This window comes from Hyperoodon ampullatus (assembly GCF_949752795.1).
Source record: "Hyperoodon ampullatus genome assembly, chromosome: 2".
In the NCBI taxonomy this organism is placed as follows: Eukaryota; Metazoa; Chordata; class Mammalia; order Artiodactyla; family Ziphiidae; genus Hyperoodon; species Hyperoodon ampullatus.
The window spans coordinates 106,869,742-106,941,248 of NC_136915.1; the positions used below are offsets into that span (position 1 = coordinate 106,869,742).

The following is a 71,507-nucleotide window of genomic DNA, read 5'->3' on the forward strand; positions in this document are numbered from 1 at the left end:
TTGACAGATAATTATCGATCACTTACTGCATGTCTAGCACTGTGATACGTATTGAGATAATAGAGATGAACATAGATTCTATCTTGAGGATGCCACCAATGACAAATTGATCCCAGCACAATTTTGAGCTTGGAGACTGAATTCTAAAAATAATCCTGATTAATATCACGTCAGTAACCATACATCATATGAATTATACTTGTGACTATATATTGCTCATAGCAACAAGCTTAAAATAGTTGAGTCACTTTATAAATCTATATTCCAAAATAGGACAAAAGAAAAAGATGAATGTTGGAATCTTTTTTTAAGGAGGTTTATTGAGATATAATTCATACATCATAAAATTCACCATTTAAAGTGTGCAATTCGGTGATTTTTTAGTATATTCACAAAGATGTGTAACCATCACCAGAATCAATTTTATAACATTTTGTCACCTCAAAAAGAAACCCTGTACCCATTAGCAGTCACTTCCCATTCTACCCTTTACCCCTCCCACCCCGTCCCCACAGTCCTACACAACCACCAATCTACTTCTTGTCTCTGTAGATTTGCCTATTCTGGGCATTTCATATACATGGAATCATACAATATGTGATATTTTGTGACTGACTTCTTTCACTTAGCGTAGTGTTTCAAGGCTCATCCACATTGTAGCATGTATCTATATTTCATTCCTTCTTATGGCCAAATTGTATTCCATTGTATGGCTATACCATATCCTATTTATCCATTGATCAGTTGATGAGCATTTGAGTTGTTTCATTTCTTGGTTATTATGAATAATGGTGCTATGAACATGTGTGTACAAGTTTTTGTTGAGGACATATGTTTTTATTTCTTTTAGCTATTTACCTAGGAGTGGATTTTCTGGCTCATATGTTAACTCTGTTTACTATTAGAGGAACTGACAAACTCTTTTCCAAAGCAGCTGTACCATTTTACATTCCCATCAGCAATGTATGAAAGTCCAATTTCTCCGTATCTTGACCAGTACTTGATATTATCTCTCTCTTTTATTACCCATTCTTGTGGGTGTGAAGTAGTATCTTCTTGTAGTTTTGATTTGGATTTCCCTAAAGATAAATGATGTTGAGCATATTTTTATGTACTTATTGGCCATTTCTATAATCTTCCTGGGAGGAATGTCTGTTCAAATCCTTTGCTCTTTAAAAAAAATGGGTTGTTTTTAATTGTTGAGTTCTAAGAAGTTATATATATATATATATATATATATATATATATATATATATATATATATATTCTGGATGCAATCTCTAATAAGCTTTATGATTGAAAATATTATCTTACATTATGTGAACTGTCTTTTCATTTTCTTCATGGCATTCTTGAAGTAAAAAAGTGTTTAATTTGAAGAAATATAATTTATCTATTTTTTTTGTTGTTGCTTGTGCTTTGAGTACTGTATTTAAGAAGGCCTTGCCTAAAGCAAAGTCACAAAAAGTTATCCCGATTTTTTTTTTCCTAAAAGTTTTATAGTTTTTTGCTCTTAAATTTAGATCCATGGCCCATTTTTTAGTTAATTTTATGAATGATGTGAGGAAGGGTCCAACTTCATTCTTTTACATGTGGATATCCAGTTGCCCCAAAATCATTTTCTTGAGAAGACTATTCTTTCCCCCATTGAATTGTCTTGATTACAGTGTCTTCTCCTAAGTTTAGAAATCAGGAAGTATGAATCTTTTAACTTTTTTCTTCTTTTTCAAGGTTATTTGGGCTATTCTGGGTGTCTTGCATTTCGTATGAATTTTGGGATTCATTTGTCAAGCTCTGCTCAAAGCCAGCTGGAACTTTTAGGTATTGTGTTGAATCAGAATATCAATGTAAGGAGTATTGCCATCTTAACAATATCAAGTCCTCTTATCCATGAACATGGGAAATCTTTCCATTTATTAGGTCTTAAGTTCTTTCAACAATATATTGTAGTTTTCAGAGAACAAAATTTACAGTTCTTTTGCTAAATTCCTGGTCTTATTTTATAATCGTATTTTATTCATTTTGTTACTGTTGTAAATAGAACTGTTTTCCTATTTTTTTCAGATCTTTCATAAAGTGTATTGAAAGATAATTTGAATATCAGTCTTAAATCCTGCAACTTGCTTATTAATTCTAATAGTTTTTTTTTTTTTAGTAAAGTCCTTAGTATTTCCTTTATGCAAGATCATGTCATCTTCAAATAGAAATAGCTTTACTTCTTTCTTTTCATTATGGATGTATTTAACTTCACTTTTTGCCAAATTTCCCTGGCTAGCACCTGCAGTACTCCTGATCTTAGGGAGAGATCATTCAGTCTTCACCATTAAGTATGACGCTACTAGTGAGTCTTTCATAGATTCTCTTTATCAAGTTGAGGAAGTTCCCTACTATTCCTACTTTTTGAGTATTTCCATCATGAAAGGGTACTGGATTCTATGAAATCTTCTTTCTGCATCTATTAAAATGATCATATGGTTTTTGTACTTTGGTCTATTCATGTAGTGTATTGTTTTAATTAATTTTTACATGTTAAATCAATTGTGTATTCCAGGGATAAATGCCACTTGGTCATGGTGTATGATTCTTTTTACATGTTGCTGGATTATGCTTGCTAGTACTTTGTTGAAGAATTCTGTGTCTATACTCATAAAGGATATTGGTTTGTAGTTTTTTTACGATGTCTTTGCTTTGAGGATCAGAGTAATACTAATCTCAGAGAATGAGTTGGAAAGTACTCCCTCCTCTTTTATTTTATGGAATAATTGGCAAATAATTTGTATGAATTCTTTTTTAACTGTTTGTTAGAACCATGAGAAAAGCTGAGAGAGCATATTCTTTGCAAATTGAAAGGGGCAAACTGATTGTCAAAAACATATTTTCTTAAATAGAAAGAAGATTAAATTGAGGGGAGAAAGGCTCAGAGTGTTTGGAAGGTCTTTGCATGGTCTCACAAGACATATCACAATAGAAAATTACAGTTCAACCCCTTTATGAACATGCATATGAAAATCTTGACCAAAAATACCAATGAATCAAATGTGACAGTACAATTAATCAAAAAATCATGATGAAAGGGCAGTTTTATATCAAGGATGCAAAGACAAAGCACTATTAAAAAGTCTATTAATATCAACAATAGGTCAAAAAAGAAAACCATACCAATTCAGTTGATGCTAAAATGGCATTTGATAAAATATCTATTCCTGATAAAGGCTTTAAAAAACTAGTTATTCATATTCTTGGGTGTGGAGAAATACTGTTTGTTTCCACTTATACGAGGTACCTAGAATAGTCAAATTCATAGAGTCAGAAAGTACGTTGGTAGATGCCAGGGGCCAAGGGTGGGGGGAGTGGGGGGAATGGGGAGTTAGTGTTTAAAGGGGACAGAGTTTCAGTTTAGGAAGGTGAAAAATTTGGGAGATGGATGATGGTGAGTGTTGCACAACAACGTGAATGTACTTAATGCCACTGAACTATACAGTTAAATATGGTTAAAATAGTATGTTTTGTATTATGTGACTTTTACCAAAATAAAAAAAAATTTTAATTAAAATTAAAAAAATAAATAAAAGAGTGAATCCAATGTAAACTATGCACTCTGGGTGATAATGATGTATCAGTGTTGGTCCGTGCATTGTATCAACAAACATAACGCTCTGGTGTGGTGTGTTGATACAGGGCAGGGGCAGGGGGGAGGCTGTACATGGGTGGGTGTAGGGGGCATATGGGAACTCTGTACTTTCTGCTCAATTCTGCTGTGAATCTAAAACTTCTTTGAAAAAATTAAGTCTGTTAAAAAAAACCCACTCATACAAGAAGACTTCCTTAAAAATGATAAGGAATATATACTTCAGAGCAAGAGAAACAGTATTTAATAGTGAATCATTGAAAGTCATCTCATCGTATATCTACTATCTCTAATATTGTTATCATTTGAAAGGTCCTGGTTAATATGCATTAAGATAGGTCACAAAAATAAAAAGAGTGGCTTTTAGAAAGGAGAACACAAATAATTACTGTTTAACAAATGATAATATCCACTAGAAAACTCAAACAAATAAACTAAAAAAATAGTTAAAATTAATAAGAACAGGAAATACAATGGCCAAACCCAAGGTCAATATATTTCAGCATCTTCTTTTGATAACAGTAATGATAATACCCATATTACATGAGCACAGGTTATGTGGCAGACGCCGTGTGAGTGCTTTTCATTCACAATGTAATTTAATCTTTTAAAAACCCTTTAGCCATTAATTAATGAAACTTCACAGCAACACTTATGAGATATGTACTATCATTATCTCCATTCTATAGCAGAGGGAACTGGGGCTTAGGGAAGCAGATTAACCTGCCCAAGGTCACAAAGCTAGTATAAAGCAAAGTTAGAATCAACTAAGCCTCATTCTTCATTATTATCACTATCAATATTACAGTTATTCTTATTATTATTATCTATTGAATTATCATAGGCTGAAAGTGTTGGGAGACAATTTTTCATAGTCTCACCCATTTCTGCACATCTTATGTGCTGTGGAACTGGCAGCTTTTGTTCCTATCTTTTCCAGGCTGTTTGTAGAGTGAATAGCCTTGGAAGCTAGAGATAGAGTCTCCATCCACAGCAAAGGACAGGTTTCTTTACTGTCCAGTGTAATAAAGATAATATCTTCCTTCAGGAAAAAGGTCCTTTGTAAAGATGTGGTTTCCCTAAGCTCAAAGTTCTGCTGTAATGCAACTCTCTCTGCGTATGCAGGTGGTACCTGGCCTTCTTCACATTGCCCAATGGGAACTGGGGCTCAGGAAACTGATGACAAATGTTGATACTCTGACGACCGCTAATGCTGTGGGAAATAAAGTCCTTTGTCTCTGACCTGGGTATCTCCTGTCTTCTGCCAACATCCATAAAATGGTTGCAGGTTAACTTACTCTTCCGCCATCTTCCCCTTCTCTGGTTGCAGGTTAACTTGTTAGTTTACAAGTAGGGTACAACTGCAGATCCTTCCTGCATCTGGAGAGACATACCAGGATGGGAAGACTGACTATTGTAAAGATTTTCAACTTCCCCAGTTGGGTGATAGTTTTAGCATAATCCTTATGGGTTTTTTGAATTTAATAAAATTCTTCTTAGCTTCAACTGAAAAAATAAATTGCTAAGAATCACTAAGAGTTTTTAAAACAAAAGAAGGGAGTAAAGAGGGAGTACTTGCCTCCCCAGATATTAAATTATTCATAAAGCTAAAATAATGAAAAAAATGATTGTGGTTCTGGCATAAGAAAAGATAGGCAAATCAGTGAAACAGAAGGAATAGCATGGAAACAGATTCTATCACACAGAAGTTAAAATACCACGAGGGAAACATCACAAATCAATGATGGCAGGTTGAACTACTGAATAAATTGTGGCTCCAAAAAACCAGTTGGACATTTGGGGAGAAAATCAGTTTAGAGATTCACATGATGCATTAGTATACACTTTTGATAGATAAGATTTAAGTATGAGGAAACATATTAAACCATTAGCAAATATAAACAAAGCCTGGAAGAGTCTCATTTCTGGATGGAAAAGAACATTTTGAAATCTTTCAGAATTTTGAAATTGTCATGTCCTTTGACCCAGCAATTTACCTAAGAGAATGCAAACTTCACCTTTAGGGATCTAAGACCATTGACTATTGTTTATTGCTCCCTCCAGAGAATGGTAGGAATTCAATAAATGTTTGTGGAATGAGCAAAAAAATATTGCACAAGAACATAAAGCTGTATGTACAAGGATGTCATTGCAGTCCTGGTTGTGTAAGTCAGTTGCCAGCAGTCACTCTATGCCTTGAGAGTTAAGTGAAATTGACACGAGACTCTAACCCTGCCGGCCGTTCACTGCCCTCCACATGATTTCTGTAAGTTTTGGCTGTTTTATTTTCTCATCATTACTTCTAACTTGCTCAGAGTTCTGGCTCTGTCTGAATCCTTAATCCCACTTGGGTCTCACCTCTCACAGCTAGTCTCGTCTCTTTTATCTGAACAAACCTACACATGGCATTCAGTCCCATTTCCCTGATTTTCCATCTTCTTAAAACAAAACAAGACAGAGCCAAACAACAAAAACCCCACCCGAGGAATCTGGATGTGTAGCAACTTTCACAGGTTTGAGATGACAAAAGGGGTTTTTACAGCCACACAAATGGACTCATTCAAAAATTAATGTTAGACATCCTCATACATAAAAGTTCTTTGGACACTCTCATGAGGAATTTCTCACTGGCTGCATTTTCCCATGGACTCCTGTCCTGATGGTCACTTGTTCTCCTCCCTTCACCTCTGAACTTTGCTCACATCTTATCAGGCTGTCTTTCCAGAGCTTACCGCCTCCTTAGGCTATGTTGGGACAGCGGAAATGCCTCCCTCTGTTATTCAGAGCAATTTTTCTTTCTACACCTTCCCCAGTCCCCAGCCTATCTAAAGCTTAGGTAATTGGCCAGACTATTCAAAACCCCATTAATTTGGCCTCAAGCTCTCGCAATATGGAAAATGAGTAGAGATTTTCATATTTCAGACTTCCTCTCTTTCTTTCTTTTTTTTTTTTTTTTCCGGTACGCAGGCCCCCCACCGTTGGGGCCTCTCCCGCTGCGGAGCGCAGGCTCCGGACGCACAGGCTCAGCGGCCATGGCTCATGGGCCCAGCCGCTCAGCGGCATGTGGGATCTTCCTGGACCGGGGCACGAACCCGTGTCCCCTGCATCAGCAGGCAGACTCTCAACCACTGCACCACCAGGGAAGCCCTCCTCTCTTTCTTATAAGGAAAAGGGAAGCAGTATAGATGTTTGCTCTCCCTTTGATATGAAATATAACTTTCCTCTTCCCTTAAAAGGCAGAAGTGTGGAACTCCCTGGCGGTCCAGTGATTAGGACTATGCGCTTCCACTGAAGAGGGCACGGGTTTGACCCCTGGTTGGGGAACTAAGGTAGATCCCACAAGCTGTGCAGTAAGGCCAAAAAAAAAAAAAAAAAAAAAGCGGCAACAGACAGTTTTGGTTTTAAATAATATTTTTTCACCCAGCTACATTTGTAATAGTAAGAAAATTAAAGATGATCCAAATGATCATTAATAGAAGACACCAGGTTAAATAAATCACGATACAATAAAGAATGTAATAAATCCAGATGTTCTGAAATGGAAAGATGGCCAAGATGGGTTAGTAAGTTAAAAAAGAGAAAAAAGGAAGTTGCAGGAAAGCATGTATAGTATGAAACTGCTTGGCACTGGGTACATTTTTGGTTGTCACAGCTGGGTATTGGTGATGGAGTGGGGTTACTACTGAGGCTAAACACCCGACTCTGCCCAGGGCAGTTTTCCAAACAAAGAATTTTCTGGTGCCAACTACCAGCAGTGTCGAGGTTAAAAAACCCTGCTCCAAATGAATATATGCCAAACTGTTATCAGTGGGTATGTCCAAGAGTTGATTTATGGAGGAATTACAGCCTTTCTAAGTCATTAATTTTTCTTTGCATTTCTTTTGATAAGTTTATTATAATCCTAAAAAAGGTTTCAAAATGCTATAAATAGTTGGAAGAGATGGCACATTTTAAAAAATCAATATATTTAATCAAATCTGGATGAGCAGATAGGGAGAGGGCAAGACCAGAGAGGAGAGGCGTGGCTTGTTCGCAAAGGACGCCACAGAGCTGGGTAATGAACTCGGGTCAGAATCAGGCCTCCATCCAACGAGGAATTTCCTCCCCAGAGCACACCTCAAGTATGGCGTGTTCTTTCCTGGTCTCACTCGGAAATGCTCTGCCTTCAGGAGATTAAGGTTGGCAGGTCAGGGGTGCGCTGGGGGAGCTGGAATTCCTCTCTGTCCAAACGCCACACCCACAGTCCTGGGGGTTGGAACAAGTAACAGTAAGAGGCGTGATAGAACATGAAAGCACATGTGAAACGGAAGGGGTAGCGCTATTTGTCTTCCAAGGGGTAAATTTTGCTCTTATTTTCCGCCCCGTCGTTTTGTTAAACTGGAATCTCTTGAGCGCCATCTGGTGGACAGATTTCGATTACCGAGTCAGATATGTCCTCGCCTTCCCCAAGAACATTTTAGTCATAGTAAATCACTGTCTACATTTTAAGGTCTTCTCTGGGCAGGGCTATGGCTTGATGTCACTGACTCAACACCTTGTACAATTGACAGATTATAAGCCACCAGAAATTGTTTCTTGAAACAGTAAATATTGATCCATTATAAGCTGGGAATGGATATTGGCGTCCAGCCTGAACAGATGTTGGGAGAAGGAGGCAGGAATACGTTGTCCTGGTTGCCAAGGGTGAGTGCAATGCCTGCAACTAAGGAATAAAACCAACTCCAGGCCAAAGAGCTTCTGAAATCCCAGACAGACTCCCGGGGGACACACAGGGAGCCAATAGGATTCCCCGGAGCCTAGGCAATGTTTGATGGTGGTGGACTCAGGCCCTCTCTGGGATGAGACTCCATGAGGTGCACAAGTGCTCTGGGGTGTAATTTAACTAGTCCCTGCCATTTCAGCTCTGCACCACTCAATTCCCCAATAACACAATTCCCGGCCTCCAGAGTGGGCCCCAGGGGACCTGGCAAGTACTTCCCTCCTAATGAGGACAGCTGCTAAGGTGTGGGCCCAGTGGGTACATGAGACCAGTGTTACAATGTTTTCAGACTTTTCAAAAGAAATGGAAATCTTGATTAGTATGTGAAACCGCTTAATTTTCCAATATTGGCTCAAATTACTTTGGAAACACTCAATGGGCCAAAAGCCCCATGTGTTTGTGGCCAACAGTGAGTGACTCATGAACTAGAGGATCTCTAGGCTTCTTTCCACTCTTCTGACCCACTGTGGCTCTGACCTCTGCCCACATCTATACATGGCTAGTTTTGAAATGAGGTCAATTGATAATCCTAGCTCAACATGGCCCACAAGGTCAGGTGCTCTTTCTTTGAAGTTTCAGGACAGTGAGCTTCTCTTTAGGGAAAAGAGCAAAGTGCTTCTCTTTAGGTAAAATATTTTCCAGAGCAGTCCCCATGCCCACCCGGCCCCCCATTCCACTCCACCCAAATACAGCTCTCTTCTCCCATGCTTCTCTCTGCTACACATCTCTGCAGCCTGTTGTGTCTTGTGATCTGAACTGGATTGAGCCTCTGCGTTCTTGTCTTTTCCCCAGGGTGTGGTCTTTTTCAAACTTTCTGTTTTCATTTATTAAGAAACCTATTATGTTATCAAATTAATTAAACTAATTCCCATCAAGCACCACGTGTTAAAGCTAGTGAATGACTTTGCTAGTTGGTCTTTAAAAGGAACAGGATTGAATGTAGACCCTGAGATATATATATGCAAATATAATTTTAGACATATAATTATATGTACATATGTAATTATCAGTTTCTATTAAAATAATAATAACAGGAACAGAATCAAAGCAAAAGTAAAAAGTATGTATAAACCTACTGTTTTACTATGTTTTAATTTATATGTTCCGTTTCATACTTTATTCAAATGTTTGCCAATTTTTTTACAAAGATAATGAAAAACACACAGATGCCTAAACATAAGCCCACACAGAGAAATCGTGTGTCTACAGTTGAGACCAGCCTGGAGGTGAACAGCAGGTCGCGCTAACGATAATCAGATAATATTCCTCTGGTTCCACCCCTATTCATTCTGCGGAAATTCCAGTACTCAAATCCCTCCTCACTAGTTCTTGAGTCTTCGGGAAGTAATCCTCCCAGCTATCGTGTGCCATATCCACTTTCTGCCTGCTTTTTAGCGTCTCCCTTTAGAAACGTCTGCTGTTGCTGATGCTGCCATTGAAACCTCAGAAACTGCCCCACTTCCTCCCTCTTGCATCCCTCTTACATCAGCCAGTTCAGCTCCTTGGTTAGCTGGCTCCTACTCCATCAACAAACCCACTGTGATAGAATCAGGCACACAGGCTAGAAAGCAGTGCAAACGTGGAGGTTTCAGTGAAACCGCACTTGTGGTTTTTACCAGTTTTTTCTTGCAGTCCATTCTTCCTTGAGCACCTGTGAGTCTGGAGTTTGAAGGAGGGCAAACTAAATGACAGACAGTTTTCCTGTCATCACCTTTTCTTTTTTGCTGACTCTGTTCCTGTGCTGAGCTTCCGTGATTTGATTCCCTTCTCCTTAGGATGGAATTTTACTTAATAGGTTCCTCAGTCCAACGAGCAAACATATGCCAGGTGGGTCTCTTCAGAGAGGCCTAAATATGTTTAAAGACTTGGGCCAACACAAGTTAAGGTGTCTGGGCCTCCTAGTACAATAGCATAGACACAATTTGGGGTTTTGCCTTTTTCATTTCTCACTTTGAGTGTGTATCCAGGTTACTACATAGTTCTCATAATTATTATGTAAGTGGTTATATAATAAACATTACATAGGATGAATATATCACAATTATCTAATTGTTCCCTTATTTTGGACATTTGGGTTATCATTAATTTTCCTCTAATTTAAAGACTGTGAATTGAGCAAGAACTATTTAAGTTGTCTTGACTGTATGTTTTACTTTGGGCATAGATTACTTAAAGAAATTGTAGTTTCTGTAACTCCCCAAATTTCAGGGACCTAACACTAACCATTTATTTCTCACTCACATAACCATCTAGTGTGAGGTTCTTGGTCAGCAATGTTGATGAGTGTTTTGTCCCACACATTCTCTAGGGAGCCAGGGTGATGGGGGCTCTACCATTGTCAACACAGGGCCTCCAAGACCTCTCCGGGTACCACCATTAGCTGGCAGATGAGTAGGAGAGAGAAATTCAAGTGAGGGTTTCATAAATTAAATTCACCCATTTTAATGGTACAGTTTGATGAACTTTTGGTAATTGTGTACAGTTGTATATCCACTGTGACAATCACAATATAGACATTTTCAATATCTTAAAACATTCCTGATGCCTCTTTACATCTGATCCCTTCTCCCAACCCTTAGCCCCAGGCAACTCTCTGTCAATATAGATCAGTTTTGCCTGTTCTTGAATTCTACATACTAAATGAAGTACAATATGCATTCTTTTGTGTCATGCTTCCTTTGCTCAGTATAATTCATGTTGATGATTGTATTAGTAGCTCATTTCTTTCTATTGCTGAGTAGTATTTCATTGCATGGATGTACCACAAATTGTTAATCTATTCACCAGTTGATAGACATCCGGATGAGTTCCAGGTTTTAGTTATTATGAATAGTTCTGCTATGGTTTGCAGATGTATGTCTTGTGTGTTCATTTCTTTTGTGTAAATACCTAGGAGTTTGATTACTGGGTCATAAGGTAAGTGTATTCTCAATTTTATACTGTTTACTAAAATGACTGTACCACCTTTCATTCTCACCAGTAATGTCTGAGAGTTCTAGTTGATCCAGGTCCTCATCAATACTTGGAACTGTCAGTATTTTTAATTTTAGCCATTCTAGTGGGTATGTAATAGAATCTGGGTTTTCACTTGCATGGTCCTAACAACTAGTGATGTTGAGCATCTTTTCATGTGCTTATTGGCTATTTGCATATTTTATTTTATGATGTATCTGTTCAAATCTTTTGCGTATTAAAAAAATCAGGTTGTCTTCTTATTATGAGTTGTAAGAGTTCTTTATATATTCTAGATACAAGCAAAGAGTATACTACTCATTATCTAGTACTTTCCAATACCATGAGACAGCTGATTTTTGCATTATTTTCAGATCTGATAGTTGTTTCTGTGGGGGAATTGGTCCTGTAGCATCTTGCTCTCTCATTATGGGAAGCAGAAACTATGAAGAAGGTTTTAAGGGCCAGGACTGGAATTGGTTTTCATCAATTTTGCTTACATTCTGTTGCTAGAATTCAATCATGTGATAACAGCTAACTCTAAGAAGGCTGGAAATATGGTCTATGTGTGTGTCCATAAGGTAGTGAGCCCTAGAGAAGAACAGAATCGATGGTTAGAGAGCAGTATCTGCTGTGGTGGACTTAGAAGGCACACATGGTGGCAGAAGTTCTGGCCCAGGAGCATGGTAAGTCTGTTTCTAGATCCCTTCCACAACAATAGTTATGCAGTACTTACTGTATGCTACAATATGAGACTAATGTTTATTGAGCGCTTACTACGTGCCAGGCAAATAGAGACCTTCTGTAAATATTTCTTAACTATTGAATGGACCTAACTTCCTGGGGTGGCCTGAGGAAGACTCCCCGTACCTTTCATTGCTACTGCTGTACCAACCATGGTGTGTTTAATGATGCGTCCCAATCTTGCCAGCCACAGCAGGAGCAAAGTTGTGAGTAATGAGGATGCATGCCAACCACTCCCAGTTCCCCTGAGGGAAAGGATCACTGGAGAAACAGAGCATTATTAATATCCCCAAACTTCAACAAGCCAGTTTTTCCATTCTCTGGATAATTATTTGTGGACATCTGTTGACCCTTAAGGGTTTGGATAAGATTCCAATTTACAAGCTGTCCCTTTGCTCTCTGCTATGTTTCTGCACCAAACTTATCACTATGCACAGCATTTCATGCCAGAAAAGTTCACAGAACTATGTTTATGATCTTTCAGTGAATTTCCTGCCTCGCTACATGGTTTTGCCAGATTTACTTGTAATAGCGCTTTGATTGTCCAAATGGATTGGAAATGCTGCCTATGTTATCATCATCTCTCTAACCAAAGTATCTAGACACAAAATATATATTATAATAATAATAGCTAGCACTTGGTGGTCACTGTTGCTCACAAGCTTCCATATACGTTATCCTATTTGGTCCACCCCTACCACATAAGTCATTTGGATGTCAGTGGTAAAGCTACTTCACTCATTCACAGGCTTAGTACCGTAAAACCTTCACATTTATCTTTTTCTTCATCCTACTCTCATGTTACAAAGATTATAGACAATGAAAAGGTCCAAAGACATTCAGTAGGAGGTCCAGGAAGAGAGTAAAAAGACCAGACAATACAAGTAGGATCAAAGACTCGACAGTATTTTATAACTGAATGCTGTCAACACCTCCACACCTAGAATCTGTCATACATACATGCATATATATATATGCATGTATATACATACATACATGCATGTATGTATGTTCCAGATAAAAACCCCCCACCTGAACACACTCTCTATCTCTTCAATGCTTCCCTATCTCTTTGTCGATAACATACACACTCTTTGATTGCATGGCCCTTCCTGACCTGGCCAATGTCCATTCTCTTGTGTCATTGCTCATCACTACTCCCTCACATCCTACACTCTGATATTACTGCTCTACTTGCAGTTTCTCTCTGCACCAGGTGTGATTTACTTACTAGGTAGATTGCTCCAGTAATCTTTCAATATTCAGCTCAGTGTCCCTGGCTTTGGGAGCTTCCTCAGCCCAGCGCCACAGCTTAGACAACCCATCTGATTTCTCAGAGCATATGAGAATACCCTCATCAGTGCTTTCCACACTGCTTGGTAATAGTGTCACTGATTTACCTGACTGTGTGGCCCACACACTGTGAGCTCCTTAAGGGTGTAGCATCTTTTTTATTTGCATAGTTCCTGGCATATTTTAATTGAACCATAAATGTAAATAAACAAATATGTAAATGAATAAATCAATATTCACGTCATATGCATCAACTCTTGTTTGTTTGACTTGTATTTGAGGTACCTTTTATAACCTTGTACAGATGGGCAAAGCAAGAAGAGATATTGGAGTAAAACAAAGATCAATACATAAAATGGCTTCAAGAAAAACAGGTTGAAGGAAATGGTTATAGAATAACAGAAAATAATGGTCGTCTTTGAACACATTTGCCTTTTTTTGTCAAACATATCCAAAACAATAGTGGCTCTTATTTCTCATCACTGAACAGTAACAGCAAGTGACAGTTGTTTAGGATGTGTATTTTCAAAGCATTTACACAATCATTTTTTTCAGGACATGTTCACAACAACTCTGTTCTTCACATGAGGACAATGAGCTACATCTGTCAAAGATCCCATAGCCACTATATGACCAAACTGAATGTCTATCAGCTCAGGTCTTTAACTCAATATGGGGTCATTGGGACAGCTTCTGATTATCAGATTGCCAATTTATACTTTATCTGCCTATCTAATTTCCCAAGAGATTGCCTTCTGGGGAACACAGAAACATATGGCTTATCTGCATATATGCATTGCCTAATTACTGGTTATACAGATGGTTGAGCAAGTTGCTAATGAAGATATAATCATGGGCTTGATTCTAGAATTTACAGTTAGCTTGTCTTTTTTTTCCCCCTCTATTAACAGCCTGAGTCCTGTGTCAGTCTCTAAATTTAAAACCTCTGCATGATACAGAAAGTTTTTTTATAACCTACTTTTCCAAACTAATCTCTTTTCTTCTTCAACAATAATGCCTACTACAGCCAGGCCAGGTTCCTTCCCCTTCTCCCCCCACCACTTTCCTATGCACATTACTCCTTCCATACTTGTGCTTAGAACCCTCTAGAAAGGCTCACGCTTCTTCACTGCCTGTCCTATCCTATCCTATTCCTTCTTAAAGACACAGCCCAGCAATTCCATGAAGGCTTCCAGAAATGCTAGCCTTCGGTGATGTAGTCCTCCTCTGAGCTAACCACCAAACATATGATCCATTCCATTTTCCTGGTATGAAAAGATGAAGATAATACTAACATAGTGCCTTATGATACAATTTTTGTATCCTCAACATTTACTATGGCTCATAACAAAACCCTTAATAATTGCTTGTCAAATAAAAGAATAGGGGTTATGTTTTCATTTAAATCTTCTAATGCCAGGGACTTCCCTGGTGGTCCAGTGGATAATATTCCATGCTCACAATGCAGGAGGCCTGGGTTCAACCCCTGGTCAGGGAACTAGATCCCACATGCATGCCACACTGAGAGTTCACGTGCCACAACTAAGAGTCTGCATGCCACAACTAAAGATCCTGCATGCTGCAATGAAGATCCCACATGCCACAGCTAAGACCCAATGCAACCAAAATAAATAAATAAATATTAAAGAAAAGAAATCTTCTAATGTCAGAGTCAGTTTGAATTGTCATTAAGAACTGTTTTAGGACCTTCACAGTTCCTGAGCCCTGACCCTGTAATGCCTAAAGGATGAACTGGTCTTGCTCTTGATTAAAAGTGGACCAATGATACAAGTACTCTAATTTACAATTTTGATGGTGGAGCTCCATTCTCAGGTTAGTCTCAGAACTTCCCATGCCTTTCCCTAAACTTAGACCCTTCTTTCCATGGCTCATTCCCCAGACAGAATGTAAACTCCTTTGGGAGGAGAGCATGGGTTTTTTTTTTTTTTTCTTTTTTTTTTGCCATGCTGTGCTGCATGTGGGACCTTATTTCCCTGACCAGGGATTGAACCCGTGCCCCCAGCATTGGGAGTGTGGAGTCTTAACCACTGGACAACCAGGGAAGTCCCATACATGTATTTTATTTATTCTTGGAGTCTTCCATATTGCCAAACTTGCATAGCACTTTGTACAGAATATGTGTATAAGCAGTGTTTGTTAATTAAATAAATGGCATAGTATTATGCACAGCAGCATGATGTAGTGGGTATAGATTGACCTTGATGTCAAAAGATCTGCACTCAAGTCCCTGGTCTGCCACTCCCTGACTTTGGGCAAGTTGTGCAGCATCATTGTATATACCCATATAATTAGCATTTCCTTTGTGTAGATCCAGATGGTGTCATTTTCCTTCTGCCTGAAGGACTTCCTTTTATATTTCTTATAGTGGAAGTTTGCTGATGATTAATTTTTCAACTTTTGTATGTCTGAAAATGTTGTCTTCATTTTTGAAAGATGCTTTTGCTGGCCTTAAAATTCTAGGTAGATAGATTTTTTTTTCCCTTTCAGTACTTTAAAGTTGCTGTTTTAGTTTCTTCTGGCTTGCATTAATGAAAAGTCTGCCATAATTCTTATCTTCGTTCCTCTGTATATAACATCATGTGTTTTTTTTCCCCTTCTGCCTGCTTTTAAGATTTTCCCTTTGTCAGTTTTTTTAAAATATAAATTTATTTATTTATTTACTTTTGGCTGCGTTGAGTCTTCGTTGCTTCGCACAGACTTTCTCTAGTTGCGGCGAGCGGGGGCTACTCTTCGTTGCGGTGGGCGGGCTTCTCATCTCGCTGGCTTCTCTTGTTGTGGAGTATGGACTCTAGGTGCATGGGCTTCAGTAGTTGTGGCATGTGGGCTTCAGTAGTTGTGGCTCGCAGGCTCTAGAGCACAGGCTCAGTAGTTGTGGCACACAGGCTTAGCTGCTCAACGGCATGTGGGATCTTCCCGGACCAGGGCTTGAACCCGTGTCCCCTGCATTGGCAGGCGGATTCTTAACCACTGCACCACCATGGAAGTCCCCTTTGTCAGTTTTTTTTCAACTTAATTGTGTGAGAGTGGGTGTAATTTTCTTCATATATCTTGTGCTTGGGGTTCAGTGAGCTTCTGAGCGTGTTGATTTATAGTTTCATCAAACTTGGAAAAATTTTTGGCCATTGCTACTTCAAGTGTTTTTTCTTTCCCCTGACCCCTCACCTCCCCTTTGGGGACTTCAGTAACATTTATATTAGACCACTTGAAGTTTTCTAACTACTCACTATTAATTTTTTCCCAGTCATAGTATCCTGTGTAATAGTTCATTTTGAGCAGTTTATATTGATATGTCTTCAAATTTACCAGTCTTTTCTTCTATAATGTCTAGTCTGCAGTTAATTCCATCCTGAGACTTTCTATCTCAAACATTGTAGTTTCCATCTCTAGAAATTTGATTTGACTCTTTTTATATCATCCATGTATGTACTTCACATGTTCAATCTTTCCTTTAGTTTTTTGAATATATGGAATACAGTTATCATACTTGTTTTTATGTCCTTGCCTTTTAATTCTGTCATCTGTGTCAAGTTCTGGGTTGTTGCCATTGACTGATTTTTCTCCTCGTTATGAGTAACGTGTTCCTGTTTCTTTGCTTGGTAATTTTAATTGAATTCTATACATTGCAAATTTTACCATCTTGCCTGCTGACTACTATTGTGTTTCTATACATATTCTCAAGTTGTTCTGGGAAGTGGTTAAGTTAATTGGGAACAGTTTGGTCCTTTCAGATATTTCTTTTAATCTCTGTTAGGCAAGACCAAAACAATGCTTAGTCTAGGGCTAATTTTTCCCTACTATTGAAGCAAGAAATGGGGAGTCTGCTATCTGGAAGAAAAATAAAATTAAATAAAATTAGAAGGGCCTGGAAAAAAGAAAGATTAACGCCTTGCAGTACAGTCAAGGTAAACTGCATAAATGGAGACTTTGAATTTGTATCTCATCTTATCCATGTATATTTGATTCTGAAATCTGCTGTGCACTGAGCTGTGGAAGTATGGACTCTTGGGCTTGAGGTATATGTTGAGGAAGCCTGACGTTGGAGCTCAGGTTTTGGGGGGAAAATGCTAAGGTTTTGGAGGGTGCTATGGACTGAATATTTATGTCCCCAACAAATTTGTGTGATTATTTGATTAATGCTTGTCACTCCCACTAGAAGTAAATTCCATGAAAGCTAGGGCCCTACAACTGCTGGATATGTTGTAGTTACTCAGTTATACAGTGTGTGTGGAAAGAATGAATGAGGAGTGGGGGTGGTGCACCCCTCCCCTCTCCCACCTCTGTCACCTGAGGGCACGGGAGCTCCATTCCCCTGTGACTCAGGATCACCTCCCTTAAATAGCTCCTTCAGATTTGCCTATAGTGCCACACTCCAATGGTTCAAAAGCCAGCTTTTTGAACTGGTTGGGGGATGATCAGCCCTTCATTTCTCTTCTCTTTCATCTCTGGCCTCAGGTACCCTTAATCAGCTAATTGCTCCAGGAAATAGATGATTAAGGAATGGGAAGGGAAAGGTGAGGAGGATTCTCTGGTCCTATCCATCCTGTCTCACTTTAGGCTTAACTAGAACAACCTAGGATGTTTGTTTGTTTTTATGTAAATTCCCTGGTTAATTAGAGGCAAGGGGGCAGGGAGACCATTAATGTCCCATCTACCCTTCCTATCTTTTAGAATTTCATTTTGTTTCTTTTAGAAAATTTTGTTCTTTTCATTTTGCATGGTTTCCAACTATATTAGTCTTCTATTGTTGCTGTAACAAATTGTCACACATTTGGTGGCTTAAAACAACACACATTTATTCTCCTAGAGTTCTAGAGTTCAGAATTCTGAAATCAGTTTCACTGGACCAAAGTCAAGGTGTCAGCAGGGCTGGTTCCTTCTGGAGGCTCTAGGGAGAATCTGTTTCCTTGCCTCTTCTAGTTTCTAGAGGCCACTTGCATTCCCGGCTTGTTGTCTCTTCCTCCATTTTCAAAGCACGTCACTCCAATCTCTGCTTCTACCATCACATGGCTTCTCTCTCACTCTGACTCTTCCTGGGTCCCTCTTATGAGGACCCTTGTGATCCACCCACTCAGATAACCCAGGATCATCTCCCTGCCTCAGACTCCTTAACCTAATTACATCTGCAAAGTCCCTTTTGCCATATGAGGTAACATTCACAGGTTCTGGTCTTTAGGATGTGGACATCTTGGGGGAACATTATCCTGCTACCACACTATGACTTTCATTTCTTGGTAAACACCGGTATCTTGGACAACTTTTCAGGCAACACAGAATCCCTGAGTTCTGCCTGTAGTCAATAGTTATAACATTCAAGGCTTTTGTGCTGCTGTTTCTAAATTGAATATGGTATTCTAGAAGTGGAAAGATCTTTAATTTCATTTTGAAAGATTTAAGGATGGCACAATTAGAAGTTTAACTAGAGATTTAAAGAAATGCTATAATCCCAACTTTACAATTTATTGCCCTGTGACTTTAAGTCACTTTTACTTCTCTAAATTGTAAAGCTGGGGAAAACACAGCAATGTGTCTCAGATTTATCATTCATAAAATGAGAATAGTGGTGCCTACTTCATAGAGTTGCTATGAGGATTTACTGAATTATATTTATCTAGCACTTAAAAATGATCAATAAATATTTGTATTATTACTGTGGCTATTTTGTATTTTATTACCATGTCTCACCCATGTAAACTATGGGTTTCTTATGTTAAAGAGAAAACTGCAGGCCCAAAATGACATCAGTGTGTTAAAGCCCATGATACCACACCTAAACTTAATATATGACTTAATAACAATTTCAACCTTCCCTAGAAATGTAATCTTAACCAACCAGTTTGGGACCAGGTTCTGGTCAGCACCAACGAGGTAATCTGTCCTGTGGGCCCTCTCCTTCTCCCTCTCCCTCCCCAAGAAGAAGCAATGTATGTGATAAAGATTATTGCTGGTCCCCAAAAGAAGATATCCTGGCCCCAGATAAACTTTTCTTTTCTTTTGCTAATGACTTCCTTGCCCGACTCTCTTTTCTATGGAATCCTTCCATTTTGCACCCCTCAGGAGAACCCTTCTAGTTGTTAGATGGGATATCGCTCATTTGTACATCGTTGAATAAAGGCAATTAGATCTTCAAGTTTATTTGGTTGAATTTTGTTTTTTTAACATTAGCAAGAGGTTCATGGAATACTGTAAGCCTTATGAATAGGCTTCAGGAGGCTCATTAGTCCTCAAAGCTATCTGCACAATTTAGGAGGTGAGAGGGTTTGTAGCTTTCATCAGATTCTTGTAGAGTTCAGTGACCTAAAGAGGTTTCGAGACATTGCAGTTGAAGATAAAGAGGGGAGAGCTTGAGATAGCAGAAGGAAGCCCTCTGACGACTAGACTCCCAAGGTAGTAGCTCAGGGTTCATTCTTGGGTCAATAAGTTTAAAAATTTGATTTTATCAGAGCCCCTAGTATTGATCAGAGTTTCAGAGATTCTCGCTAGCCTAACTCACAAGAGACCAGAGTATAAACCCGAAAGCTCCCGTGTTCGTGAATGGGGATTGCCTGCCTAGTGACTGCCATACCAGTTCCCTTGCGCCTGTCACTCATAGCTTTCCCCTGGTGACAGACGCCCTTCACAAAGCAGCCTTTTAGCTTCTGCCTGTTTCTCCTTTTGCTACAGGACTCAAAGATGATGGGATCTGCTGAGAAACAGATCCACCCAGTGGCCCCTTACTGGCATCAGGGTATCTGGAAAATAAAATAATTACTCAGAAAAATGGTAAGAAAAAGAGTTGCATAGTCAGCAGGGGTATTTTTATACAGACTATGATACTCTCTGATGAATTCTCTCTGTACCACATCAGAGTACACCTTACTAATGACCTTGGCGCTCCTGTCTGTCACATCCACTGTTTTCCTCTTTATCTCCTGGAACAGTGTTGGGTAAAAGCCAAGACTTGCCTCGAATCACCCTTTTGAACAAGCAGAATGGCCTTTCTATTAATATATTCCTTTCAGAAAAATTATAATACAATTGATTATATTACGAGTTTTTTTTCCCCTTAACATTCAATTGTATTTGGATGAAATAGTATTCTTCTTGCCTTCATTTGATCTGGTGGTTCCCCAAACTCCTATTTCAGGCATTTACCTTCTCTCAGGATGGCTTACTTTCTCAGGTGATTAAATTCATCCATTAGTCATTAATTCTTATTAGTTTCACTGACAGAGAGTTGCCTTTTCAAGTTCTGCGTGTACCTTACTGATTGGCTTCACGTGCCAAACAAGGGACCCACTTCTCTTCTAATCATGATCATCCTTGTATTTATTGTTATCATATCATCATCATCAAAACAACACTGTAAAAATGGGCTTTTTTGTGAGTTAAAATAGAGTGATCATTTTAAAGCTTAGATAATACTTGCCCCTTCTTATTAACTAATCCTTCAATGGTTTCCCGTCCTAGTTGGAGTAAAATCCAAACTCCTTACCATAGTGTCGTGGTCAACGATTGGTATTGCCAGCCTCTCTTCCAGTCCCCACTCCCCTTCTTTTGGTTCAGCACCCTGAATTTTTTAGGGGGGACCCACTTTTCTCACACTATTAGTGTACACTTCCGATGGAAAAAATCCTCTCCCTAGATCTGAAGTGGGTGCTTTCTCTAGGACTGGCCAGTCAGCAAGTCCCTTCCGCTGGCCACAGTGAATGGTTCAGGGACAGATACATGTTCCAAGTTGGCCCGATGAGGATCAGGTCTGGACATTTTGCAGCAACCATTGGAAGACTAGTGCAGTCTTCCAGGATGCTAAACTGCTAGAATATACAGCTGAATATTCTGTTCTTCACTCTCTGGTGACATTTATGCCACATCTTGCCTTTCTGGAAATGAAGCAAACCCAGAGGCAAACAGAGACAGGAGAGAGACACCGATTACCCGTGACACCATTTGAACTCATTTCTGTCTGCACTTGATCTTTTCAGAGACCTGAGTGATCCCTTTTTTCCCTCAGGCCAGTTTAAATGGTATTCTTTGCATCCACAAAAGTCCAGACTATTCCCATAGCCTGAATGGTCTGGCCCCCTGCTGACCTCCCCACCTCATCTCGGGCCCCATTCCCCCTTGTTCTCCCTACATGACAGGTGTTCGGACCTTCTGTCAGTTCCTAGAAAAAGCCATGCTCTTTCCCACCTGAGTGACTTTGTTCTTACTGTTCTCTTTCCCCCAGATGTTCTCCAGGGCTCTTCCTCCACTTTCAGATCTCAGCTTCAGGGCTGCCTCCTCAGAGGCTTTCCTGACTGTCCACTATAGACCAAATATGCAACACATGCTCTCACACACTGGACTGCAAGTTCCCTGAGGGCAGGGGCCTCGCGTGACTTGCTCAGTATCGTTATCCCAGAGCCTGGCACTGTGCCTGGCACACAGTAAGAGCTACCGAAATATTGGTGGGCAGGTCCCTCGAGTGCTCCTTCACTTGTTCTGCTTTTTGCTCTGTCTATAATTCTCTTTCCTTATTTCTTTGGATAATTGACTTCTTATTTCAGTCTCAACCCAAATATCATCTTCTTGGAAAGACCGTCCCCAATCATAGTGACTAAAATAGATGTCCCCTCACCCCAATCCTCTATCACATCACTCAGTTTCATATTTTTCATTGTACTTACACACTGAGATTATCTTTTAAAATTTTTCATCTATTTACTTATTTTCTCTCTTCAACATGAGCTCCATGAGGGCAGAGGTTGTGTTTGTCTCCTTCAAAGCTTCATTCCCAGCACCTTCAGCAGTGCCTGGCTTACAGTTTCCCAATAAATATATATTAACTGACTGAATGAATGAAAGCCAAGCAGTCATTTGTGTGCTCTGCCTTCTTTAATCCTCACAACAATCTTGCGAAATAAGCACTATCCCAGTGCTAGTCTCATATTACAGAGAAGAAAACGAAGTCTTACAGACGCAATGTAATTTGCCCATAGTCACATAATCAGTAATTGGAGAAGCTGGAATTCAAATCCAGATGTGCATATTCTACAGATGACAATTCATCGTCCACCTCTCAAAATATCTGTTTTATTATTCCCAAGGTGAGTTTGGAGATCGCAGCTGGGCTCCAAGTAGAAAAATGGGATTCCTACTCCTGGCTGCCCCTCGCGCATGGACCTTATCAGCCACAGGCAGAGCAGCTGGGCGGCTGGAGCTCCTGCACCCTCAAGTGCGTGGAGTGGGGCCTGCATTGGGGGGTTCAACACACACAAGGAAGCAGGAGAGTGCATGTTATTTTGTGGGCTTCCAGCTGCAAGAGAGAGAGCCAAGAAAGGGCTGACCTGGGCTGACACTCAACCTTTCCCCCAGACTCAGAATCAGATCAGGCTCTCTTCCCAAGGGGCTGGGGTCAGGGGAAGGGAGGGAGTGAGGGGTCTGGAGAGAAAGGCGGAACTCTTTTCCTAATACTTCCAAGAGGGCCAAAGTTCCTGTTTTACGGATGGAGGCAATAACGCAGAGAGAGAGAGAGAGAGAACATTTGCCCCACTCAGCCCACCATTATAATAGAAAACCCTGCGGGCTTCCCTGGTGGCGCAGTGGTTGAGAGTCCGCCTGCCGATGCAGGGTACACGGGTTCGTGCCCCGGTTTGGGATGATCCCACATGCTGCGGAGCGGCTGGGCCCGTGGGCCATGGCTGATGAGCCTGCGCGTCCGGAGCCTGTGCTCCGCAACGGGAGAGGCCACAACAGTGAGAGGCCCGCGTACCGCAAAAAAAAAAAAAAGAAAGAAAAGAAAAAGAAAACCCTGCAACTTACAATAGAAGTTGGAGATGGGGTGAAGGGTCGGGGTGGGTGGGATGGGGAGGGATATTATCTACATTAACAGTATCGGGGCCCAGCTCAGCCACAGCTCATTTAATCATATCGTTTCTAAAAATTGGCTCAGCACCTCTGTCCTACCTTTCCAGTCAAGTTTAAAGCTCTTCTCAGGACAAGGCCTTTCACTCCTGGCCCCTCTGCAGTCTCATCTGTTCCCCGGCACCTCCCACTGCTAGTGCCCCTGGAGAAGCCATTACGAGCATCTCGTAATTCTTCACGTCTCCAGGCTTTTGTAAATGTTATTTCTCCTCTACTTGGCTGTTTCCAGAGTGGCTGCCCTCAATGAACACCGAAGTGTCAGCTCAAAGGCAACCTTTCTAGAATCCTTCCTGCTGCCTCTGGTTTGTGCTGAGGGGTCTCCTTCTTGCTCCCAAAGCACTTTAGCACCTCTGTATTTATCCTTCAAATGTTGTTGTTCTGGGGAAAGGGATGTGACTTGTGCATCACCACACTCCGAGCGTTAAGCCACAGTACCTGACATATAGTAGGTGCTCGATAAATTAATTTTGAATGAAACGTCTTCTGAATCTCCAATATGGAAAACACTGTGCGAGGCACTATTAGAGGGATATAAAGTTGCACCTCTGATCCGGGGGGGAAATGTTCACATATATGTTGTACAAGGCACTGTGAGATAACTTGAGGACAATGCTATAGAAATTTAAGAGGAACATTTCTGACTTGCTTAGGGTAGAAATTTTTACACACCCTCCCTTCTACCTGGAAATGGACTCTTATCTGTTAACTATTTTCTTAATGGTGTTAGAAGTATCTTTTGTGTGTCATTTTGAAAGTAGGTGGGGCATAAATAATAAAGAAAGAAAATAATACCCAGGTGACAGGTGTGAAGGGCCTCTGGTTGTGAGTTCAACACCATCTGAGAAGTTTGACTTGGGGTAAAGGGGTGGGGTTACACTTTAGAGACAGTGGGCTTTAGATTCTACACTGAATGAAAGCAGAGGGTGAGTCCTGGAAGCGGGTGAGTGAAAGTGGTAACCAAAATGGGTGCTTCCCAAGTCGCTTCATTAGCCTCTGGGGCCAGGTCCACCATCTGCTTCCAGGACCCCCAGGGCTGCTGGGCACCTCCTGAGAGGAAGAGAAATGGAATACTCACGAGTGCTGGAATGTAGGACCAAGAAATCATCCAAACCAGTAAACAGGATAGCCAAATTATCTCCTTTCCCACTGGGAGCATTTGATCTAACTTCTGATTTGTGCCTAGGAATTATCTGTCCAAAGTTTTGTTACGTCAGAATATTGACATTGCATAGTTCTATAGGATAAGGATCTAGCACTTGAGTTTTGTGAATGGTTCAGCACAGCAGAACACAGCGGTTAACTGGGCCAGATATGTCTAAAACACTGAATTCTAATTCAGCTATAAGCATCCCTGATCCTAGGTGGCCTTAAATAATCCAAAATGGAATTTTCCAGTATTCGACAAGGTGGGGCATAGAAAAGCATGTTTGCTGTGGGGTTTCAACATAAAGGAGTTAGAGCTGGGATGTGCCTCCTTGGTCAATATATAAATTAGGCCAGACTGACATCTCATTTTCCTTTTCTTCTTTTTTTTAATAATCAGAGAGGAAGTAGAGGAAAAGGAGAATATTGAACTTGAACAAACATTTTGGCTGGTCCAAATGCACCAGGCCCTTGCTCTCTTTTAAGCTCATAATTCTCATCGCATCATTCATTTGGAAGTAATCACTGCTTTGTGAGGTCTCAGAAATGGTTTCCCACTGCTTTTTAATATTTAACTTTCCGTGTCTGTGTCTTTGGTACCCTCGGATGTTAGGCCACTAGAGGAAAGGGGTTATGTCTTTTTGATGTTCGAGCCTCTTCAGCATCCAGCACCGTGCCTTGCACATAGTAGGTGCATTCAATAAATGCTTGTTAAGGAATTAGTGAATGGGTCCTTAGGAGGAAAGAATGAAGATGAAACATTTCTCTCACGATGAGAACGAATATTTCTCAGTTTATTTCAGATATGAATCAGCTACTCAGTGTAAGTTGTGCTTCTGCATACTCACCAGGTGTAGAGAAATGCTTTGGCTGAGATTGAGAAATTCATCTCTGGAGAATAATATGGTGGGCGGGAATCTGAAAGCTCCGAACCGCGAGGAGGGGGCGGAGTCACAGAGAGTTGGAGCGTTTCTGTCCAATCAAAAGGAGACGGTAGGAGCAGGAGTGGGAGATAAGGGGGAGCGGGAGATCGCGAATCCTGCCCAGTTACACGAGCCAGCCAGCCGGAACAGCAGCTTCTCCGTTTAGGTGTTTCTGCCCAGGGAGAGCTGCCGATTCCGAGGCCGACTCCAGCAATGGCCTTTGCAAATCTACGGAAAGTGCTTATCAGTGATAGCCTGGACCCTTGCTGCCGGAAGATCCTGCAAGATGGAGGGCTGCAGGTGGTGGAGAAGCAGAACCTGAGCAAAGAGGAGCTGATAGCCGAGCTGCAGGTTAGGCGAGCGGGAGACAGACTAGGGCTGCGAGGCATCCTCCGCGGACACTGGCTGACCAATTCCGGCCCAGCGTGCCCCACCCTCACCCCCATCGCTGGTGTCAGTCTTGGGGTCTCCCGATATTGGGGGCTGGGAAGGGGGGAGGGAGAAGAAGGAGGGAGGAACAAAGGGCGGCAAGCTGCAGGATGCAAACTTTCCGTTCCGTTTGCAACCGCGTGTTTCACGTTGGCATGCCTCCCGCCAGGATTGCAAAGTGCTGGCTGCTTCAGTTGGTCCTGCAGGCTGCCCGCGGGATGCCAGCGCGGCTTCCCAGGGCCGTTGCGCTCAGTAGCCCTGGCAGCCCGGCGCCGCCCCTCCCCACCTCGCGCGGGGGCTCCGGGGGAGGGGCGCCAATGTGGCTTCCCTGCTTGGAGCTCAGGGACCGGCGATCCTTCCCCAGCCAAGCCCTGGCTCGCCCAGCCAAGTCCTGCTTTCCCTGGGGGGCCCCGGCGGAGTCCCAGCCTGTTCAGTGGCTGCTGGAGAAGCTGCAGGGAAGGCGGCCCGGCTGGAGCGGCAAACGCCATACCCGCCTTTCATCTGATGCAAGACTGCGGAGAGTTTTCACCGCCCCTCTGCCGCCTGGGAGCGCCCGGAGGAAAGAGGGGCGGGCGGGGGGCGCCCGAGATCTCCGCGCCGGCCACGCGGCAGTCGCCTCGGCCGCCGCTGTCCAGGCTTAGTCTCCGCCAGTGGGCTCGGCGGGGTCAGGAATGGCCAGATCGGACCAGATTCCGATCCTAAAGTCCCCAGGAAACGTATATTTCCTAGCAGATCTTTCTCAGGAACGTTATCACCGTTTGTGCAGTTTACTTCAAACCTTTCTCTAACTTGTTTGTAAAAATCCTGCGACGTTTGGTGGCCTCTTCCTGCCTTATAACATTTATTTCGTGAACTCTTCACTCCAGTTTCTGCACTTCTTACTTCTGTACTGTGCCCAGCGCCCAGGTGTCTCTACCCGACCCGTCCGGATGTATTCTCCCCTGCCCCCGAACCCCCACACCCCGCAGTGTAGCCTCCTACCAACTTCAACTAGTCTCAGCGCGGATCCACCCTCTCCAGTGTCCCTTAAATCAAGCCACAGAGGTGGCTACCGTTGCTTTAGCTGTGAGGCAATCGCATGGTCTTCATGACTGCCATTGTTATCTCCTGCTGTGTTTCTCCATGGAACCCCTGCCACTCTTCCCCCACCCCGTGGTACTACATTATGCCCCTGGCTTGTATGCAGAGAAGTTTCTGACTGGTCCCTGTCTTTTTTTTTTTTTTTTTTTTGGCTGCGTTGGGTCTTCCTTGCTCTGTGGGGGCTTCCTCTAGTTGGGGCCAGAGGGAGCTGCTCTTCGTTGTGGTGCTCCGGCTTCTTACTGCGTGGCTTCTGTTGTTGTGGATCGCGGGCTTCAGTAGCTGTGGCACGCAGACTCAGCAGTTGTGGGGCACGGGTTTAGTTGTCCGCGGCATGTGGAATCTTCCTGGGCCAGGGCTCGAACCCGTGTCCCCTGCATTGCCAGGTGGATTCTTAACCACTGCACCACCAGGGAAGTCCCTGGTCCCTGTCTTAAAGAAGCTTGTCAGCTAGTTAGGAACCTGGCCAACACACGGTGAGACAAGTGACCAGATGACACTTGAGTACTTGAGTGCTAAATGAGACCATCCGGCAGCCTAGCCTTTGCCTGCTCCACTGCGTTGCAAATGGAGAGAAGCGGGTGATCAGCCTGGACTCGGTGGGGACCAAGGGCTCAGGACGTGATCCTTGGACTACCCTAGGACTGGATGGGAAACAGGCACCTCACACTTGTCACCTCCTCTTTTGTGTAGATGGTATCAATGGCCTTGGCTCTGGGCAGTGGCCAGAAGGAAGTGGAGTGGTCTCTAGGTTCTCACCTCCACCAGACCGCCGGGTTGGGAAGAGTGGCCTGGACTTGGGGCTTTCCAGCTTTGTTATGGAAATTAAAATTCTGTACCCCGGGGGTAGGGTGGGTTGAGAGGGAGTGGTAAGTGTGGAATTGACTAGAATGGGAGGCCTTCGTCACTAGTGGAGGGTTTCCATGGTGTTGGGAGGTCGGCCGGGTGGGTGCTGGGAATCTGGGGCTGGAACTTGGAGGATGTTTTAAAGGCACTGAAAACTCCTGGCAGGAGAGGAGGGGTGTTTGTTGGCTACATTGTTGGGTGGTTTGGGAGTGCCCAGTCTTCATGTCTGTCTTTGTAAAAAACACTAGGTTCAGACTGCTGGTTAGTCTGCTTGGGCCACTGGAGGGTCCTCATATCCTCACTTGCCTCTTGTTATTCTGCGTGGAGAGGTGCCTGGGTTAGTGGCCCCTGCCCTCCCCTGTTTAAACCTTTTTAATACTGAAAGAAACTGGGGCCTATTGCCTGAACCAGGCCTGGCCTCCGTTTCCACTCCTTGGTATTCTGGGCAGGCACAATTTATTCTCTCTCACTCTGTGGTCAGGAAGTACAATCATCCTCCAGAACCATGCTTTTCAGACTTGAAGCAAGTCACAGCTCATTAGTGGGTAATGAAGTCCATTTAATGGGTCATGATTAGCATTTAAAAAAAAAATAAGAAATATCAGAGAGCAATGCAGATAGTAAGGCTAAGTATTGTGTCACGAAATTTGTTTCAATTATGTGTGTGTTTGTGGTGTGTGTGGTATATGAGTATAAAATCACAACTTAAACATGTGTTTCTTACTGTGGGTCTTAGTCAAAAGTTTGGAAAACACTGGCTTGGAATAATAAAGCATCTTGTTTGGAACTCAACAAAACTCTTACTTAGACTGTGTACCCCTCTTCTATCAGCAGATGTCACATCTTAAATAAGCCTAATATGCAGGAACATTTAAATCTTAGCATGTATCAGTGGCTTTTAAACTTTGACCATGGCCCACAATAGGAAATCCATTTTACCTTATAACTCACTATACACACACATATGTGTACACGCATACACTAAAGTTTCATGAAAGAATACCCTTACTAGATGTGTTGCTTTCTGATATTTTCTTCTGTTTCATTAACTAGCAATGCTGGTCAGAATCCTCTAAACCCATGCTGGTAATGCATTTAATTTACTGAAGCACCTTTATATCTTTATTTCAGAATTTGAAGAAAGGAAAAGAAGGGAATAAAGTTCAATGCAAGAGTCCATGTGTTGAAAGGCTCTTTTAAAATGCAAATTTCTAGCCTTTACACTAGGATTTGGTTTGCAAAAGTTAAATAACCATCTACTTAATCAGGATCACACATATTGTGCCAAACCTGCATTCTCTATAGCTGGGGAACATGATCTGGAGAGTTTCTCTGACTTCTCCTATGATGTAAGTCAGGAGCAGGAGCAATGCTAGAATCATCCCCAAGGCCAAGCCTGTTCTTGGGAAAGGAAGCATGTGTGAACTTGAGGAAAGTGAATGGGTTTCCACTGCTGAGTTTGCATAGTTTGTCCGGAACCGCCTTAAATCTAGCAGAACAGTGGCCTGTTGTTTTCCAGCTCTGAAGCAGCTGTGGGACTGGGAGTGGGGAGGAAACCCAAGTGTAAGAAAATGCCTGTTCCAGCCTGCATTCTTATACAGATAGAGCATGCACAAAGCAGAGAACAGTAGACAGCAGAGTGGGTGCAGTGTTGAGAGTCCCACTGCGGGAGTGCCAGAGAGGACCTTGGGGTGCTACAGAAGAAAGTTATAATCACTGCAAACTGCAGGGAAGACGTGGGCGGATTTGCAAAGGCCTGCGGTTTGCATAAGTAGAGGAGAGGAGTGGACTGCAGGGAGCCAAGCCTCTGAGGGATGACATGGGGCCCGAGAAGGGGACCGGGCCTGGAGTGCAGGGGTTTTGAGGACTCAGCAGGAGGTTGGTTGGTTGGCACACAGGCTCTCAGTAAATGCATGCTGATTGAATGAATTGTTTTTTTTTGTTTGTTTTTTTTTTGTTTTGCCACACCGTGTGGCTCAAGGTATCTTAGTTCCCCGACCAGGGATTGAACCCACGCCCTCAGCAGTGGAAGTGCAGAGTCCTAACCACTGGACCACCAGGGAATTCCCTTGAATGAATTAATTGATGATGTGTTTGAATGAACAGGAACAGGGGTAGTTGAGGGTGTAAAGGGTCTTGAAAGCCCGTGAACTCTGGCCACAGGAATGCCCGAATCATGTGGGACCAGCGCCTGCTGAATGGGAGTCTGCAAAGGCAGATTCCCACTTGGGATGGGTGAGCTCTGCATGTACATCTGTGCTGGTCTGACTGGAGGCTCTTCAGACTTCTTGGCTTCAGAGAAAGCTGGGACACACCCTTGAGGGAAAAGTAGAGAGAGGCTGCAGGATAAATCTCTGTAAGGGAGATCCTTCCACAAAGAGAGGTTGTGCTTGTTAAAGAAAAACGCCATGCTGTTTCTGGGCTTGTCCTCAGGGTCTGCAGGAATGGGGTGGACTCCTGGGGAGTCTGCATCCTCTTCTACAGCGGGTCTGTCCTGTGGGAAGCAGATTCCCAAGGTTTGCGGAAGGGCTGGCAGCTTTGGAGCGAGCATTCAAGGAGCATTCTATTCAGAACCACAGACACAAAAGGCTTGGAGTGCCCGTGAAGGGTCCTCCGTCCAGCTGTCTGTGGTCTGGCACAGCGCCCAGCCAGTGAGGATGCATGAAGCATTCACACCTCCAGAAAAGTAATTCTGCAGCCTCTCTTGAACAATCATCCCAGTGTTGAGAAGCCCTCCAGATCTAAATAGGCTGCAACGTAAGCTTCATTTCTCTTCTTCCATCCGTGGAGAGAAAAGAACTCTGTGCTCTCTCTGTGTGTAACTTGTCCAAACTGGTTCCAAGGCTCTGGGCTTGCACACAGTAAACACAGTGTGGGTCCTCGCCCTAGGAGCCAGATGCCCATGGCCTTTCTCTGTCTCCAGAACCCATGTGGTGGGGAGGGAAGAGAGAAGGTTCTCGTGGGATCCAGCTGGGTGCTCCACTGGGGAAATGCAGCGTGGCTTACAGGTGTCAGATCAGATGTGGGAGGGACCCCAGGGGCCATCTGTTCCAATGCTCTTATGTTACAGAAGGAGACCAGGGTTCGGGGTGACATGACTTGGTACAGTGTCCCAACTTGTCATTGCCAGCCCTAGGCCTAGAACCCCAGCCTGCTGGTTCCCAGCTTGCTGCTTGTGCAGTGACCCTTGCTGCTTGCTCACCAACCTGGGTCAGCCAGCTTGGGACAGAGTGTGTATTTGCTCAACTGCTCCATTTCCTGGGGATTCTCATTGGGTGTTTGGCCACAGTATCCTTTTTCTGCAGAAGATACCACTGGATTCTGGATGAGCCTAAGGAAGATTGTCCTGGGATCTGGCTTAGCCCAAGTAAAATGGCTATGATAAATCCAGAAAGTCTGATTTTTCACATAGGTATAGTCTTAGCCTTATATTGCCTGGTTTTCCAAGTAACTATGGACAAGTTTAATTATTTTCTCCCCTTCCCCTTACTTTGGTTTCTATTTTAGGAAATGTTTTTCCTAAACAATTTGTCTTTTATTCACTGCATTTATTCATCTATTGAGTGCCTTCTGTGTACCAGGCATAGGGGCTTACAAAGTAGAATCCAATCCCACCTCTTCCATCAGTAGCTCCGTGTCCAGTGGAGGAAGTGATGTCCATTGAGCGGGGCCAGATATCATGCCAGGCGTTGTACCTTCCTGTCTCATTTCTTCTTCACACACTTAAGGAGGCCGGAGCTCAGAGTCATAGCTTGTCAGGGCTGGAGATTGGATGTGAACCCAAGCTTGAGTGACAGCGGGGGCCTTCAGATGTATGTGCATAAACATGCCTTCCTTTCCTTGAATGGATCCAAAGTCAGCCAGCCTGCAGGAACTCCCACTTTGGACAGAAGGGCTTTACGAGGTCTCAAAGACCAACTCTGTGGATCCAGGTGTTTCTTCTTCTGCCTCAGGACTGCGAAGGCCTTATTGTCCGCTCGGCCACCAAGGTGACCTCTGATGTCATCAACGCAACCAAGAAGCTGCAGGTGGTGGGCCGGGCTGGCACGGGCGTGGACAATGTGGATCTGGAGGCTGCAACAAGGAAGGGCATCCTGGTCATGAAGTAAGTCGTGGAAGTGGTGGGGTGGTGGGGTGTGCGGCGACGGACCGTGAGGGGGAGGAAACACCTGTAGAGAAAGCTGGGTCCGAGTTAGAAGGGCTTCCAGGAGGCCGCCCGCTCCAGGCCAAGTCCAGACAGGGGGTCAACGCTCACAGCTTAGTGGTGCCCCGGGTTTTTTACACAGAGGCTCTCTTTGTAATCTCAAAATGCTTCACAAACCTGCCACCTAGATGCTTGCACGCCTGCAGCCTAGTTGGGGAATCAGAAGAAGGCTGGTGGATTTGTCTCAGTCCCTGCTTCAGCCCTGCCCTTCCCCCTCGGCTGTTTCATCTGGAGCCAGGTTCTGCTGGCTCTGCTTGACTATGGTCTGCCTTGTGCAGCTGTATAACCTTTGCTGGTAGACGGATTCTCCCATTCTCTCTCTTCCTCACTTCCCTGCACCCTTCTGGGGCCGGGAACCCAGTTTCTCTTTACTCCAGGGCCAAGAGGGAAGGGGTCCCCTTTAGAGCTGTTTTTGCAGAAACCCAGGGCAAAGGTCATGGCAGCATGCCAACGCTAGGCAACACTCATTTCTGTCTCCCGTCTGGCATGTAAGTGGTGTGGCAAGGTTAACCCCTTCCATTTCTCTGTCCTTGAGCCTTTCCTCTTCCCTCAGGAGCCTTGTTGTCCTCAAGACTTTCCCCTCCCTTCCCTCCACTTCCCTCCATAGGGTAGGGGTTAACCAACCCAATCGTCTGCCTGAGGTCAATATCCAACAGAAGAAATGTTAACCAATAACCCATCCTCCAATATTGCCCTGGACCCAGAGGCACCAGCCCCCTGGTCCCCACACCTCTTCCTGTATCCCATGTAGCCTGATCATTTGCTGGGCGAGACAGGAAGCCAGGTGTTCTTATGGAAAGACAGACTCTGAGAATCCTTTTTTTATTTTTTTATTTTTATTTATTTCCTTTTGAAAAGTTCTGGATTTTCAAGGGAAAGAAACAGTTTTTTTGGTCTACTTTATTTATTTATTTATTTATTTTTTTTATACAGCAGCTTCTTATTAGTCATCAATTTTATACACATCAATGTATACATGTCTGAGAATACTTTTATCTTAATTTTTAACTTTTTTAAAATAGGATCTCTTGACCTTTTTTCACCTTGTAACCTTCATTTCCAGAGAAGAAAAGACCCAGTAGAGGGAAAGGAGGGTGAACACGTGTGTTAATAAATTATTCTAAGAGCAACAAGAAAAAGCTTTGAGAAAAGAAAAATAGTTTCATGGGTATTATCTCTATTTTCCTTTCTGTAAGATGGGTAGAGTCAACATTACCCTATGATTTAACTTGTGAGGATGATTTCTCAGTGCAAAACTTGTTGAGAAATAGGAGGAAAAGTCAAACAGGAGGAGATAAAAATATTAGCTTTGCTACTGAAAAAAAGCCAGGTTGGGCAAATTGATAAAGGTCTGCGGGCAAGGGGCTGACCTCTGTATCTGTCATGGGTACAGCCTCGATAAAACTGATGGCATGAACCTAACACCACAGTGTAAAATCAATTATACTCCAATAAAAAATTTTTAAAAAAAGACTGATGGCATGGAACAGCAGGGATTTGTGCTTTCTGTAGGCAGGTAGATCCTAAAGTAAGAGCAGAGAGAGAAGGGCTGAGCCACACGTATCTCTCCCAATCTATTGAGATACTTCTCTGCCCCGGGAGAAGTGAGTTTGGGTAGAGAGATGAGTGTGCTTCTCGAATGGAGGTCCCTCCACAGGAAAACATAAAGCCAGGGCAAAGGGGTTTTCTTCCAGCCCTGGGGTTAGGGCAGGAGTACATCACAGAACCTAGGGCAGTGGCGTGGTGTTAGGGGTTTTCACTAAGAACAGGTAAGTTCAAAATGTTGGCAAGAATGTGGAGAAAAGGGAACCCTCGTACACTGTTGGTGGGAATGTAAATTGGTGCAGCCATTGTGGAGAACAGTTGGAGGTTCCTCAAAAAACTAAAAAAAGAACTACCACATGACCCAGCAATTTCACTCCTGGGTATATATCCAAAAAAACCAAAAATGCTAATTCTATAAGATAGGTGCACGCCACCATTCATAGCAGCATTATGTACAATTGCCAAGATATGGAAGCAACCTGAGTATCCATCGACAGATGAATGGATAAAGAAGATGTTTTATATATATATGTATATATATATATATATATATATATATATATATATATACATATATATACACACACATATACATATAATAGAATACTACTCAGGCATGAAAAGAATGAAATTTTGCCATTTGTATCCACATGGATGGTTTTGGAAGGCATTATGCTAAGTGAAATTAGTCAGACATAGAAAGACAAATACTGTATGTTATCACTTACATATGGAATCTAAAAAATACAGCAAACTAGTGAATATAACAAAAAAGAAACAGATTCACAGATATAGAGAGCAATCTAGTGGCTACCAGTGGGGAGAGGGAAGTGGGGAGGGGCAACATAGGGGTAGGGGGTTAAGAGGTACAAACTATTAGGTATAAATTAAGGTGTAAGGATATACTGTACAATGCAGCAAATATGGCCAATATTTTATGATAACTATAAATAGAGTGTAACCTTTAAAAATTGTGAATCACTATATTGTACACCTGTAACTTATATAATATTATACATCAACTATACTTCAATTTTTAAAAAAGTAAAAAAAAGAAACCCATAAAACTAAACAAAACAAACAAAAAGAACAGGAAAGCTTATGGAGTGGGAGAGAGAGCACAGCGTTCACTAGTCTTTCCACCAGGACAGGAGTGGGAATCCTGGGTCTGGCTGACTGATGTCCCCCATCTTTTTCCATCTTTAGCACCCCCAGTGGGAACAGCCTCAGCGCTGCGGAGCTCACCTGTGGGATGATCATGTGCCTGGCCAGGTAAGTCCCTGACTTCTGAGCAGAGTCACTCTCTGTGGTCTGTCAATTATTATGACTCCCTAAGCAAACTGACCCCAAGAAACTTAGAAACACTTCAGCTTGGTGACATGCAGGCTGATAAGAACCTTCAAGACCGTCAGTCCTCAACTGAACATTCGTTACACTGGTTCTGGCACACCAAGGTCAGGTGGCTTCTCAGGTTGTTTGCAAACACACAAGATGTGCACGAATCTTACTGTGTTGGGTGGTAAAATGACTGTATGAACACTGCTGTTAAACAGGCAGTGGGTCAGTGGGAAGGGCAAGGAGCCAGTGGGAGGTCGGAAAGATGCTCTGGGTCCCTTTGCAGATCCACGGATCCTTAAACCAAGGAACCCAGGCAGCCAGGACCCCTCACGTCACTACTCAGGCCTGAAACCTTCTGGGGCTGAGAAATGATTCCTTTCCCTTCTCAAGACCTGTTCTCCTCCCTGCTGGGAGAGGATCTGGGGAAGTTCACCTTTGTTCTAACTCTTCCCCAAGATTTCTACCTGAGATCTTAGGTATTCACTAATATTCACTGGTCAGTGAAGAGGAGAGGAGGTTGGAGAAAGGGAAGAACAGGGAGAATTGCACAGCAGAAGGGACCCAGCCCAGAAGGGGTCCCTAAGCTGGCTGTTTGGATCTCCCAGAACATCTGGAGAACCGTTGAGGCCTGATGCCCTGGTGTCACTTGTGCTATTAAATTCAGTGGTGTTTTTTTTTTGTTTGTTTTTTGGGGGGGGGTGAGAGAGCGACCCCAGTGCAGCTTTCTAATTCTCTCACTTTTTTTTCTGGAGGTGGTGTTTCCCTTGCGAGTCAGGAATAATCTTCCTCCTATTCCAAGACCAGCTTTACTTTAAGGAGTAGGCAAAGTGGTATGACTTAGGGGAAGCGCCCTGTCGCCAGCCACTCATCATGACCTCACTCATTGTCAAAACCAAGAAAGAGGCACCCTATGAGAAGGAATCACCTGTCTCTCATAACCCCTGTGTGCTGGTTTAATCAGACCGCTTTCCCAGCAGGGCAGTGGTAGAGGGGGTGGGAAGTGTGCACAGTAAAGTTGAGAGCATTGGGCCATGTGGGTAGAGAGCAGGCCTGAATGGGCCTCACGGTAGGGGACTTTGAACAGATTTTGCCTGTTCCTGAGGTGCTGGAGAAGAACAAGGGCACGGAAAGAAAGAGAGGGGAATACAACAAATGTAGATTTCACCGTTGGGCCTGCTTTATTTTCTCTTGTAAGTCAGGCTGGCCTCCATATAATTCTTGGGAGGTCCCTTGCCCATGTCATGGTCTTCCCCAGCCTGGCCTGGTGGGGATCCCGAGATGTTGAAACCTGGAGAGGCACCACGGCCAGCTGGATGGAGCACCCAGAGGGAGGGTGTGAGGGCTTCCTGTGCTCCGTGGTGCTGCACGCACATCTCTTAGATGGCACCTTGCAGTCAGGTGGGCAGAGGTCGGGAGGCCAGAGCTGGGGGCTCTGTCTCGCTGGGTCAGAGGCATCTGATCTGGCTGGATTTGCTGAGGGCGGAGCACTTCCTCAAGGCAAGTCATTGTCCTAAATGACATTCCTGAAATGAGGCCCCATGGGCCAGAGCAGTGAGATGGAGCTTCTTCCATGAACTTGTTATGTAAGCTTTGCTGAGTGTACCCATGAGTTCACGGGACTCTGATCGTTGAACAGATTCCCATCAACCTCACCCTCAGATGGAAGTCTGTGTCCTGGTGACGTGTAGACAGGAAAGAATGCTTTTTATAAGAAGTCGGTGAAGTGGAAATACAGGAAGAGTTATCTTGGAATCTCTTCTCTCCCACGCACGCAGACATGCACACACCTCTGAATTTTGTGGCCGGCAGGAACGCCTGCATTTAAATACTTAGGAGGCTAACTGGTGGGGATGTCTTCCTTGGCTTTGAATCCATTCCGCTACTTTTAGTTGAGTGATGCTGGGCGAGGTATCTAAACCCCAGTGGACACACCCCACCTCCATGCAGTGGTGAGTATTAAATGAGCTGATGTTTAAACCTTGTTTCTTGTCTCTTCCTTTCTAGCTTCTGGAGAAGCCTGGAGGGCCATGTCCCACATGACACATCTTACCCTCTGACCTCTCACATTGCCCTAACTTCCTTTGTCCTCTCCAGAAAACACATAGAGACTCAGACCTCCCTGTTGACCAATAGGAGGAGATAAGCTGTGGAGTGTGTGTGTGCGTGCGTGTGTGTGTGTGTGTGTGTGTGGTGGGACAGGAGGTTGTGTGGTCGTTGGAAGTGTCTGGACTACACCATCCACCCACCCCAGTCTAGCCTAACTCTCAAGGGAGAATAAGTATTCAGCTGTCCCTTGATACAGTGTAAGATGTTGTAGGTTATGGCTCTGGATGGAATAGGAAAATGGAAATTCTTGAATTTCTGGAACATTTGATGTTATCAAAATCCACCAATACCCCATTTCATTATCCCTATAAACCCTGGAGGATTAGCTATTGCTTTTTACATGCCCAGAGTCACTCAGGCTGATACTCAGGCTGATTCTCCAGCCGCTGAGATGGACTCAGAACCTCCTCCCAGACACCTAGCTGGAGACAAATCCCAGGGCTCCAAGTCAGGTCTTGCCAAGGGTTTCCCCCTGCTACCCTCCCTTGACCATCCTCGGTGTTTCTGAACCTAAGCCCCCTAGACCCAGCTTGAGCTTGGTTCCCTGGGGGGATGCCCGGCAGAAATAGTGGCTGTGCAGACCTCACATTGCGCCTCCTTCCTGGGCTGGCAGGGTCTGGGTGGGCCCGCTGACTTTGTCTGTCCTTGCAGACAGATTCCCCAGGCAACGGCTTCCATGAAAGATGGCAAATGGGAACGGAAGAAGGTGAGTAGCCGGCTTTGCCTCACCCCACCTGGCTGGGTGCCCGACGTCCACTCTGGGTGCTGACTTCCACTTCTTCGCCTGTTTGCAGTTCATGGGAACAGAGCTGAATGGAAAGATCCTAGGAATTCTTGGCCTGGGCAGAATTGGGAGAGAGGTGGCCACCCGGATGCAATCCTTTGGGATGAAGGTAAGAGGTCACCAGACCACTTTGATGTGGGGCTTCCCATAGCAATTTTGGAGGAGGCAGCTTTGCTTGAGAGAAGCTAAAGGATTCGCCCTAGGAGGGCCTGACGCCCCCTTTAGAGCTCCTGAATGAATGGGTGGCAAAGCCAGGGAGGGAGGGAACATTGGCCTGCTGATCTAGACCCTTGAATTCAACATCTGGGAAAGCTTGGTGGAGGTCCTTCAGCTCTGGGGTGAGTAATTGCCTTGAGTTCCCATGGAGCTGAGAGGGGTCTTGTATCCTGCCCTTCCTTTCCTCCCCTTCTGCGAGGGCCTCCTTGTTTTGATGCTTCTGTCTTCTGTGATAATTCAGAAAACAGGAGCAAATTTTTTTTTTTTTTTGGCGGTACGCGGGCCTCTCACTGTTGTGGCCTCTCCCGTTGCGGAGCACAGGCTCCGGACGCGCAGGCTCAGCGGCCATGGCTCACGGGCCCAGCCGCTCCGCGGCATGTGGGATCTTCCCGGACCGGGGCACGAGCCCGTGTCCCCTGCATTGGCAGGCGGACTCTCAACCACTGCGCCACCAGGGAAGCCCAGGAGCAAATTTTTAACCTTAAAACAGAGCAATTGTCCATCCGTCTTCTAGCTCCCCTCCATAGTCCAGAAGAGATTGAAAGGTGCTTGCCTATACGCTGTGAAATGATCGTGGAGCCCATGGTGGCCAGGAGACCTCACACATCTCTCAGAAATCATCCCTGACCCCCGCTGCCCACCAGGTCTCTCTCTTATCCTATCTATGCTGGGAGCTCAGTAGTTCTTCTGGTTAAGGGAGGGTTGTCATCAGTAGCAGGGCCACCCCCAGCCCCCGGGGCCAATCCAGGAGACCTTGCCGAGGCGGGAGGCCATTTAGCCAAGAGAGGAAGCCCACAAGACTGCCCAGGTGGGCCAGAGCGGTGTGGCAGCTGGGTCGGCTGGTGGCCATCTCCATGTTTCCTGTGACTGTTAAGGGAGGGATTGTGGGTTCAAACTGCAGCCAGGAAAGCTTTAGTTAAACATTAAGGAAAATGGTTTTGAAAATCAGATCATTTCAGTTCTAGAAAAAGTTACATAGAGCTGCTATGGAATTGTCCCTTTTCCCCTTGTTCCTTCCTTTCCGTATGTCCCTCCCACCTTCATTGTTAGAAGAGACTTTATAGATTAACCCTTAATTTTATGTCGACCTCTGGAGTTTGTAAGTTTTTGCTAAGGGCTCGCAGTAAATGGCCGATGGACAAGAGCCAGGTGGGCATCCCATTGTACCACAATCCACATCTTCTCTCCCCTGCCTCTACTTCCCACACTATTAATTGAAGTCAGCGAGCGAGACATCGTTTTGAAGCCTCCACACTGGGAAGGGCGGGGACATTTTTCTGGCTCCCTGTGAGAAGTGGGTGTGGCCCAGCAGGATCCATTGATCATGGAAACAAACAAAAGCCACATCCTTTTTATTATTATTATTATTAATTTTTTTTTTGCGTTACGAGGGCCTCTCACTGTTGTGGCCTCTCCCGTTGCGGAGCACAGGCTCCGGACGCGCAGGCCCAGCGGCCATGGCTCACGGGCCCAGCCGCTCCGCAGCATGTGGGATCTTCCCGGGCCGGGGCACGAACCTGCGTCCCCTGCATCGGCAGGTGGACTCCCAACAACTGCGCCACCAGGGAAGCCCCAAAGCCATGTCCTTTGTGCAGGGGTGATGAGGTGCCATAAGCCACAGGGAGCACTTTCTCCTTTTTCCTCATTTGGGAGGGTCAAGGTAAAGGTTCAGCTCATGAAAAATTCTGATCATCTAAAAGCAGGGGTCAGGGTGAAGTAAAACTCGGGGCACAGGTAACCAAACAGGTGAGCGTTTCATTGATGATGCAGTGACTTTGGGATGGTTGCCAGGCCCAGCAGCCATTCTGTCACGTGCACTCCCCTTCCTCATGGTGCCACAGCACACCAGGCTCTTCTAGCTCAGGAACACTCATTGTCAAGGACTTGAGACTTTGGCAGTGACTTAAGTCAGACAAGAAGTCCCACCTCATGTCTTGAATAATTGAAGTGATGGATAAGATAAGCTTGTCTATTCCTTTGGTACCACTCAGCTACTTAACTGCTGCCAGGGCTGCTTCCTAGAGGCACAGAGGGATGTAGGACCTTGAGCATCAGCAGTGGAAGTGACTGACAGGGCCCAGCTCAGAGATGCCTGGAGCCTGGTTCTGAGTGTTAATCTGTGTCTCTGGCACAACACTCACCACATGCCCACATGTTTTATTCCCAGCATGGTTTTGAGGATGTGGGTGCCTTTTTTGTGTGTTGCAGCATGTAGCTGCTTCGCTGGGGGTTTCTTCTGTCCATATGTCTCTGGAGGGTTACTCTAGACTGTCTTGCTTCTGGGACATGCTCTTTGAAAACCCGGAACACACCTTGGGATATCCCCCCAACCCAAGCCCCTCAAGAGCAGCCTGGCTCTGGTCCTTTCCCACTGGCCCAAGTGGTGTCTCTTTGTGCTCAGCTGCTCACTTTGACCCAGCTCCTTAACATGTTTCCAGGTCCCAACACATTCTTTTTTGTTTTTGCGGTACACGGGCCTCTCACTGCTGTGGCGTCTCCCATTGCGGAGCACAGGCTCCGGATGCGCAGGCTCAGCGGCCATGGCTCACGGGCCCAGCCGCTCCGCGGCATGTGGGATCTTCCCGGACCGGGGCAGGAACCCATGTCCCCTGCATCAGCAGGCGGACTCTCAACCACTGTGCCACTAGGGAAGCCCCCAACACATTCTTAATCTCGTCTCAGGGCAGCAGATCACTGACCTGCATCATCTGAACCTTGGTTCATGTTCAAGCAGTTGTGGAGAGCAAGATTTTCTAAAGGGCAGGGAAGGAAGATTCTTGAACAAATTGTAAAAGAGATGATTTATCAGCATCCAAACAGGATGCTGCCTGATTAGCATTTACGAAACACAAGTTGTTTCAAACAAGTCTTGGTCTCTCTTTGGAAATCAGTATTAAACTGGTAATATCATGGGACTCCCTAGATGTCCTATATCTTGACTATTTAAAATTATATTGTATTCATGTAATAAGTCAGTGCATTCTCATAAAAACTGAAATATAGATAAAGGTGTCCTAGATGACCATACCAATCAGAGTTTCCTCACAGGTAACGTCGGTTTGATCTGTGTCATCTCAGAATTTTTCTATGCATTTATATGGAATGCATACAGTTGTATGCCTATAGAGGAATTCTATTTCTAGAGAGAATGGAATATTGTGCATGTTGTTAAGATAAAAACGTATGTCTTGGAATAAATAGATTTACCATATTTTAAAACTGTTGCATGGAATTTCTTTGTAGGGATAAATTGTTTTTATTTGACTATTCCCTGAGTGATGGACATTTAGATTGTTTGCAGATGTAGACTTTAGCAAGCGTTGGTGAGGTCTTTCATGATACCCTTGGGGTTAAGATGGAGACTGTGAGCGTGGTGCTAAGGGTTTAGTAACTGGTTGAAAGATGGATCCGACTCAGTCTGTAGGGAGATTGTACAGGATGGTGCAGGGCCCTGCCTTGTCCACCATTCTCATCAACAGCCTGGATGATGTGTCATTTGTGGATGACAGGAAGCAAGGAGAAAAGTAGTTAATACTTAAAAGTGCAGAATCAGGTCCTAAAAGACATTCAAAGTCTATAGTTGGGCACTCTAATAGAAACTTTGTTTGGGATACATCAGTGCTCTACATATGAGCCTCCAGAGCAACTAGACTTGGGTGTAGAGGTGAGTATAAGAGGCTTTTTCTAGGGAAGGAGGCCTTTGTTTGACAACAGTGCAGTGTGGTTAACAGTGAGTGATATGATTGGTAGAAAAGTTTATGTGACTTTTGGCAGCATTAAAAGACGTATGACATTCAGAGCAAGGGAGGTGACATTCTTCATGCTGTGTACTGATCAGCCCCTGTGTGAGTATTTGAGCAGTCAAAGACCCCAAGTTCTGGGAGACTGTGAAAGCTTTGGAGACAGAGGGTGATGGCGAGGGAGCTCATGTCTGTGTTTCCTAAGAAAGGGCTGAAGGCACTGGGGTCACTGAACCCATCGAGACTTGGGAGTCATAGTGGAGGCCTTCAAAGAGCTAAACAGAAGTCCTATAGAAGAGTCACGCTCTCTAAGAAGTAGATCCAGGGAGGACCACTAGGTGTAAGCTGGAGGGGCAGAGCTACAGAGCTGGCCCCCAATGGAATGACTGGTCTCAAGAGAGAGTGAGTCCCGCATCTCTGCAGATATACCTGCAAGACCGGATAACCACTTGGCCAGCATGTGAAGAGGGGGTGTGAACATAGACGCAGATGCCCTGTGAGCCCTGATGTCTGTGAACATCCATCATCCCAATGGGCTACCACTTTCTTTAAACTGTGAAATGGTCCTGGCAGTGAGTTTACTGTGTGGTCCTAGGCAATGGTGTCAAATTATTAAGGACTGGGTTTGTTACAGTAACTTGGGAGAACAACCTCATTAAAGACATAGAGTAGACCAGTAGTTGTAGGGGACACTTTGAGTAGTTCTGACGGGGCTGGCTCGGGCGAAATAGCAAAGCTTGTACAGGTTATCTTTATCATCCTCTTCTCTCCTGGCACCTGGGGTCTTATCCTGTTCCTGATCTGTCACCAGGCTGTTAATCATTAATTAGGCTGCTAATGGACAACTATTATCTGACCCTCTCTAAGGTATCAGGATTTAAACTATCCGAAACTACTCTTCGGATAGTTTCATTTTGTTACAAGGAAAGTGTTTTGGTGAAAAGTGTGTGCAGAAAAAAAATGTAACAGATGAAATCATGGTTTTCCCCGTTCTTCCAACATGCCCAGGGAAAATGTCCTCCCTAAGCAAACCGGACTGTGAAAGTGAGGAACCATTCATGGCTTTCTCTTGTGTGACTGAACAAGTATCAAAACAGATGGACGGTTTTCATTTTCACCAATACTAAAAAGTGTAGCTCATGCAGAACCTCTGTCTACCATTCTTGCTCCAAGTGACAACAATACCTGCTCTTCTAGGGTCATGGAACTCCTCCAGACTGGGGAAGTCTCAGCTCCTACATTATGAGCCCCAGTATTACTGAGCCTACTTGGCCTCATTTTGAGTTTATACTTCAACATAATACTTTCAGATATATGGTGGTTGGGTGAAAACTATTTCCCTGGTAAAACTGTTACTTTTATAAATGTGTAGAATAAAAGCTATTAAATAGTTAAAAAAAAAAAAGGGCTCCCCTTCATATCACAGAAGCTGTAAGGAGAAACCTTCTTGGGCTCAGATACTGGGGGTGGACCACCCCTTTCCCTTCCTTTCTTTGTGACTGTCTGGTCACTTAAGGAAGGGGGAGCTTAGCCAGGTGCGGATCGGTGGGGGAAGAGCCCACTTATTCCAGCACAGGCCTAGAAGGAGCCTTAGAGCAGCTGCTGTCTTTGCTTTGAGCCACAGGTGCAGATGTGGGTTTCAGGATAATTCTGACAGCCTGCAGCCTGCTGGTGTCATTTGGGTCTTACACTCTGTTATGTTCTTTCTGCTTGAAACTTTTTCTCAATAGTGTTGCTGGATAACAGGTTATAACTCTGGAGGCTCAACTCATCCAAGCTGGCCTGTCCCCTAGAATGGGTCAACAGGCCCCAGCCAGCCAGGGGCTGAGCCTTGCACTTTCTTTTTAGGGTTTTCTGTGAGGAGCAGACCAGCATCTCTTAACAGTTTCTTTGTGGTCAGTGTTGTGATGAGTCTGACGTTAGCCCAGAGGGATGGACATTGAACCCGAGGCACCAGTTGTCACCGATTCTTTCAGGTCCTGCTAATATTTACTGTGATCTGCTCTGTTAGATACTGTGCTTACAATGACCCTCTGGGGTCAATATTATTACCCCAGTTTTACAGATAAGGAAACTGAGGCCCGGGGAGGTTATGTGATACGCTCAAGATAATAGGACGAGTAAGGGGTGGAGTCCAGCTCAGACTCTGGGCCTCCTGAGTTCCAATCTGGTGCTCTTTGCCCCACTCCACCACCGCCATCTTTATTCCTGATCCCTGCTCGTTATCAGTCCCTGCCCCGTGTCCCTGTGCTCAGCCATTCGTAGGACAGGCAGCTGCCATCTCAGTCTTGTACCTGGGATTCCTACTGCCCTAGAGCAGTGATGTTCAAATATTTTCAGATATAGAATAAGGACCTGGGGTATGGGCCCAGAAAGGGAGCAGGTGGTGGGGCTCTGGGTCTTCACCTCTGCACCTTTGAATCAATCTGGTTTTATACTGAGTTTCTGTGTAAGATTTCATCGTGTTGGAGGACAGCACCAATGCTAAGCCCGAAGACTGGCTCTGGGGTAGAGAGAGGGCATGACCATTAGGCTCCCCTGTTGGAGCCCCTTTACGTTGGAGGCCTCCTTGCTCTCCTCCGTCCACGGTCAGCCAGGGGACCAGAGCAGCATGCTCAGCCTCCCAAGGCCACCTTCTAGGACGGCAGCTCGGAGGTCACCCTGGAGCACCGCTTGAAAATCTAGGGCTCCTCTGCCGCCCCAACATCAGGAGTCCTGGGACAGGGTGAGGTGGGGCATCCCTTTATGCAGCTCCCCAAGTCTCCTCTCTAGGAATAATAGATGTGTGTAACCGCGAGTGCCCTGACTTCTGCACATGAGGACATCTGACCTATCCAGGATACATTAGGACCCGACTCAGGATTGGTCTCCCGGGCCTGATATCACCCTTTTTATCTCTGGCAACGTGGTCCCCTGATATAAGAACCCCAGCCCTTAGTTGAGCTCAGCTCCTGTCCGCCCTGGGTATTTTGAGTGAAAAATGAGAACAGGGTAGAATTCTTCCCCTGCAGTTGTCCGCAGATGAACGAGGTACTGTTTCTCTGTGAAAGAAAGCTGAGAGTCGGGGCCTGCTGACCACTGTGGCAGATGCTTATCCCTCCCCTTCCCCCCAACCCCACGCCGTCCACTTCCCTTTAGCCCCAGGCAGCTGCAGCGGGGGCACTGGGCCAGGCTTGGCCTGCAGGGCCCTTCCTCCCGGCAGCCCCGTGTTGATTCTTGGCTCCTAGGAGCCCAGAGCCAATAGAGTTGTGTGAACCCCCTCCATCGGGCTTGGCTGGGTGACCTCCGTTGGTGTCCCTGTCCTCTTCCCACTCCACATTAGGAAAAGCACATCTGGCTTAGAAATGAACGGGGCCGTTGTTCCAACCAGCCTCAGAGCCCACGGACAAAGAAGACTTGTGAGGACAAGGGCAGGATCCTCTCCCCTCCCCTGGGCGTTTCATTCTCCCCAAGAGGAAGGAGGAGGTTACATCTGAGGGAATGGCCATGTAGGGCTGAGGCGGTCCCGAGCTCACAAGCCTGTAGGGCGTCGGGGAGGAAGCCTCTTTCTCCCAAGCCTCTGCCGGAGGTCGGAGTGGGACCCACCTGGCGTTTGTCCCACAAGGCTGATGATGAAAAACATGATCCAAAAGTGACACCTCGTTCATAACTGTTTTCAGTTTCTTCTCTAGGAGTGTTGACTTGATATAGCAATCTTCTGTGCCATTATTTTCTAAAATAACTTGTACATTTCCCTAATTTCAAAAGAAATTCATGATCAGTGGGGGAAAGTTAAACGTAGCGTAGGAAAGCATAAAGGAGAAAAATTAACCCTACCACCCACAGATGACCACTGTTGAAGTTCTTTCTGTTTGTTTTTGTTTAATCCTGGGCCAACTCTGAACATTTTCTCAGGGCCAAGGGAGCTTTCTTTTCATGGAATGTTGAATTGTTGGAAGTCAGAGCAGGGGGTGACTTTGAAATCATCCACCTGCTTCTTTACGTAGAGTTGAGGACCCAGGTCTGGAGGCACTGACTTGCACCTTGACACACAGTCGACAGTGACTGAGGCAGGACTCAGGTCCAGCTCCTGGTTCACTGGTTCAGAGGCCGTATCCTGGGTCCTGCCAGCCTGCCCAGCTCAGTCGGCTGTCCGGCCTTCTGGAGGACACCCATGCCTTTGAGACATGGATCAAGCCCATGGAGAGAGCCCTGGGAAGACTTCCTGGGCAGACCAGGCAGAAAGTGGGTAGGTCTTTGCTGTTGCAAGAGGTGGATGCTTCTCACCTGGTTGCACATGCATCCCTGCTGCTTGTGCTGCCTTGGCAACCTTTAAAGAATTGTCCCTGCTGAGAGGTGTGTGGCTGACACCCAAGATTCCTTCTGATGTGGGAGAGATGTTTCCATCTCATTCTACTCCTGTTTTCTCAGGTGGGACTGTGGGCTGCTCACCCCACCCCTGATTACAGGGTAGGCATTAGGAGTGCAGGCCCTGGAGTCAGAATACTTGTGTCCAAGCTCTACCACTTGCTACTCTTATGACCTTGGCTGAATCATTTAACCTCCACCTTAGTTTCCTCCTATGTAAAACAGGGAAATAATAGTACCTAAGGAGGTTTGAGACACAGTGAATGCTAAAGATGTTTGCCATTACAAGCTATGAGTCTGTGTCTTTTCTTCCTTCTCCTGAGCTTTGTCTTCCCCAACTTTCCCTCTTCCCATCAATATGTGATGACCTTTAGCTGATTTCATAGGGTTGATGAAGTTTACACCCCCGAGTTTCTTGTCTGTCCCCACCTCCCAGGAGTCAAACTTCCCTCCTTCTCCGCAGCCTCAGGGAGGTCCCTCTGCTTTGGGGGCCCACCCCCTCCCCGGCCAGCCCAGACCAGGCTTCTTTCTGGGTCCTCCCCACCCACAGTGCCTTTATGTCTCACTTTCCTCCTCTTGATGTCCTTCCCCACCCCAGTCAAACCTGCCTTGTTGAAAGAATTTGTCATTAGTCATTTATACCTCTCTGCACGATTAGTCACCAAGTTATGCCTTCCAAAACGAGATGCACTTTAAGTCTTGTTAAAAGAAACTTCAAGAGAGGGGACCATACTCTCCCCGCTGGTGTCAGCACTGGTGTTTCACCCTCTTCCCCAGTGGCGAGTCCCGTCTCCTTGGTAACGCGCTCAGCACCACCACTGCCCTCCTCCCTCATCTCTTCCTCACTCTGTTGAAGTGGGCGGTGCACCTGCCTCTGTCTTCTGGCCTGTGGGGCCTCCGGCTGCAGCCAGCTTCTCCCCCATTTCCCTCGTGCCCTCTGACCGCGTCACTGCTTCCCGCAGGATCATCCTGCCTCACGTGGGCTCCCCACATTCCAAGGGTGTCTGAGCTCCACTGGTCCAACCGCACACCAGCTGTTCCTGCACCCGTTCGTGGTTCAGAGCTTGGAGGTGGGCGAACCTGCCTTTGAACTCTGGCGCCGCCCCCTCCAGTGTGTAAGCTCCACTTCCTTCAGCTCTAATGAAGGAAGAAGAATAGTGCCAACCCGGTTGTATTGTCGTGAGAGGTAGACAGGTGTTGGGGAAGGCTTAACTGTAGTGCAGGGCATAGGGTCAGTGCTCCATAAACGGTTGCCGTGACTAATAATACCAGTGCTAATAATGAACAGTGATACTTACTCTCCCTCTCTGACTTCCCCAGACCATAGGGTATGACCCCATCATTTTGCCAGAGGTCTCGGCCTCCTTTGGTGTGCAGCAGGTGCCCTTGGAGGAGATCTGGCCTCTCTGTGACTTTATCACTGTGCACACACCTCTCCTGCCTTCCACCACAGGTAGGTGTGCCCCTACCTTGTGGGTTGGCCACAGAAGCCACAGACCAGATAAGGGTGGGCCCTCAGTCTGGCCTTTCCGCCTATGCTGGGGACCAGCTGTGGCGGTGGCCCATCCAGATCCTGTGAGCATGGAGCATGGTGATGTTTTGTTACACGGCCTTGCATCAGACCGAGGAGGGGTGAGTTAGCTGGAAATGCACAAGGTCTGGGTGGGCTGGGTCAACATGTAGGACCAGCGAACCCATGAGTACTTCCTGGGACCACTGCAGGAAGCACTAATATCTCGGGAATATTTGGGATGTTTCTAAACTGGGTCTGGTCCAAATCCATGACAAGGACTCCTGCCCCAGAGCATCTGAGAAGGGAGCAGTGACCTTTCGTGGTCCCCCAGAAAGGAGGTGTGTGGGGAAGAGCTGGTGGGAGGGAGAGAGGGCCTTTGGAGCCGGTGCAGTTGCCATGGAGCCAGTGCGGTTGCCATGGAGCCAGTGCGGTTGCCATGGAGCCGGGGTGGTTGCCATGGAGCCGGGGTGGTTGCCATGGAGGTGGTGCGGTTGCCACGGAGCCGGTGCAGTTGCCATGGAGCTGGTGTGGTTGCCAGTGCAGTGGGGAGAGCACGGGGAACCCCACACCAGTGCCGCAGGAAATCTCCTCCGTCCGTTCCAGGCCTGCTGAACGACAGCACCTTTGCCCAGTGCAAGAAGGGGGTGCGTGTGGTGAACTGTGCTCGTGGAGGGATTGTGGACGAAGGCGCCCTGCTCCGGGCCCTGCAGTCGGGTCGGTGTGCTGGAGCTGCGCTGGACGTTTTCACAGAGGTGAGTCCCTTCTCAGTGTCGGTGGGGAGGGGAGACCAGAGCAGAGGGACTTGGGCTGCAAGCCCAGCTGTGCCAAGACCTTGAGCTTCCTGTCTCTAGCGGGAGAAATTGTGTTGCCAAAAGTAACACGTCTGTGGTTTGAGGAGCCCAGTGCAGAGCCTGGTACAGAGGCAGCCGTGCTGTCTTCTGCAAAACTCAGAGTTTATATAGGACCCATTCCTGGGCTCAGGCTCCTGAACGGCTACCCTATTGATAAGTTCAGAGGAAGACACAGCAGCAGATCAGTTCTGAGGTGGAGGATTTGGGGCAGGCAGAGAGGGGTTTAAGGTATTGATACAGATCTCTGGTGAAATGAACCCCACTGCCAAGAAGACATTGCACCCAGTGTCTGTTGGCTTTCCTTTCCCTTCCTCTCTTCCCGCAGAGGGAAGGAAGCTGAGGATACTGGTTAGATGTGTTCCCCTGGTCCCAGAGGCTGCTGTCCCTAGGTCTCTGTGCAGAAGCAGAGATATAGCATCTGCTCACCCACTGCCCCCATCCTGCCCGCGCATCCAATAGCATTTCCACTTGAATCCTGTCCACCTCTCTTAAAAATCCCACCTCAGCGTCGGAGATCGGGGAAAAATCACGGGCTTTGGATTAGGCAGTGGGGGTTTGCTGGTTACCAGCTTTGTGGCCTTGGCAAGACCCTGGCCCTCTGACCTCCTGTAGCACTCAGTGTCTGTTCCCTGCCCAGGGCACAGCATGTGTTGGGTTTGTGGTCCTGGCCATCTCTCTCAGCTACATCGCCAGCTCCTTGAAAGCAAGGGTGTGCCTGACCCCTGTTTATATCGCCATCTCCCTAACACAGCACCTTCCCCCTGCTCTCTTTGGCCTCCCCATGGCACTTACTACTCTGCAGCCGGCACTCACAGACCTATGTGGCCAAATCCCGTGGGAGCCGATAGAGTCCTGGGGAGAATGACCGGAAGAGAGGAGGCCTAAGTAACATGTCCAAGGCCCCTACATTGTGCCCGGTGAGCAGAAGGGGTGGAAGGGGCACTGGAGGGTGGGGTAGGGGTGGCCAGGTGGGCCACCTGTCCTGGTGAGAGCCAGGATACAACACCCATGCGGAATGCCCACAAAGAGCCTGCCTCTGTGCTAAGAGCTGACAGTAAGTGCTGACGGGTGGACTGGACTTGGGGCAGGTGTTAGAGGGGAAAAACCAATATCAGCTATAACAGCCACCACTGGTTGAGAACCTCCTTTATTACTGCATAATCTCCATAATAGTGTTAGGAGATAGGTAGTAGTAACCCATTTTATAGATAGGGAAACTGAGGCTCAGAGAGATGGAGATTTGCCCAAAAGCACATAGGTAGTAAGTGGTGGAGCTGAGACTGGAATCCAGTCTACAGCTCTGTCTACTCTGCTGTGATGGAACATTCATGAGGAAGACGGTTATTATTGAGTCCAGTGACCACCCAGACAAAATGGAAGTAGGAGGCAGTATCACCCCTGCCCTCTTCCCCTCCAACGCCCTGGGGCCAACTGTAGCAGCCCACCCAGAGATGTCTCTTTCTGGGCAGGAGCCACCCCGGGACCGGGCCTTGGTGGACCACGAGAACGTCATCAGCTGCCCCCACCTGGGCGCCAGCACCAAGGAGGCCCAGAGCCGCTGCGGGGAGGAGATTGCCATCCAGTTCGTGGACATGGTGAAGGGGAAATCTCTGACGGGAGTCGTAAGTATGCCACGTGGGGCTGGGCCCGGAGGTCAGAGGGAGGAGTTGCAGAAGGGCGTGTTGTTGCTGGGACCAGATTCAGCCCTGGGAGCCGAAGATAAGGGACTGTACTTGAGCCAGTGCTCTGGGTGGGGTGGCAGGAGCTGCCCCTGCTTAGCCTTGAGAGCTGAGGCCCAGCAGCAAGGAGCCAGCTTAGCTTGTTTATGTTGTAGGCTCACTGCTGAGATTGTGGTTTTTCCCAGTGCCCTGCCTCTGCAGAAAGGCTCCTTTGTCCTCCACAGGCCTTGGGAGAGAAGGAGTGTGGCTGGCATGATGGCAGGATGCCCGAGGTAGGGGCAGGTGGGGGACGGCCTGTGGAGAAAGCCCTGAGAGGACATTCTCACCTCGTAACCCCGAGGGCTCGCCTTTCATCCCATCTCTCTTAGAACCCTGGGCAGGTACGCCCTGCCCAGAAGCCTGCACCCATCTTCCCCATAGGAACCCTCCAAGCCAGCTGACCCCCTTTCTCTCCCCAAATCATGGTTTCTTGACTGCGCTCACAGTGGGCCCTTCCTGGCATGTGTTCCTCTTCCAAGCTGAACCTGACTTATACTTCAAGTCCTGTCTCATTCACTCAGTCTCCAGATGGTCCCTAAGCTCCAGTGGGTACCAGGTACTGTCAGAGCCCTTTGGGGACATGGAGGTGAGTACGGAAGGCATAGCTGTCCATCAAGGGGCTCGCACGCCACCTGCCCCTTCACGAAGACTTGCTTGGCCTTCCTAGCTCCATCCCGACCCTTTTGCAGTGAGCCACCTTCTCTCCTATTATTGAGGTTTCATGAGTTTATATCTTAGTTCTTAATTAAATTCTAAGTTCTCAGAGGACAAACAACAACAACAAAAAACACCACCAAAACCAAAAGCATGTAAGCTTCTCTGCAGTTCATGTGGCTCTGCCTGGAGCATTTAACCAATAACGAATGAGAGTTGGGGCGTGGCTGGGGGGTAGTCCCTGACCCTCCTGGCTGACCCTCAACACAGGCGTTTTCGCTTCTGAGGACAGAACTGCGGCAGGAGAGACACAGGATGCTTTGTTCAACCCTGCCGGCCCTGGTTCAAGAGCCCAGGCCACTGTGGCCTCTACACCCTGAGAAAGTAAAGGAGCCCACTGCTGTCCCATAGGAGGGCTCCTCGGGGGCAGCCATCACAGGTGCGACGGGCAGGCTGGGACAGCCTGGCAGTGGCCACAGCTCGGTGGTCACCAAAGACACGTACCCATCCATGTCTGCACCCTCTCTCTGCGCTGTGTCTGTGGGCTTCTCAAGACAGGGCATGCTTTCTCACTCCCTTTGCATGCCGTGGGCTTCTGAGCGGTTCCTTCCTCCCCTGTGAGGCTGGTGGGGACCCAGGCGAGGTTTGGACCACCGTGACCATTGCCACCCAGTCTGGGCTGGGCTTTTCTTTTTTCTGTCCACTCACAAGGCAGGGTACAGGCCTCAGCGGTGCAGCCCTTATGAGTTATTCAGGGAGTGGTGGCATTCCAGGCCTTTTCATGACGGGGACTCAACACCAGCTCCATCAAATGGGCCCACAAAATGTCCCCTTCTTACTTAAGAGGTCACATCTCCTAGTCAAATTGTTAAACTTAGGCAAATTGAACTCTCCAGCCACAACGGCTGGTGGGGTAGAGTAGGCATTTGTAAGAAAGACACGTTTGTCACATGGGAAACTCCTCTGTCCCTCATTCTTTACCGGGTCCTCTCCAGTTTAGTTCTGCTCTGACGTGAGGCACAGACTAGCGTTAGGGTCAGGTTGGTGCCCCAGTGCATTGGCTCTTCCTGGAGCCTCCCACTCATCTTCTAGAGAAGACAGACGCTCCTTTTACTCAGCAGACCTGGGGGAAGCACCGCCCTGGCTTGTGCAGGCACCTGACCAAGCGTGGCGCCTGCCTTTGGGGCTTCTCAGTTGAGCACTTTCCTGCTGCCTGCTGCAGGCTTTCACACCCCAGCTGTGGCCTGGCCCTTCAGTCCTCCCCCTGCAGCTCTGGGACTCACTGCCCTTTCTGTGCCCTTGGGAGAGGATCAAAGGGGGCCTGGCCGCAGGGTGCGATCACACCAGGATGCCCCTCACACAGAAGGGTCTGCTCGGGGGGGTCCCGCCTCCTTGGTTGTTTCTGTCATCACAAGTCTCTCTTCTTTAATTCTCTGCCAGTTGTATCTTTATGAAAACAGGAATAGAAGCGTCCACGTTTTCTTTTCATTACATCTTAGAGCTGCCTGATTGATTTGCATCCAACCCGGGTTTCTAATTAAATCCTTCTTAGATGGTTCTCTTTACAAGTTGCCTCAGCATAAGTGGCCAGATACTTAGCTCAGAGCCACAAGGTAGAATAGACATTTTGACACAGAACAAGCTGGTATTTGTTATCAAGCCCCTGCTGGGGGTCCAGCCAGCCAGACCATAGACTTAAAACGTCAGAAGATTACATGGCTTCTGCCTTCTTCAACTGCCTAGCAGGCCTGTGGTGGACTTCACAGGAGTCAACTTTTAAAGAGTGATAGGATCATCAAAAGTGTGTGAATCCAGGGAGTTCCCTGGTGGTCTAGTGTTTAGGATTCTGCGCTTGCACCGCCATGGCCTAGGTTCAGTCCCTTGTTGGCGAACTGAGATTCCACAAGCTGCGCGGCATGACCAAAAAAAAAAAAAAGGTATATAAATCCAGCCTTACAAATTGTGATATTTTGACAGAGTGTTTTGTGACAATGTAAAAACACATTTTAAAAAATCAACATGGAAAATAAAAATGAAGGCAAATTAGGAATGCCATCCCAGAGGGACACACCACTCTAGGTCCAAGTGATCTGTGACTCCCCGTATGTTTTTGTTTTTGTATTTTAATTTTTTTTAAATGTATTTATTTTATTTATTTAGTTTTGGCTGCGTTGGGTTTTTGTTGCTGTGCGTGGACTTTCTCTAGTTGCGGCGAGCGGGGGCTACTCTTCGTTGTGGTGCGCGGGCTTCTCACTGCGGTGGCTTCTCTTGTTGCGGAGCACGGGCTCTAGATGCGAGGGCTTCAGTAGTTGCGACACATGGGCTCAGTAGTTGTGGCACGTGGGCTCTAGAGCGCAGGTTCAGTAGTTGTGGCGCATGGGCTTAGTTGCTCCGCGGCCTATGGGATCTTCCCGGACCAGGGCTCGAACCCGTGTCCCCTGTGTGGGCAGGCGGATCCTTAACCACTGCGCCACCAGGGAAGCCCTCCCCATACGTTTTATGTCAAAGACCTATCTTCCTTCCCCAGCACAGGAGAAACAAGTCTCCGGTGGAGTGGGTTGGGGGCACTGGCACATGTTCAGAGAAGAGGGAGATGTCCTTCTCCCCATCTTCCCACTCCCTTCTGGCAGTTTGAAGTGGTCGTAGCCTTTTTAATTTATTTTTTATTTTTTTATTTTTTTGCGGTACATGGGCCTCTCACTGTTGTGGCCTTTCCTGTTGCGGAGCACAGGCTCTGGACGTGCAGGCTCAGTGGCCATGGCTCACGGGCCCAGCCGCTCCGCGGCATGTGGGATCTTCCCAGACCGGGGCACGAACCCGTGTCCCCTGCATCGGCAGGCGGACTCTCAACCACTGCGCCACCAGGGAAGCCCCTGGTCTTAGCCTTTTGTGCCCTTTTCTGGCTCTATAGCTCTCCTCAGCTATGGGAACAGGTTGTTGTCACGTTGTAGGTGGCTAATGGAGGTTGTCACTCCCCAGGCACCCAAAGCAAGCGTGGCCCCATGCCACCTGCTCTCCACATGGAGCTGAGTCTCAGCAGTAAGACCTTGTTTGGGAGCCGAGTTGGGCAGGTGTGCCCGGTCCCTTCCCTTCCTGACCTCTGCCCTGCTCCCGTTTCTCTGCAGGTAAACGCCCAGGCCCTTACCAGTGCCTTCTCTCCACACACCAAGCCTTGGATTGGTCTGGCAGAAGCTCTTGGGGCACTGATGCAAGCCTGGGCTGGGTCCCCCACAGGGACCATCCAGGTGGTAACACAGGGTGAGCCGGGAACTCTGCAGAGGGAGAGGGAAGAGGGGCGTGGACTCGACACCCACCGGGTGTGTCTGCTGCAGGCCACAGACCAGTGAGGGACTCAGAGGTGACCCCGCTCTTGTGACCGCGTTTCACGTTTGGTCTGAGTATGGCTTGCTTGCTACTGAGGAGGATGGGTACAAAAAGTTATTGGGAGATATACTTAATTTTCGTAAATCACGTTTATGCAGTCTTTTTAAGACGTGCATGTTTGGAGTACAAGAGGGACCTCCGTAAGATTTGGAATTTCACATGAGAGGCAGTAGGGTTGGTGGAGGGGGTCCGGGTGAAGCAACAGCACATTTTATTCTGGTTTTGACCCTGTTGCTTACCTGCTGTGGGACTTTCCCTTTTCTGAGCTGTGAGTTCTTCACCTGTAAAGTGAAAGCCGGGGCGGGTATGTCAGGCGAGGCAGGTGGTGAGGACATTTGTGCTCTGTGACATCCTCAGGTGGGCCCTCGGGCAGGCTGATGCCCGCAGGGGCATTTGCTTCTCCGGGGAGTGGGGATGGGAGCAGCACCGGCTGTCTGCCCCTCCGCAGGCTCTGGCCGCCTTTGCAGTGGGTCCAGCCCTGTGCAGGCGTGCTTGAGAGACCGGGGAGGGCCCCAGTCCCCTGAACCCTGCAGGGGCTTGTCCTCCCCGTTGACCATCTCACTTGGGGAGAGACTGGAGTGGAGGCAGGTAGACCCTGAGCATTGCCCGTACCAGGCAGGGGCCGAGCCAGGGGCCTCACTGGCCGGGGTGCCGAGGCCTCAAGGAGACAAGACAGGGAAGCGGGCCCAGCTGCTTTAGTCGCCCCTTTCTGCTTCCATTTCCTGAGGCCGGCAAGGGCATGAGTGCCGGGTAGGGATGAGGGTAGGATATTTTTCAAGTGTCCCTTTGGGGAATGACGGACAGGCCAGGGGCAGGTGTGCGGAGCAGCAGAGTTAGGCTGGGCTCTGGAGAAGAGCTTCTTAAACTGGTGTAGAACATCCCCGGTGTCCTGGCCTGGACCCCCCGTGTGTCCCTCACCCCGGCCACCTCTCTGCCTGCAGAGGAAAGCAGAACTGCCTGGCAGGCTGGAGCTGGGCCCCCAGGTCAGAGGAGCCGTGACCCAGAGCTCGGGGCCAGTGATGTGCTGCCCACTCCCTTGTAGTTCTACACACAGTGGCCTTACGGCGGCTTCTCTGGGTCCCCAGGATTGTCCCTGAAGAACTCTGGGAGCTGCCTGACCCCCGCCGTCATCGTTGGCCTCCTGAAGGATGCTTCCCGTCAGACGGAGGTGAACCTGGTGAACGCCAAGCTGCTGGTGAAAGAGGCCGGCCTCAATGTGCGCACCCCACCCCACCCCTCCCCTCCATCCCCTCCAGCCCGGGTCAGCGCTGCTTTTCTCGCCTGCGTTCTGAGCACCTTGCAGCTCTGCTCCCCGAGCGGGAGCCCTGGGCGCCAGTCCTGCAGGTGACAGTGTCTGCCTGTGAGAAGCAGCTGTGATCTCTTCACTTGCAGAGTGCAGATACCACTGGCCCCGAGCATCGCTACGAGTGAACTAATACTCGTGAAAGTGCTTTGTGTATAAGTGCTGTGTGAGTGGGAGGGGCAGCAGTAGCCCCACTTCACAGCTGAGGAAATCGAGGAGCCCAGCTGGGAGCTGGGAGCTAGCCCGGCGTGCTCGGCCCCTGATTCTCCAACCAGTGCTCCTTTACCACGGCACCCGGGGTCCTGGTTAGTGTGCAGACTCCGTGAGCTCACCGCACATCCTCTTAGCCTCTGCCGCCCCTCGTGGCTTCCCCATCTGCCCTCTCTTCCCAGCCCTGAATTGCTGAGAGTGGCATGGCAGCAGGGCTGAAGCCCTATAAACTGGCGATTAGGCCTAGGAAGGGGGCGGGCGTCACTGTGCCTTTTTGCCTTCTCTCTGCAGGTAACCACTTCCCACAGCCCTGCCGCACCAGGAGAGCAGGGCTGCGGGGAATGCCTCCTGACCGTGGCCCTGGCAGGTGCCCCCTACCAGGCCGTGGGCTGGGTCCAGGGCACCACGCCTGTGCTGCAGGCACTCAACGGAGCTGTCTTCAGACCAGAGGTGCCTCTCCACCGGGGCCTGCCTCTGCTCATGTTCAGGACTCACCCCTCCAACCCTGCCATGCTGCCGACCATGATTGGTGAGGAGGGACCTGTAGTGCCGGCCGGTGCCCTTGAGGCAGCGGTGGGTGTGTGTTGAGGGCTCTGTCCTGGGACTGGGCTCCGTGGACTTTTGCCTCCCTCAGCCCCTCTCCACGCCTGCCGGCATCACTGGATCTGCAGCAGGTTCCAGAACATTTGGGGAGCCGGTATGGAGTTCTGAGGTTAAGTGCCTTATCTAAGGTCGTGGAGCGGTGCGTCAGGGGTAGGGCCCCAGAGCCCCTATTGTTAGGCAGGTGCTCAGGACACAGCAAGGACACAGTTGAGAACTGCCTGTAGAGCTGTATCCCAGGAGCTCAGAATTAAGTTGCAGGTTTCCTTCTGACCGCAGGCCCGGTGGTGGCCAGCCTGATCCAACAAAGCATGTCAGGGCAACCCCTCCAGATGTCATGGGCATCTTGGATCTGCTCCTGTCCCCTGGCACTCGGGCTACTGGGAGTTCTGGAGCACTTCCAAGTATGGCAGAGAGTGAGTGTGTCCACAGGCCTCCAAGGGCCTAATTTCACTATCGTTGCCAGCTGCCCAGGGGAACTTTCCCCTGCTTTTCCCCCTTGCTGATGGATAAAACTGGCAGCCAGCAAGTCCAACTCTGGCTCTTTGTGGCTGGTCTTCCCTCCCCTGCCTTGCCTGATGGCCAGGGTGTTCCTAAAGCCTGCAGAATAGTGAGGGACCTGGGCAGAGCCCTTTGTTCCCTGTCTCAGAGCTTTGATTCTGAGACCATCACCCCCGTTGCAACATTGAACTTGGGAACTCAAGGCTTGTGAGCCTGCTCCCAGCCTCTTTCTTCTCCTTCCCCCAAGCCCTGTGCCAATCAGGGGTTTCTTCTACTTCCAGGCCTCCTGGCAGAGTCGGAGGTGCAGCTGCTGTCCTACCAGACCTCTATGGTGTCAGATGGGGAGACCTGGCACGTCATGGGCATCTCCTCCCTGCTGCCCAGCCTGGAGCCCTGGAAGCAGCACACGACCGAGGCTTTCCAGTTCCACTTCTAACCTTGGGCTCACTTGTCCCAGCCTCGTGGGATTTTCTGAAGAAACACACCCACTGGGAGAGGAGAGCCACATTCCTGGGGCTGACACTGCTTGTGTCTCATCTGACCCCTGTCGTACAGCAATAACCACCCAATAAAGAGCCTACCCCGTACTCTCCGGGCACCTTTGTGTTGTCATTACCCTGAAGAGCCACCAGAGGGCATCCGCAGGCAGCCGTGGGGCTGGGCTTTTGTTGCAGGAGGGTAGGACATGTAAAGGGAGATCCAGATGGGCGGACTGCACGCCTGCCTGTGGGTACTCTGAAGAGGACCCCCTCTCCTGTCTCTCAAGTTTTTAAGAGGCATTTTTACAGGAACAAAACTCAAGGTATTTGAGCAAATTCCTATGCTATTTCAGATATCCCTTCCATCTGGGAATTTAGATGCACATTGAAAATATAATTCAACAAACATGTACAGCATTATGTGCCAGGCACTGGGTTAGATGCTCTGCCTAGGAGGAGGAGGATTAAAGCTCAGACTGCTCCCATAGAAGTCTCCATCTGCTGGGGGGACAGCACACAGAGGTCACTGGAAGCAGTGAGGAAAGTGCCACAACAGGTGTATATGAATTCTGTTGAGAGCAGAGGAGGAAGTAATTGGAGCTGTGGAGGGTGGTTCCCAGGAGATGTTTGGAAAGATTTCATAAGGGGAAAAAAGTGTGAGTAAAGGCACAGGGCCTGAGGCTGTTTGATGAGTTCACAAAGCCAGCTCAGTATGGGTTGGGCAGTATATTACTTGATGTATTTTTTTTAAAGATGATTTTCACAAAACATGGCAGAATGGTACTCCTGCACCCTAAGGGTTTCACCTTTTGAGGGTTTTTTACTCCATCTGTAGGGGATGATCCATTCCTACCTTGTGCCCAGCAGCATCTGTTTTGGAGACAAGGCAGGCTAAGAAGGCCCGGCACTGGGCAGCTGATTGACAGTGGCAGGAGCAAACCCAACACTGTGGCCTCAGAGCTGTGACTGAACCAAAGGTCGGTAGAAGCTCCACCAGTAACCGCTTGCTGTGCTGACCTCTGCTGTGAGCTCATAACATGTATTAGGGCCTTGCAGTAGCAGACCTGGAAGGGGATGGGCCTGAACTCGAACAGCAGGGTGGCTTTGAGCTGCTTTGACCTTGAGCACAGTGCTTAATTCCCCTAAGCCTTTGTTCCTTCATCAGTAAGAGGGATAATGATGCCTCTCAGGATTGAATGGCTTAAAAAAGTGTATGGGAAGTGCCCGAGCTACTTGGTTTCTTCATCCCTATGTCTTTCTTTAAGAGCAGACAACCAGGTCTCAGTCGCTGACATAGAACCCCGTGCACCAAACGGCCCTCCCTTTGCCTTTGTGGTAATGTTCTGCCAAATCTGGACACGGGGTGTCCTGACATCAGACAGCCTGTTCTCTCTGCCTGGAAAGAGATCAAGAAGCATCTGGTGGGGGTCGGGGGGGCGGTGGGCGCTGGAGCCCATCGATAGCTAGAAAAACAGGCTGAGATTGATAAGTTAAAACTTAGCTAAAAATTGAGCTCAGTCTTCAGCCTCTCAGCCTCTTCTCAGAAGCCTCTAGACAAACCGTAGAGCATAGTCTGTGCTCTAAGGTGGTCAAAACAATTCTAGAAACCCAAATTACTTGAGCATCCCCAAATATCTTCCTAGACATGGGTAGCTTGTGAAGGCATGGGACACATTCACAGTATCACCCTGTCCTGTGGCTGTCCACGTAAACTCTCCTAAATTTAAAAAGGCAAGATTAAGTTTAAGATCCAGCTGGTGCTGTTTACTCCTTCGCGTTTCTCTGTGGTTTGTGACATCTCTGCACCGCCTAACTTTAGAGTGGAATTTCCTTCTTGTGTGTCTTGGCTGGGAAGCAGACGTTTTGCTGAAAGCTCAGTGAGGGAGGCAGACAAATACTGGGACAGGAGGGAACTGGCCTCCGAATGCAGGCTCCTGGGACTCTGAGATTCAGAAACGTACGTACGTACGTACGTGTGTGTGTGTGTGTGTGTGTGTGTGTGTGTGTGTGTGTGTTTAGTATGTCCCCTGGAGACCAGAAGTTGCCTCATGGTCAGGGGGCTGGACCACTCTCCACATCTGTTTCAATATACTGTGACATGTTGGTATTCTTGCTTGAGATGCGTGTAACAGGCCTCAATGCCTTTATCAAGTCATCACTCCATCCTCTCCTGCTGTAGGTTGTCCTGGGTGATTTTTTTCCCACGTAGGTAAGTTCTTTATCTGCATGATAGTAGATAGTAGCCTACCTTAGGGTGAAAATGGTGACCGGGCAACTGGAAAATCATTCCCTCATATGCTGACCTTAAACAGGGGGAGAGGGCTTTGTGCAGAGCCAGCAGGAGTCAGTTTTAATGAAGTAGTTGCTGGAGGTACCAGAGGAAGTCCTAGGGCTTAGTATCAAAGTCAGTGAAGAGGGGGAAAGGAAGGGGCTGGAAAGCTCTGTGCAGCGGTGACCATGACCAGTGCCCTCCTGGGTGCCCTGCAGCTGAACCAGGGCTCATATTCTGCCGGCGTGCACGGTATGGGCAGCACCTTGATAGTCTCATTAAATATGTTTAATATCACCCCCACATAGTGTCCAAATGACTCACAAGTGGCAGCAGCCCTGGCTGCGGCATTCGGTGACACAGAAGGTCCTGGTTGCTCAGGCCACCAAGACCCCCCAGCAAACTATGTGGATAGAAGGCAAGGCCCAGAGTCTCCTGCCTCAAGAACTCAGGTGATTTTTGTACTAAGGGAAGTAAGTCAGACAGAGAAAGACAAATATCATACGACATTGCTTTTACGCAGAATCTGCAAAAAAAAAAAAAAAAAAAAGACACAAATGAACTTATTTACAAAACAGAAACAGACTCAGAGACTAAGAGAATGAACTTATGGTTACCAGGGGGGAAGGATGGGAGGGAGGGATAGATTGGGAGTTTGGGATTGACATGTACACACTGCTGTACTTAAAATAGGTAAACAACAGGGACCTACTATATATAGCACAGGGAACTCTGCTCAATATTCTGTAATAACCTAAATGGGAAGAGAATTTGAAAAAGAATAGATACGTGTATATGTATAACTGAATCACTTTGCTGTACACCTGAAACTAACACAACACTGTTAATCAACTCTGCTCCAATATAAAATAAAAATTAAACAAAAAGAACTCAGGTGAATAAGGGCTTTGCTCCCACGACTACAGACACTACTCCAGAGATCCTAGGAAAGGCATACATTGTCCTGCCAGGGCTGCCAACTAGACTGAGGGCCCCCAAACAGCTTGCTGAGGAGGAGCAGGCAATGGGGATCAGCCAAGGGGGGCTTCTGGGTGGCAGCTACAGCTGGTGTAATAGAGCAAGGGCTCAGCGAGCACCTGGAGAGGGCCTGGGAAGGGAGTCAGCTGATGCAGGATTAGCGCTCACGCAGGGCTTTATCTCGGATTTTCTGGTGCTGTTGTGAATCGAACAGCCTGGAGCAAGCAGTGAAGTGGGCGGGCCCAGCACCTCATCCCCCTGTGACCAGTGTCCTCTTATCCCTAGGGCGGCCTGCCCACGCCAGCCCTCCTCCCCACTGACAGAAGCCATCCTCCCTCCTCCAAAGTGCCCCTTTCTTTTCTTTTCTTTTTTTTTCTTTGGTACAGCAGGCCTCTCACTGCTGTGGCCTCTCCCGTTGCGGAGCACAGGCTCGGGACGCGCAGGCTCAGCAGCCATGGCTCACGGACCCAGCCGCTCCGCGGCATGTGGGATCCTCCCAGACCTGGGCACGAACTCGTGTCCCCTGCATCGGCAGGCGGACTCCCAATCACTGCACCACCAGGGAAGCCCCAAAGTGCCCCTTTCTTGCTGGGGTGCCAGAGGAAACTTTCTACAAGTAAATAAGTTAATAACTTACATAACTTCACGCCCCTGAACCATTGCTATTTTACAAGATCCTAGATAAAGCAGTGCCCTAGCTCAAGAGGGAAAAACCATCCTCTAAGGGAAAAGTTTCCTGCTAGGGATTGAAACAACGTTTTTGGCTGCAGGAGCCAAAAACGTAATCTATTCACCTCTGCCCTGTGCTCACTTGTGCCGGTAACGCCAACAAGGCACGGGACAAAGGAGCTTTGATCCTCATCTCCTGAGGTCATTTCTGGCCCCTGTCTTCTGGCTCTGTAAGGTGTCTGTAAGGTGTCTTACGATCAGGGAAGGAAGCTGGGGGGTGAAGGCTGTGTTTCACCCTTTGTTTCCCCTGTACCTCTCAGAGAATGGAATTGGAAGAGAGAGAAGGAGGGTGTGAGGTGAGTGCTCGGCAAGTTCACTGCTGTGGGTGTACATGCTGGTGGGGAGAGTGGGACCTCGGAGCCAGGAGGGCCAGCAGGTTTCCCTGCATGACAGCTGCTGCACTGGTTGTGTTCTGGTTTCCAAGAAGTATGGGAGTTATTCCCTCCTTCCCTACTTTTTAATTGTGTTCTATTAGCTTAGTACCAAACATAAAATTTAGAAATTCACAGAAAACCCTACGAAACAAAGAAAGAACTAGCAGCACAGAAATGTAATAATAACAATAACAACAAAGCTATAGCAAATGAGAGGCAAGTTATCCGGATCTTGAAGGAGACAACGGATCTGCCACATTTCTGGTCTGTGATTCAAGGCTGAGCCTTCCCTCCATCCCTCCATCTCCCTCTTCACAAAGGGCTCCTCTAGCACCACAAGCCCATGACAGTGACTGCAGCAAGGAAAGACATGAAGGACCCACTAAGGATGCCCCCTCACTCTACAGGGCCAGTGCTTTTGGGGGCTGCAGTGTCCAATCTAACCTATTTACCAGTTAAGGGTGGGGGACATTTATACGATCGAGAGAGGGCAGAAATTCTATAGGGTACTTTTGCAAGGAACCTCTCCACATATCTGTAAAGTTTAAAGAAACATAAGAAGGACATTCACTCATGAGTCTCACCCTGGGCATGCCCCCTTTCCCCATACCTGCTCCTTACCCGAGGCAGGCTCTCCTAAAGATATCCCGAGGTCTAGGGTGTTCCACTGCCCTTCCAGCAACAAACCTGGACGCCTGAGGGCCCTGAGCCCAATGCCATGGGAACCAAGGCTGGGAGGTGGGCAGGGTCCCCCTGACACGTCCTGTCTGTGATGGGAGAGCAGGCTGGGCAGTGCAGAGGCAGAGCTCCGCAGAGCACTGCACTGACATACAATCTTTATTTCAGCTAACATCTCACTGGTGTAGGTTCATTGCTCCTGTGAGACAAAGATGAGGCCCAGCTTTTATTTTCTTGGTACAATGCTGCTTAAGCATGTGGACCAGGAGAGGGAGGGAACCTGCTTTGGAAACTCTCCCTTGAAAAATCCCAATTTTCTCTCTCTTTCTCTGTCTCTTCTTTCTCCTCTCTCTCTGCTTCTGATGACTGAACTAGCTTGACACATTTAATTGGCCCCCTCTTTGCCACTGACTTGACCTTAAGAACCATATTACAAACAGACAACAGATAAGCAAACAAACAGATGACTCCCTGGTAGCGCCAAAGTCTGATGAGTCTGCTTATGGAGCCTGCCGTTCTCAACCATACCCTGTAGCCTGGCCGGCCGGCCCCCTTTCCAACCTCGTTTACTTCCTAACAACCCAGAGGCACACTTCAGTTGCCCCACAGGGCTGAGAACGCTGGCAGTGGTTAGCAGTAACAGAGGACACCCGTTATCCTGCAGTTTTCCTGTTTTGTCCGGGTATCTCGTTTACCCAGGACTTCTTCCTCATCTTTCCCTGTTCCCTACCCTGCCCTTGGCAAACCTTTTTAGTCTTCCCCCTTCATATACCAAAGTAGGGGGGGAAATTTAAAAACAGGAAAATATAGATGAAGTATTCAGGTGCAGGGACTGATCTGTTGAGATTTATGGGTTGTAAAAGAAATTGCTTCTCACACTTCCATTCTGCTTATCTTCCCAATTTGGAAGATGAACTGAAGGCAGATATCTGGGTTCATGCACTACAAGATTCTAATTCTGAATCTTTGATTTTCCTTTAAAAAGTACCATAAAGAATTCTCCTATTTCTCTTCACGATTCCATCCACTTCCATCAAACTCTTCTCTCCTTATGCCCTTCCCACTTATTTCCTAAATCTCACTTCTTCTCCCCAGAAGGAATCACAAGACGGGAGGATTGCCCACAGCCCCTTAGCCTAAGGTTCCCTCCAGCCAAGGCTTCTGCCTCTCACAGAATCCCCAGCACCCTGTTCCTTTATAAGTCTCTCCAACACACTGGTGTGTTCCTTCTCTGATGCTCTTCATCTTTGTTACTGACTCACCCCATTGGAGTAATCAGTTCCATAGTTTCAGGTTTACAGCCTGCCTGCTTCTGTTATGGATGCTAATTTTGTTTCTATCAAGCTTCTAGGGGAGCTTCCTATCATGAGTAGATCAGGTAAACAAGTTGACTCTTTTTTTCAGATTCAAGATTTAAGAACATGCCCCTCCCCCAGCTTTTGCCTTTCATGGGCAAAGAGCCCCAAGAGTTTTACTTGGTCCTCGTGGTACAAACTCCCCACTTCTGATCATTTTGGAAGCTACGAACCCTCTCTGGCCTGTTTACACTCTCAGAACTGCATCTGTTACCCAGAGGAAAATCTTTAAGCCACCTACACTCTAAAATTTCACTCATCACCTTTAGACCGGACGCCGGGCATACTTCCGGTGATACAGCTCATCCACTCGCTCCAGGTATCAAGTGCCTGGGAAAAGGCTGTTTTTGTCACCAAGTGGTGAGAAATTCACTGTGGAATGAGAAGAGGCAATACTCACAAAGGGCTGCATGGGGTTGAGGAAGAGAAAATGGTAATAGGGATGCCTAGACCTTCACATGGAGCTCCCTTGGCTGTGCTGCGAGGGGTGGTGAGGTCACCTAGTCTACACCCAGTAGAGCACTGGGCCATCAGAAGAACCAGAAGCAGCTCTCTTGGAGCTAGTACCTAAGACTTGTCTACTAGAAATTTTGTTATAGGAGTATGCCATTTTTCTGCAGTAAACATGCCCTCCCTCCATTGAAATCTTCATCATGTCCTTCTGCCAATGGTACCTAGCTTGAGGTGTACCTCAGAGCATCCTGTTTTCTAACAGACATTTCCTTCCTAGCCCTAAGTTTTCCAACTCTGATTCATTGTAGTATTTCAAAGTTTTGTCCATTAACGTTCATCTCAGAGGTCCTATTTTTATTTTATTTTGGCTTCTTTTTTGCTCTAACATGTCCCCTGTTCCAGATAAGATCAATGACTACTAGGTCTAGGTTTTCTGGAACATTCTCAATTCCATAAGTTCAGTCTCCTTTTCAGGGCAAGTCATGGGTCCCAAGTTTTGCTTGAAAAATTATGGTTACCCTGATTTTAAAACCACCATCTGGTTTCTCCAGTCCTAACTTTTGCTTTGGTGTACTTTTCCTTTGTTGCTTTTTGGGGGCACTATTTTGTTTTATGTTTGGTAAGGAAAGGGGGTAGCTGGAAGAAGACAGTAATATTTACTGATAACTTATTTATCATTAATTAATTCATTAATCTCTTTGGCAATCCTGCAAAGTTCGTATGATTTTAGAAATGAGGCAACTGAGAAAAGTTCAATAATTTTATCAAAGATAAAGAGCTGATAAGTATCACAGCTCAGCTTAGACTTTGATATCTGGCTCCAAAATCTGGGCTTTTTCAACTGTGGCATAGATAGTATTTTCAAAGCCCATACATCTGGCTTCCATGGGACTTCATCGTCCAGTATCCTGTTTTGGGTGGTTATCTGTGCTCAGTGCTGGGAAGCCACATGCTGCCTCCTACCTCTTCCCAACTCTGTCTTCTGATTCCCCACCCAGTTCTTCCCCTTTTGAACCTAACAAACCTTCTCCCTATCATATCTGATAGAAGTCGTCACTCTCACCCACCATATTCTAGACTTCTGATGAATCCCTGGCTCTCAGCTCCTGGCATAGAATCTGAGAAAAATTGCCTTCGTCTCCTCTCTTTCTGCCTTTTTTCTTACCCTTGTGGTAGAATTGTTCTCTTTGGTCCATTATTTCTGTAAACTTCTCAGGAGACATATGCTTCCAGGAGGTGAGACATTTTGGCAAGTCTGATGTACTGGATACCAGCTTCTCCGGCGGGGGGAGACTGGGAAGCAAAAGTAAGACTCTTAAACTTACTTCATTGTCATCAGTGCTACCAATCACAAGTCCAATGGAGAGCCAGGCTCTGTGGGAGCTCCTGCCCCAGGGGAAAGTGCTCTGTGTATGGCTTAGAATGTCAAGAAATGATAAAGCTCAGCAAACATAATGTTGGCAAAACATACAGGCAGACCCTCATTTAGTCAAGGTGTATCCCATTTAGCACTTAGATGTGTGCCCTTGATCACATCCATCATAAAATAATCAACAAATGTTTACTGGATATCTCAAATCCATCAATTTCTCTTTAACCAGTTACAACCAAACCACCACCATCACCTCATGCCTAGACTATTTGCTGGAACAATCTGACTGGTTTCCCCATATTCACCTTAGTTTCTCATCAGTCTAGTCTCTAAGTAGTAACCAGGGAAGTGCTTCTAATACATGAATTAGACAAACTTACTCTATTGCTTAAATCCCTTCAGGGCTTTCCTTTGTTCTTAATCACAACATAATTCTGTCAAGGTGGGAGCCTTGGTAGTGGTGAGGCAGAAAGTGGTTTCTTTTACCAGATGAAACTGGCCAGAAGTGCCTGATCAAAAGACTGGACTCACCTGGAGAAGCATCCTGGGACACCCAAAATGAAAAGAAACTTTCCGTTAAGCCAGAGCCGTAAGAGAAGCCACCAATCCTGGAGCCAGCAAGTCCTGGGCAGAGTGACTGCGGGGAAAGAAATCAAAACCTAAAACCACACATCAACATTATGTTCCGCACTGCAAATAATCCACCAGTCTAGTCAACCTCTTGCAACTATAAATGGGTTCTGGGCACTCTACACAAACAGGGACTTCTGGAAGACCCTGGGGGTAGGCCCAGAAGGAGGAAAACTTACCAAGAGGAGAACAGCTAAAGTCTAAGATACAGAGGTCACAGTGAGCATAACAGAATTTCTGGGATGTAAAAGGAACTTCTCCCCACCCAGGAAGACAAGATGAATTCAGTGAACTCTGAAGGCACCTCCAAGTGAAGGTCAGACCACTGGACTCACCTCAAGGCTCCCATGTTGACTGGCAATGCTTCAGCAGTTGTAACTTTTTTTATTATATCCTCATTAGGAATAATTTGAGCAAGTCCAATGATATACATATATATTTTTCTCATGTTGTATGCATGTACTAGTACAAGTGTTTTCTTGTAAAATCCACAAAATAGAATATTTATAAAAATAAAAACTAACATTTGAGCCCCTGCTGAGCATTACTGTTTTAAGTGCTTTAGACATTTAACATTCATCAAAACCTTAGAAGGTAGGTATTGTTATTGTACAAATTTTATAGTTGGGAAAAAGAAGGCACATAAAGGTTAAGTATTTTTCCAAAGTCAAAGCTAATAAATCGTAAAGAGATTTGAACACAGGTTGTGGGCTCTAAAGCTAGAATCTCTTGACCAACATGCTTTACTGAGTACAGAGATTTTAAAGGATGAGATCAAAATATGCATAAAAGTTCTACTATTTTCCTGCTGCACCAAATAGGTCTTGCTCATCCCCTGGCATCATACGTGCACTTCACTTTGGAGACCACTGTTTAATACTGATGGTAAATCTGCCTACACATACATCTTTGAAACCTGTTTCTTTCATTTTCCTTCCTTCCTTCTTTCTTTCCTTTTTGAAAAACTTCTGAACCAGAAGAGGAACAAAACTTGGTTGAACCCTCAGACCAGAGGTCATGGGTAAGAGGAGGTGGGGTCACATGCAGTACTCACTGGAACAGAAGTGAGGCCAGGCATCCATCCATCCAGGGATGAAGTGTACATATTCCCGTTGTGTGTGGAGAGGTAGAGGGAGGCCTTGCTCTTCTTGTTGAACACGTCTAGAGAGGCCTTTTGAAATGCCTTTTCTGCGTCCTTATTAGTGTAGGTGTCTTCCAGCTTTAGCCCCCTGTGAGGCAGCCAGAGGAATAGGCCAGGCGAGAAGCCACATGAGGGAAGGAATGCAGCAATGGGAAAAGTGTAACAGCTACTGGAGAGAAGACTTTGGGACACATGTTTTTTATAGTAGAATATTTGGAAATACAGAAAACACAGAGGAAAACTGTCACTAATAGTCTTACCATTCAGAGAGAGCACTTAGGTCATAGTTTTCTTGTGGAATCCATTCCTAACTTTATACAGTTTATTAGAAAGTAAAATCATGCTATACATTTTGTTTAGCATGCTTCCTTAACTAATTTTCTCTATGACATTGTCAGCTTCTCTAACATTATTATTATTATTATTATTATTTGCGGTACGCGGGCCTCTCACTGTTGTGGCCTCTCCCGTTGTGGAGCACAGGCTCCGGACGCGCAGGCTCAGCAGCCATGGCTCACGGGCCCAGCCGCTCCGTGGCACGTGGGATCCTCCCGGACCGGGGCACGAACCCGTGTCCCCTGCATCGGCAGGCAGACTCTCAACCACTGTGCCACCAGGGAAGCCCTGTTTTTCTGATTATTGATGAGAGTTTATTAGGGATATTAAGCTATTAGGGATATTAAGCTATTATCTTTGGTATATGTTAGAAAATTTTTTTTCCATGGGGTAGGTCTTAGAAGCAGTGTTTGTGCTAATTTGGATGTTAGTGGCAGGGTTAGCAGTAGTAGTTAGAAACAGGGGCAGATGTTGGTAAAATACTCCAAAACTTGAACAGATACCAAGAAGAAAGGGAAAGCTTCCCTTCCCAGTGAGAACTCTTTGTATTCTTCTTTTCTGAATGTCTTGGAGTATCGCATCAATAAACAGCATTCTCCCTGCTTTATTGACATCAAAGGGGAGTGAGCTGGACTATCTCTGTTTCATAGGTGCGGGGATTTGAGGCAACAAGCAAGATGTTCATTAAGCCAATGGCTAGTGGGAATGAGACCAGACACTCCCCAAGTTGCCATCCTGCATTGTGATTATTTGCTTCTAGGTGTTTCTTTCTGTACAGACTGTGAGATCCTCTAGGCAGGTATCATGGAGTCACGTCCACTTTTATGTCCCCAGAGCTTAGTATGATGTCTGACACATAGTTGATGTTCATAACATGTTTATTGCCTGAATAATTTAGTCACACTCCCTTTCCCCTTTTTATTACTCTCCGAAGCTTCTTATAGTCACTTGATCTAGAGGTTCTGGCAGGGCCCCTGTGCTCCCTAAGATACAGAGTGAGGTCTCTGAGAACAATAATGCACTAACCCACGTGAGGACTTGGTGTCATTTCTACTGTGTTGGAGGATTGTTGTCTCTTCCCACAGGAGTGGCTGGTGTTCCAGACTCAAGGCATGAGGAAGCCTCCTTCTTGTTATGAAGAGGACTCACCTGAAGGCTTCCAGCCTCTTATAGAGGCCGGTCTGTGTGTTGTCACTGGCTAACAGAAAGTCATTGAACATCAGGTGAGCCAGGGATTTCTGGACCATCTTGCAGAAGGGTGTGTGAAAGATCATAAACTGTAAATCATCAGGAGTGAAATGTCGATCGATGCCAGCTGGAAGAAGAAGTGTGAAAGCAAGGATGTGGCATGATCCACTTAGACATACTCTCCAAGATCTAACTGTGCTGAGGTCTCCCAGAAAACTGGCTCCTACCTCCGGCAAACACACAGAGGTTTGTTCATTCATTTTACAAGCATTTTACTAAGCACTCTACTCATAAAGCAGGTAAAGAAACAAATATTTTCTTCCTGTCTGCCATTGCCAAACTCTATGACAAATAATTCCTCAAATCAACCTCATACTGTATTATTTTCTCTATTTTCCAGGGGAGAAAACAGTCTCCAAAATATGAAGCCGAGTCACGTGTCCAAGGTCACCCAGCTTGAAAAGAGCTGGCTTTGGCTTTGGGTTCTGGTGTCTCTGGATCTACACTCCAGACTCTCTCATATTCCAAAGAGAAGGGCAATGCACCCTCTGCCCTTAGGAAAGTTTACAATTTGGTGCTGAGATCCAAAGCGGCATTGATCAAATTCCATATGAGATTAAGGACTAAAATTAGAATGTCATAAGAATTCAGAGGATGCCAGAGCAATTAACCAATAACAATTTTACAGTGGATGGGCAGAGGCAGAGACGTCCAAGTTGACTCCTTTCCCATGGAGGCAGCCAGCATCCCACCCAGTGCAGCAGAGAGGGGCAAGATGCTTCAGGACACCGCTAAAGCATCCATGCTCTGATGCTTCAGCACATGCCTTTTCCCACACTGAAACCTGCCTTTTTTAGATGTCCATCTGGGCATGGCTAAACAGGTAGGAACCACCCCCCCTTTATTTTTTAAGTATATGGGTTTCTCTTTATTTTTAAAAGAAGCTTCATTTCTTTTCTGATTATGGAATTGGTACATAATTTTTAGCAGAAAACTTCAGAAAGTAAGGTGAAAATAAAATCAACTTCCAACACTACCAGGCAAAGAAAAAAAATCACTGATAACACTTAAGTATACTGAAAATATGGGTAAGAATTTTCAACATCAACCAGACTTTAAAAGGTGGCAAACTATAAACCAAGAGTCGAATCACTCCTGACTTCATCAGAAACGAATCCTGGCCTCCACAGGACATGGTCACTCTGATTCACACAGTACCTCCCCAGGTGGCTGGTACCCACTGGCTTCAGCTTTGACCTTGGATTGTTTGCTTTCTTTCATTTAATTCAAGTTAGAGGCAATTTCATTCTTGACTTTGGGTGACTTCCAAAGGGACTGTAGCCTAGGCCCAGGAAAGGATGTCAGAAGAAGGGGACATGAAACGATTCTCTTGTGATCATTTGCAGAGGAGAAGAGAGTCCTTGTCTTAAGAGTTTAGGACATACTCTTGGCCTCGTGTAAATAGGGTCCCCACCTTCTGCCCTCTGAGCCCCATACTTTGCTCCCACTGGTTCTGGATTTTTGACGGTATAACATGCAGCATCGGCCCAGGGCCTATAAGTAGCACTGGATGGAGAGCTTCCCATCCAATTGTGGGCGCTCTGAAGTCATATCTGCTTTGTAGAAGTCATATATATTCTCCATGTGGCAAGGCACACAGAGGGATTCGGGGACTGTACAAGGCAGCCCACATTGAGCAGAGAGGGTAGGAGAGCCACATAATCCATGTTGAGTTTATTTTTATGTATGGTGTTAGGTAGTGTTCTAATTTCAGCCTTTTACATGTAGCTGTCCAGTTTTCCCAGCACCACTTATTGAAGAGGCTGTCTTTTCTCCACTATATATTCTTGCCTCCTTTATCAAGATAAGGTGACCATAAGTGTGTGGGTTTATCTCTGGGCTTTCTATCCTGTTCCACTGATCTATATTTCTGTTTTTGTGCCAGTACCATACTGTCTTGATTACTGTAGCTTTGTAGTATAGTCTGAAGTCAGGGAGCCTGATTCCTCCAGCTCTGCTTTTCTTTCTGAAGATTGCTTTGGCTATTCAGGGTCTTTTGTGTTTCCATATGAATTGTGAAATATTTTGTTCTAGTTTTGTGAAAAATGCCAGTGGTAGTTTGATAGGGATTGCATTGAATCTGTAGATTGCTTTGGGTAATAGAGTCATTTTCACAATGTGATTCTTCCAATTCAAGAACATGGTATATTTCTCCATCTACTTGTATCATCTTTAATTTCTTTCATCATTGTCTTATAATTTTCTGCATACAGGTTTTTTGTCTCATTAGGTAGGTTTATTCCTAGGTATTTTATTCTTTTTGTTGCAATGGTAAATGGGAGTGTTTTCTTAATTTCACTTTCAGATTTTTCATCATTACTGTATAGGAATGCAAGAGATTTCTGTGCATTAATTTTGCATCCTGCTACTTTACCAAATTCATTGATTAGCTCTAGGAGTTTTCTGGTAGCATCTTTAGGATTCTCTATGTATAGTATCATGTCATCTGCAAACAGTGACAGCTTTACTTCTTCTTTTCCAATTTGGATTCCTTTTATTTCTTTTTCTTCTCTGATTGCTGTGGCTAAAACTTCCACAACTATGTTGAATAATAGTGGTGAGAGTGGGCAACCTTGTCTTGTTCCTGATCTTAGTGGAAATGGTTTCAGTTTTTCACAATTGAGAATGATGTTGGCTGTGGGTTTGTCATATATGGCCTTTATTATGTTGAGGAAAGTTCCCTCTATGCCTACTTTCTGCAGGGTTTTTATCATAAATGGGTGTTGAATTTTGTCAAAAACTTTCTCTGCATCT

At 46.3% G+C, this 71,507-nt stretch overlaps 2 protein-coding genes across 2 annotated transcripts; one reads left to right on the plus strand and one right to left on the minus strand.

The window, feature by feature from the left end:
* Positions 1-25,558: 25,558 nt before the first annotated feature.
* On the plus strand, positions 25,559-57,298 carry PHGDH (phosphoglycerate dehydrogenase; the record flags this gene model as incomplete). Its single annotated transcript, XM_079697287.1, has 12 exons — positions 25,559-25,696; positions 31,651-31,802; positions 34,653-34,718; positions 37,542-37,596; positions 37,685-37,783; positions 47,298-47,430; positions 48,094-48,242; positions 49,811-49,963; positions 53,839-53,971; positions 55,183-55,313; positions 55,902-56,139; positions 56,993-57,298. The coding sequence occupies 12 exons, from the start codon at positions 25,559-25,561 to the stop codon at positions 57,145-57,147; spliced, it is 1,602 nt and encodes a 533-aa protein (XP_079553413.1). The 3' UTR covers positions 57,148-57,298.
* A 6,540-nt stretch (positions 57,299-63,838) lies between these two features.
* HMGCS2 (3-hydroxy-3-methylglutaryl-CoA synthase 2) lies at positions 63,839-70,337 on the minus strand (the record flags this gene model as incomplete). Its single annotated transcript, XM_079698449.1, is given in 11 exon segments — positions 63,839-63,895; positions 63,899-63,945; positions 65,192-65,319; positions 65,926-66,019; positions 66,022-66,035; positions 67,083-67,114; positions 67,116-67,257; positions 68,655-68,820; positions 70,191-70,217; positions 70,220-70,247; positions 70,251-70,337. Coding segments are annotated over 11 exon segments (822 nt in total).
* Positions 70,338-71,507: the final 1,170 nt, after the last annotated feature.